Below are 72,089 nucleotides of genomic sequence, written 5' to 3'. Positions count from 1 at the left end.
ATGGAGTCTCCTGCTGCATGCAACTGCTGGGTGAAGCTTTGGTGTTGACTCTCTTGGTGCACAGGGGCTGTAGGTTGCGGGCCTTGTTGTCTGGCCCTGAATAGGCCAAAAAGCCCCGTCCAAATCTGTTCATAGTTGAAGATCAGAGCAGGGTCCTTTAGAGCCGTTAGGGACATCTGGACCGCACTCATGAAAATTGACTGCCTGTCCGGTGGCAATGATAGAGTTTGGCTTGCAATTTGCAGCGCAAAGAAATCATACTGGTCCTCTGAAGTGGATTTTTTAATCAACTCCAGAGTATCCATCGCTGCCTTGACAGTAGGATCTTCATTTTTTTTTTTGTTTTTTTTTTTGTCGGCTCTCCTGCCACCGGACAGGCAGATTGGTGTCGAACAACAGGTTCTGCCGAACCAGATGTTCCTGCAGCTGGTGTTGCAGATGTTTCATCAGATGCAGAGCATGTGGCAACGGCAGAAGGTGGTTCGACACTTGGTGAACAGTAGAGTTGAGCGACTTTTGGTTTTTTAGGGTCGCGTTTCGTTTCGTGAAACCCGACTTTTCCAAAAGTCAGGTCGAGCAAGATCGTCCGATTATAGGGAAAAGTCGGGGTCGTCCCGAAACACGAAACCCAATGTAAGTCAATGGGGAATAAAAGTCGGCAGTGAGAGGAGGACAGGAAACACACCTACAGTGCCCATTTGAATGCCAAAAGCATCAATTCTTCTTACTTAAGCTTGTCAACCTTAATTAACTTCATAATACAAGTTACGCACTGAAAAATGGGGGTTATTTGGCTAAAGTTGTGGGGGGGGGGCTGGCTCCAGGTTTTCATGTGCCCTGGGCGAAAGAGCGCCCCTTTAACACATACCACAACTCATCATGCTCCGATACGGCAGAGAAATAGCGGTATAGTACAATGAAAAATACTTCACTTTTTACATCTCATGACAAGGCCCATCTATTTCTCCATACGGAATCATTGGTCCCATATAATGTTTGAAACAGTATATGATGAGCTCCACATAATGCTACAGTATATGTTGGTCCCCATGGATGAAGCTCCACTGTCTTATGGGCCCAAATAATGCTCCAAACATAATGGGCCCCATTTCTAATGCTCTAGTGTATAATGGGCCCTGTAAATGCTGCTCCAGTGTCTGATGTCCACCTTTGGAATGTTCCAGTGTATGGTGGGCCCCATCTATCATTCTCCAGAGTATAGTGCTCCCCAAAAATTGCTGTCCCAACATTGAAAACAATCAAATAAGTCTCCTCGCTAGGGAATCCCTGTACTAGTCTGGACTCCTCGTCGTCCCCATCTTCCATCTCACTGCACAGTATTTCAACCTTGCAAGTGCTGTGATCCTGAGCAAGCAGGGGGGGCACACTCGTTGGCGACGGCACTGGCACAGGGCCTCTGATAGTACGGTGGTGTGTCTGATGGCGGGTGGGCCGAACCTGCACTTTCATCTGCAGCTTCCTCTTTGTCACCGTGTAAGATGGAACTGTATATGGGAAGGGTAACCTGAGTTTCATCAGGGTCAGATTCAGGCCATGTAGCATGCGAGGGGAAGTTAGTGGTCTGGGTCAATGTACCAGCAGATTCATCGAGCAGTGGCTGGGCATCAGTGCACTTGTGTCGCCCCCAGGAGTACGGTCGCCACAGTGGCATTACCTTCTTCCTAGGGAGTGTGATGTCATGCTTGGGAGCAACGAACGATCTCTCTAGCAGGTTAACTGATTGGGCGGCGTTATTCCCACGAGTCATGACCCTCCAAACAGCGTTCATGAAGGCAAAGTGTTTGTTTTACGTGGGCAGTATGGTTGCAAAGCTGAACCTTAAAGGAATGTCCAGAAGGGCACCACCAGGAGTGGAGCCTACGGTTAAATTCGACTCCACCTGGGAAACCTCAACCATGCCAGCTACAGAACAGATGCACACATTGCAAGCTTAATTCCGTTAACGCACGAGACTCCGTCATGCCCCGCGGTCCGAGTCCGGCTTACTAGAGGGACACGTGAGGCTCTGGAACATGAGATTGGCCAATAACTGGTGTGTCATGCCCTTACATGTCCGTGGCTGCATGTGCGCTACACTGAAAAGGCCAGCGTTTGTCGCTTACAGGTGCAGATAACCCGCTGAACAACGTTAGTGATGGGGATCACTGATTACAATTATTACCCGTGAACAATAATTTCCCAGTAAGTGCAGGTCAACTGCAGTTCCGGAATTAGGCCTAACCGTCATTCCTGAAAAAATGAAAAACTTACGTGTGCAAACCACAGGTGCTGTAGCTTGCTTAACAGCTCGCCAGCCGTTCTCACGCCCAGTATGGATTACACGTGATTGCACAAAGGTTAGAAAGGGTACCGTATCCCCAGATTACATGTATGGATAGCGTACACATTCAAAATATATGTCTCAGGAGGCAGGCTCAGACGGTGTTAGGCCCAGTATGGATTGCACGTGATTGCACAAAGGTTAGAAAGGGTACCGTTTCCCCGGATAACATGTATGGATAGCGTACACATTCAAAATATATGTCTCAGGAGGCAGGCTCAGACGGTGTTAGGCCCAGTATGGATTGCACGTGATTACACAAAGGTTAGAAAGGGTACCGTATCCCCGGATGACATGTATGGATAGCGTACACATTCAAAATATATGTCTCAGGAGGCAGGCTCAGACGGTGTTAGGCCCAGTATGGATTGCACGTGATTGCACAAAGGTTAGAAAGGGTACCGTATCCCCGGATAACATGTATGGATAGCGTACACATTCAAAATATATGTCTCAGGAGGCAGGCTCAGATGGTGTTAGGCCCAGTATGGATTGCACGTGATTGCACAAAGGTTAGAAAGGGTACTGTATCCCCGGATAACATGTATGGATAGCGTACACATTCAAAATATATGTCTCAGGAGGCAGGCTCAGACGGTGTTAGGCCCAGTATGGATTGCACGTGATTGCACAAAGGTTAGAAAGGGTACCGTTTCCCCGGATAACATGTATGGATAGCGTACACATTCAAAATATATGTCTCAGGAGGCAGGCTCAGACGGTGTTAGGCCCAGTATAGATTGCACGTGATTGCACAAAGGTTAGAAAGGGTACCGTATCCCCGGATAACATGTATGGATAGCGTACACATTCAAAATATATGTCTCAGGAGGCAGACTCAGACGGTGTTAGGCCCAGTATGGATTGCACGTGATTGCACAAAGGTTAGAAAGGGTACCGTATCCCCGGATAACATGTATGGATAGCGTACACATTCAAAATATATGTCTCAGGAGGCAGGCTCAGACGGTGTTAGGCCCAGTATGGATTGCACGTGATTGCACAAAGGTTAGAAAGGGTATCGTATCCCCGGATAACATGTATGGATAGCGTACACATTCAAAATATATGTCTCAGGAGGCAGGCTCAGATGGTGTTAGGCCAGTATGGATTGCACGTGATTGCACAAAGGTTAGAAAGGGTACCGTATCCCCGGATAACATGTATGGATAGCGTACACATTCAAAATATATGTCTCAGGAGGCAGGCTCAGACGGTGTTAGGCCCAGTATGGATTGCACGTGATTGCACAAAGGTCAGAAAGGGTACCGTAATCCCGGATAACATGTATGGATAGCGTACACATTCAAAATATATGTCTCAGGAGGCAGGCTCAGACGGTGTCAGGCACAGTATGGATTTGACGGCCCAGATTACACAGCGGAGGAGCAGGGAGAGGTAAAGATTGCAAATGCTGGGGCCCTGCCCAAGCAAGGGGGGCCCACTCGTGGGCGTCGGTACTGGCACTGGGCCCCTCATAGTACAGCGGTGTGTCTGACGGCGGGTGTGCACCACCACCGTCAGAGACACTTGATTGCACTATGAGGGACCCTGTGCCAGTGCCCGCGCCCAAGAGTCGGCCTACCTACCTGTCCAGGGCAACAGCACTCGCATGGTGTCGTGCGCTAGGTGGTGACCCCGGCCATGGGGGGGGAGGCAGCACAGTTAGGGAGTTTTAGAAAGTGGCATATGTTGATGATGGACATTCAGCTGATGCAAAAGGCGAAATAGGTCAAGTCCCAGGAAGAGGTGGACCAAAGCAAGCCATTTTTCTGTCACCCTATGTGTCATCAGGGGAAGGTGGGACAAAATTCTTGGAAACCCATGCATGGTTCATTTTAATGAAGGTTAGATCATCCACATTTTGGGTTGACAGACGGGTCCTTTTTTCTGTCAGGATTGATCCAGCTGCACTGAAGACTCTTTCCGATAGCACACTTGCAGCTGGGCAAGCGAGCTCCTGTAAGGCATATTGTGCCAATTCAGGCCAGGTGTCCAGTTTAGCGGCCCAATAGTCAAAGGGGAATGACCTGTGTGGGAGAACATCGATATGGGAGGAAAAGTAGTTTGTAACCATGGTTGACAACTGCTGTCTCCTGTCACTTTCCATCGATGCAGTATTACCAGTTGTGTGAGCGGTATTTGAAAAATCAGTCCACAACATTGTCATGAAACCCCTGTCTCCAACGCCACTTCTGCTGTGTGCACCACGAACACCTCTGCCAAGCTGCCCCCGGCCCGTACGGCTCGTGTGAGAACCATCACCGCTGCTGTGTGCTGGGAATGCCTCAAGCAACCGATTTACCAGAGTTGCTTGTTTATTAGCCAATATTAGGTCAAGGTTCTCCTGTGGCATGATGTTTTGTAATTTGCCTTTATAGCGTAGATCCAGGATGCTGGCCAACCAGTAGTCGTCATCGTTCATCATTTTGGCAATGCGGGGGTCCCTTTTTAGGATCCGCAAGGCATAATCTGACATGTGGGCCAATGTTCCCGGTGTCAATGATGCACTGCGAGTGCTGGTTGGAGGAGCACTTTCTGGCAAATCCACATCCCTCCAGTCACGCACAAACCCTGTACCAGACCTTGCCACGCCAACATTTTCACTTGCCCCACGAGATGCATCCTCCTCCCCTAAGTAATCATCCCCATCATCATCCTCCTCCTCCTCTTCTTCCTCCACCTCGTCCAGGAGAGGTCCCTGAGCAGACAATGGCTGAATGTCATCAAGGATTCCCTCCTCCTCTTCCTCCTCATCAACATTGGCTGCAGATGCCTGCTCCTTAAGGTGCGGCAAAGTTTGCATGAGCAGACGCATAAGTGGGATGCTCATGCTTAGGATGGCGTCGTCTGCGCTTACCAGACGTGTGCATTCCTCAAAACACTAAAGGACTTTACAGAGGTCTTTCAGCTTCGACCACTGCACACCTGTCAACTCCATGTCTGCTCTCAAAGTGCCTGGCCGTGTATCCTCCCACAAATGCATTATGGCCTGCCTCTGCTCGCACAGCCGCTCCACCATGTGCAGGGTGGAGTTCCACCTTGTTGCAATGTCGATAATGAGGCGGTGGTTGGGAAGGTGGAGCAATCGCTGCAGCTTCTGCATACGAACGGAGTGTACAGGCGACCGGCGGATGTGCGCGCACAGTCTTCGCACCTTCTGGAGCAGGGCTGTTAACTCCGGATAATTTTTGAGGAAGCACTGCACCACCAGGTTCAAGGTGTGAGCCAAGCAAGGTATGTGGCTGAGTTTTGAAAGGGCTATGGCTGCCACAAAATTACGGCCGTTATCACTAACTACCTTGCCTGCCTCAAGATGTACACTGCCCAGCCATGACTCAGTTTGTCGCTTCAAGTACTCGGCCAGCACCTCGGCGGTGTGTCTGTCGCCCAAACACATCATCTGCAACACAGCCTGCTGACGCTTTCCACTAGCTGCTCGATAGGGGGACACATCGTGTGCAACAGTGGCAGCTGCAGATGGAGTGCTCGTACGACTGCGCTCTGTGGACGAGCTTTCGCTTCTGGAGGAGGAGGAGGAGGAGGGTGGAACGCCTACAGCCAACTGTTTCCTATACCGTGGGCTAGGCAGCACTGTCCCACCACCGCTGTCCCCTGTGGACCCTGCATCCACCACATTAACCCAGTGCGCAGTGATGGACACGTAACGGCCCTGGCCATGCCGACTGGACCATGCATCAGTTGTGAGGTGCACCTTTCCGCTCACTGACTGCTTGAGTGCATGGACAATGCGGTCTTTCACATGATGGTGGAGGGCTGGGATGGCTTTGCGAGAGAAGAAGTGGCGACTGGGTAGGTCATAGCGTGGTACTGCATAGGCCATGAGTTCACGGAAAGCTGTGCTTTCCACCAACCGAAAGGGCATCATCTCAAACGAGATTAGTTTGGCAATGTGGGCGTTCAAACCCAGTGTACGCGGATGAGAGACTGAGTACTTTCTTGACCTACTCATAGTGTCTGGGAGGGTGAGCTGGACTTGAGAGCTGCATATGGTGGAAGTAGCGGTGGACAGGGCGGACTGAGAGAGAGTTGATGATGGTGATGGAGTTGGTGTTCTTTCTGATGGCCTAGAATCAGTCTTTCGTTGATATAACAGTGGGATTCCCTGACTGCTGTGGCCTTGCAACGACACCTCAACATTTGCTGCTGTGCTAACCGGTGGGCTTACAGTGGGGGAAACAATGTAGAGTTGATGACTACCTTCGTTGTGATCAGTTGCACATGTGGCACTTGAGGTTTGGTGTTGTGTCCACGCTTGCAAGTGCATGCTGGTTAAATGTCTAAGCATGCAACTTGTATTCAAATTTTTCAGATTTTTCCCTCGGCTAAAGGTCTTTGCGCACTTCTTACAGATAACCTTGGCCTGATCATGAGGATTTTGTTCAAAAAAGTGCCACACTGCACTCTTCCTACTTTGGCAGACATTTTGCGGCCTAGCACGCTGTGATCTTTTGACCCTCTGGACAAGCTGTCCAGCACCTCTTTTGATATTTGGAACCTGTCTTTGGAGTGCTCCGGGCCTGCCAGATAACAGCTGTTGCGATGTCGATGTCTGCTGTGGATGCTCCTCATCTGAGCTATTGGAAGCAGCACCCTCTTCCCCCAATGGATGCCAATCTGGGTCAACAACTGGGTCATCCATCACCTCCTCTTCTATGTCATGTGCACCTTCCTCTGTGTCACCGTGTATTGTGGTATAGTGTGCGGGAAGGGGCACCTGAGTCTCATCAGGGTCAGAATCTGGCTCTGTACACTGTGAGGACAATGTAGTACTCTGAGTGAATGTACCAGCAGAATCATCCATCAGCGGCTGTGCATCAGTGCACTCCATGTCAGATTCATCTTGGCCTGGGTAATTCACCATTTCACTTGATAATCCAGGCATGGTATGTGAAAACAGCTCCATGGAGTAATCAGTAGTATGGCCTGCGTCATCCTTCAATCTTGGTTGGGGTGAAGGACACAAGGAAAGGTGTGGTTCATGAACATGAGCCTCCAATGACGACTCAGTGCTTTTACTTTTTACAACTGAAGAAGAGGAGGCGATAGAGCTGGAGGCTGAGTCAGCAATGTAAGACAAAACTTTTTCCTGATGCTCTGGCTTTAAAAGCGGTTTGCCAACTCCTAGAAAACTAAGCGTTCGAGGCCTTATGTAGCCAGACGATGACGCAGGCTCAACACCTCCTGCATTCGGTCCTATTTTGCTCTTGCCACTACCATCAGATCCACCACCAACACCATCATTACCAGCTGCCAACCCCCGCCCAATTCCACGGCCTCTTCCACCAGCCTTCCTCATTTTTGGTAGAAATGTAGACAAAATCCAACAAACTATATAGTATGTAAAACAAGGTACAAGGTGTCTATAGGACAGGGGAGATTTTGAATTTCTGCACACACTTTTGGACACTGGACACTTTTGGATTGTGTGAGGCCCACTGATATCTGAGCGCTATGTGACAGGCTCGATGGCACAGCTGTGACCTAAGTGACTAGAGGATAAGTGAGATTTTGAATCTCTGCACACACTTTTGGACACTGGACACTTTTGGATTGTGTGAGGCCCACTGATATCTGAGCGCTATGTGACAGGCTTGATGGCACAGCTGTGACCTAAGTGACTAGAGGATAAGTGAGATTTTGAATCTCTGCACACACTTTTGGACACTGGACACTTTTGGATTGTGTGAGGCCCAATGAATATCTGAGCGCTATGTGACAGGCTCGATGGCACAGCTGTGACCTAAGTGACTAGAGGATAAGTGAGATTTTGAATCTCTGCACACACTTTTGGACACTGGACACTTTTGGATTGTGTGAGGCCAATGAATATCTGAGCGCTATGTGACAGGCTCGATGGCACAGCTGTGACCTAAGTGACTAGAGGATAAGTGAGATTTTGAATCTCTGCACACACTTTTGGACACTGGACACTTTTGGATTGTGTGAGGACGACTGATATCTGAGCGCTATGTGACAGGCTCGATGGCACAGCTGTGACCTAATTGACTAGAGGATAAGTGAGATTTTGAATCTCTGCACACACTTTTGGACACTGGACACTTTTGGATTGTGTGAGGACCACTGATATCTGAGCGCTATGTGACAGGCTCGATGGCACAGCTGTGACCTAAGTGACTAGAGGATAAGTGAGATTTTGAATCTCTGCACACACTTTTGGACACTGGACACTTTTGGATTGTGTGAGGCCCAATGAATATCTGAGCGCTATGTGACAGGCTCGATGGCACAGCTGTGACCTAAGTGACTAGAGGATAAGTGAGATTTTGAATCTCTGCACACACTTTTGGACACTGGACACTTTTGGATTGTGTGAGGCCAATGAATATCTGAGCGCTATGTGACAGGCTCGATGGCACAGCTGTGACCTAAGTGACTAGAGGATAAGTGAGATTTTGAATCTCTGCACACACTTTTGGACACTGGACACTTTTGGATTGTGTGAGGACCACTGATATCTGAGCGCTATGTGACAGGCTCGATGGCACAGCTGTGACCTAATTGACTAGAGGATAAGTGAGATTTTGAATCTCTGCACACACTTTTGGACACTGGACACTTTTGGATTGTGTGAGGACCACTGATATCTGAGCGCTATGTGACAGGCTCGATGGCACAGCTGTGACCTAAGTGACTAGAGGATAAGTGAGATTTTGAATCTCTGCACACACTTTTGGACACTGGACACTTTTGGATTGTGTGAGGCCCAATGAATATCTGAGCGCTATGTGACAGGCTCGATGGCACAGCTGTGACCTAAGTGACTAGAGGATAAGTGAGATTTTGAATCTCTGCACACACTTTTGGACACTGGACACTTTTGGATTGTGTGAGGCCCACTGATATCTGAGCGCTATGTGACAGGCTCGATGGCACAGCTGTGACCTAAGTAACTAGAGGATAAGTGAGATTTTGAATCTCTGCACACACTTTTGGACACTGGACACTTTTGGATTGTGTGAGGCCCAATGAATATCTGAGCGCTATGTGACAGGCTCGATGGTACAGCTGTGACCTAAGTGACTAGAGGATAAGTGAGATTTTGAATCTCTGCACACACTTTTGGACACTGGACACTTTTGGATTGTGTGAGGACCACTGATATCTGAGCGCTATGTGACAGGCTCGATGGCACAGCTGTGACCTAAGTGACTAGAGGATAAGTGAGATTTTGAATCTCTGCACACACTTTTGGTCACTGGACACTTTTGGATTGTGTGAGGCCCACTGATATCTGAGCGCTATGTGACAGGCTCGATGGCACAGCTGTGACCTAAGTGACTAGAGGATAAGTGAAATTTTGAATCTCTGCACACACTTTTGGACACTGGACACTTTTGGATTGTGTGAGGCCCAATGAATATCTGAGCGCTATGTGACAGGCTCGATGGTACAGCTGTGACCTAAGTGACTAGAGGATAAGTGAGATTTTGAATCTCTGCACACACTTTTGGACACTGGACACTTTTGGATTGTGTGAGGCCCACTGATATCTGAGCGCTATGTGACAGGCTCGATGGCACAGCTGTGACCTAAGTGACTAGAGGATAAGTGAGATTTTGAATCTCTGCACACACTTTTGGACACTGGACACTTTTGGATTGTGTGAGGCCCACTGATATCTGAGCGCTATGTGACAGGCTTGATGGCACAGCTGTGACCTAAGTGACTAGAGGATAAGGGAGATTGGATTGCTTTTAAAAAAGCAGTTTGCGGAGCAGTGGGTAAACAGCAATGCCAGCCTGTCAGGAAGCCTTAAAAGGCAGCCCAACAACCAACACCACTGATACACCACAATATAGCCTCCCCTTGCACTGCACACACAGTGACTGGTGTGTTGTGCAGGCCAAATTGCTATCAGCAGCAGAAGCAGTTTTTTTTTCTTCTCAGCAGGACAAAAAAAAAAAATTGGGATTGCTTTTAAAAAAGCAGTTTGAGGCCCAATGAATATCTGAGCGCTATTTGACAGGCTCGATGGCACAGCTGTGACCTAAGTGACTAGAGGATAAGGGAGATTGGATTGCTTTTAAAAAAGCAGTTTGCGGAGCAGTGGGTAAACAGCAATGCCAGCCTGTCAGGAAGCCTTAGAAGGCAGCCCAACAACCAACACCACTGATACACCACTATATAGCCTCCCCTTGCACTGCACTCACAGTGACTGGTGTGTTGTGCAGGCCAAATCGCTAGCAGCAGAAGCAGTTTTTTGGTCTTCTTCCCTGCCTAACGCTCTCCCTACAGAATCAGCAGCAACCTCTCCCTATACTGAGATCGGCAGAAGTAAGATGGCGGTCGGCGTGCACGCCCTTTTATACCCCCTGTGACGCCCACCAAAGCAAGCCAATCACTTGCATGCCCTTCTGAAAGATGGTGGTGACCCGTGCCTATGTCATCACGTTGCCCACAGTGTCCGTGGATCCTGATTGGCTGAAAAAGAGCGCAAAACAAACTTTTGAAACGCGACTTTGGCGCGTAAGTCGCCGACCTCGTGGCCGACCTCATCCTAGGGTCGGGTTTCGTTTCATGAAACCCAACTTTGCCAAAAGTCGGCGACTTTTGAATTTTTTCGACCCGTTTCGCTCAACTCTAGTGAACAGATCTCCCCAGCTCCAGAGGATCCTGCTCCATCTTCTGACTCTTGTCCGGTCTGTTTAGACGGTTCAATGTTCCCTTGAGTGCTGGAAAGAAAAAATAATTACATTAGCATGGTATGTAGCCTTGCGGCATAGAAGCTACACTTTGGACACAGCCAACATCCCACTCATCGAAAAGTGCTCCCCCCTTTTTCTTGCACCATGGTGATAAAGCCTGTTTTCAATAAAGACATGACAAATAACATGATGCTATAATTTGACGTTTAAACTTAGCTTGCGGAGCAAGAACTCCTATGCAAGCTAGCTAGACATGCTGCGGTGTACAATAAACGTGCAACATGTCGTGCTACGTAGGCCTCATCCCTACATCTTTGGACGCATAGTGTTGAAAGCATTTACGGAAATACACTTAATGTCCTGGAACATCTGTATCCTGGCAATTGAACGATGTAACATGACGCAGCGTTAATTACGCAACGCACCCAATTTTTACTGTACACATGGCTAAACACATTACAAGTTTTTTGGGGCTTTTTCAAAAAAATACCTCCGCACATTCCTGCTTGATATAACAAACTGGAGTTCTTCAAAAAAGGGAAAGTGCTTCTTGCTTGGCGATGATCCACTTTTGGAACAGTTAACCAGAAACTTGGTAAAATGGTCCCTTACCGACCGCCAACGCTGCTTGAGATCTTTCTCTACAGAACAAACAAAAAGAAAAACTTGAGTACATTTTCGAATATATATATAATATTAGACATCATAAAAAGTTTGCAAATTACCAATTTGAGACTGTACGGCATTCGTATATTGATCCCAGTCGGGAAACATCTGGCGGCAAATTTTTGTCCAGCACAGGTCCCTATAATATCGGTCCTTGTAGGTCTCCTCTGCCTGGTCCCAGACAGCTGGATAGTCATGGACCTAAAATGTATAGACAGTAATGTGTTAACATGCTGTAACCAACACAAAATAGTTAATATTTTAAATTTAGGGAATATGACACCGATTTTGAGTACAATCACCTGCCTGTACTGCCATCAGAGGATTATCTACAGCATTCTGCCATGCTCTAGATATGCCACCGATGTTTGCATATGGATCTTGATCCCCCCCCCCCGCATGTACATATGAGTCCGTCTCTGCCAAAGAAAGTCCGCATCTATAAGATGCGGAAATACTTGGGCCTAGCCACTCTCTTCCCACTACCATGTAGCGGCGGGATATGTGGTAAAATAGAGCTTAATGTCACCTTTTCTGATAGGTGACATTAGGCACGGTTAAGAATGGATAAGCGTCAATAAGACGCAGATCCATTTTAAATCATAAACTGTTCAAAAGCAAATAACCCCAACATCAATAAAAATAAATGTAAGGAAAAAAAAAAATAGGAAGGGCCAGAAAAAAAAAACAAGCTGGACGATATTTACAGCCTTGGAAAGGGTTAATATCCATGTCCCCTTTCCCAGCCTACGAATATGAGCCTGCAGCTGTCTGCGTAGCCTCTCTGGCTCCAAAAAAAAGTGAGACCCCCCCCAAAAAAAATGACGTGGGGGTCCCCCATATTTTGGGCCCAGAAAGGCTAAGCAGACAACTGCGGGCTGATATTTACAACCTGGGAAGGGGTTAATATCCATGTCCCCTTTCCCAGCCTACGAATATGAGCCCACAGCTGTCTGCGTAGCCTCTCTGGCTCCAAAAAAAAGGGAGACCCCCCCAAAAAATGACGTGGGGGTCCCCCCATATTTTGGGCCCAGAAAGGCTAAGCAGACAACTGCGGGCTGATATTTACAACCTGGGAAGGGGTTAATATCCATGTCCCCTTTCCCAGCCTACGAATATGAGCCCACAGCTGTCTGCGTAGCCTCTCTGGCTCCAAAAAAAAGGGAGACCCCCCCAAGAAAATGACGTGGGGTCCCCCCATATTTTGGGCCCAGAAAGGCTAAGCAGACAACTGCGGACTGATATTTACAACCTGGGAAGGGGTTAATATCCATGTCCCCTTTCCCAGCCTACGAATATGAGCCCGTAGCTGTCTGCGTAGCCTCTCTGGCTCCAAAAAAAAGGGAGATCCCCCCCAAAAAAATGACGTGGGGGTCCCCCATATTTTGGGCCCAGAAAGGCTAAGCAGACAACTGCGGGCTGATATTTACAACCTGGGAAGGGGTTAATATCCATGTCCCCTTTCCCAGCCTACGAATATGAGCCCGCAGCTGTCTGCGTAGCCTCTCTGGCTCCAAAAAAAAGGGAGACCCCCCAAAAAAAAATGACGTGGGGGTCCCCCATATTTTAGGGCCAGAAAGGCTATGCAGACAGCTGCGGGCTCATATTCATAGCCAAGGAAGGGGTCATGGATATTGCCCCCCCTTGGCTATAAATATGAGGCCGCAGCCGCCCCACAAATGGCGCATCTATAAGATGCGCCAATTCCGGCACTTAGCCCCTCTCTTCCCACTCCTGCACCGCGGCGGCGGGATGTGGGGTAATAAAGGGGTTAATGCCACCTTTGATTGACAGGTGTCATTAACCCCGGTTAATAATGGAGAAGCGTCAATAAGACGCCGATCCATTATTAAGCCCATAGAGAAAGTTTGAGAAAAAAAACAGACACAATTTAAAATTTTTTTTAATGAAATAAAACAGTTTTTTTGACCAAAAATTTATTTTGCGCGCAATCCTATGCGACGCCCTCGATCAACCTAGAGAAAAAATAAAATAACAAACCAATTCTATACCTACCGTTCCGTCGCAGTCCATAAAACGAGTGTCCCACGATGATCTGACATGGAGAACAGTCACATCAGGTGATGTGACCATTCTCCATGGCAACAGAAACACACTGCCAGGAGCTCAGCTCCTGTAGTGTGTTACTGCGCATGTGCCCAGAGTTTACCTGAGTTCAGTAACTCAGGTAACCTCCTTTACGGCACTGCTGCGTGGGAAACTTCACACGCAGCAAGAGGGCCGTAAAGCGAGGTCCCGGAGTCGCCGAACACCGGGAAACTCGGCGATACACTGCAGGAGCACCGCTCCTGCTAGTGTATCGCCCGAGGACAGAAGAGATCGCCATGGGACAATCGATCATGGATTTCTGCGGACAGGGAGTATAGATTTTGTTTATTTTTTTCATTTTATTGTAGGGGAACGATGGCTTCGGGGAACAACATGTGCTGTATGGTGAGTATGTAATGTATGTTTTATGTTGTATGTCATGTGTTACATGTGTGTAATGTTACATGTATTGTACTTTTTTTTTTTTTTTTAACATGCATAATTGTGCTCGGTCACTGCAGGGACTACTCCCCCATCCTATAGCCGGATGGGGGTAGCAGTCCCATACGGCGACTGAGCACAATTGTGGGGCTACTGTCGCATGGGGACTGATGCACACAGACTGACGCACACTACAGACAGACACACACACAGACAGACACACAAACATACATACATGCATACATACCAAATCGATCAGACGCCCCACATCGATCCCCATGCGACGGTAGCCTTCCATGACAGCGACTTCCTGCTTTTTCCCTACACTACACTCCACCCACACACTTCCTCCCGCCTGACATCACTTCCCTATGCAGCGGTTTTGACACCCAAATCCGCAGCAAAAACCGCACATATGCCGAATTTGCTGCGGATTGTAAAGACTCTATACAAGTCTATGGGTGCAGAACCGCTGCGGAATCGCAGAAATAATTGACATGCTGCGTTTTGTAATCCGCCGCGAAACCGCGCGGTTTTTACTGCACCATGTGCACAGCGGTTTCGTTTTACCATTAACTTTAATGGTACTGTACCTTGTGGCGGAAACCGCAGCGGTTCCGCAGGGTTAAAACCGCTGCGGACTCGCGGGTAAAACCGCAACGTGTGCACATAGCCTAATATGGCGATGCAGTCGCTCATGGCAACAGGTTTGGTACAGACTGTTATGGATGATCCAGCTTTTTTTGTAGTAAAAAATTCAGCAAAGCAGGCAAAATTAAATAATTTATCGACCATTCACAGTTTCACTGTACTATCCATGTGTGCACTGTAGTGGTGGGAGACTTTACTGTATGCTACTGGAGCTGTAATTACTGTACTGTGGATGCTGGCACCAGATTTTCCCTCCAATAAATGCTCATTAAATGATTTATCTACTCATTCCAATTACAGAGCCCCTAAATTGTCATGGATGGGTGTTTTGTCTTGCATCATCAACTGCTGACTCAGTTGAGAAGTGGTTAATTTGCTTGACTGCTGCCTTCCTTCGATGTTGTACCCATTTATCAGGCTGCCTCTCCAGATTCAAACCCTGATTCACTTTACTCCAAGGACACCAGGATGTGACAGAGCCCGTATGGCACAGGGGTCTGGTTGGAAGGGAGAGCGGCTCATTGTGCGGGCAGGTTCAGAAGCGGCAAGTGTAGAGAAAACACCCCTTACACAGCGAAGGTAAGATGAATGGCCTACAGAGGACAATTTGGCCAACCTGCCTTATTAACAAAAAAAGAAAAGAAGCCAGCGCTGCTTAAGGTTAGAACGCATAACATAAAGTGCATATGCACATAATATCTAACTGTATTCAAAATGAGATATTTGGCAAAAAAATGGATCAATTCAATTGAGCCACCCCGCCGCGCCAATCTCATGTGGGGGGGTCCTACTTTATATATTAAAAATATATAGAGTAGGACCCCCCATATGAGATTGCCTTGGCGCGGCGGGGTGGATCAATTGAATTGATCAATTTTTTTGCTAAATATCTCATTTTTGAATACAGCTAGACATTATGTGCATATGCACTCTAATTTATGCGTCCTAACCTTAAGCAGTGCTGGCTTCCCCCCCTATTTTCTTGTTGTTGGTTTGTGGCTGACCACCACTGTTGCCGTGCACGCTTGGTTATGTCTACCATAATTTTCTGTGTTCATTGTGATGGATTAGGCTGCTGTGCACACACACGGCAGCCCCACCCTGCCCCAAGCTTTATTTAATTGTGCACCTGTGTCTGGACCAACATCGCCCTTCATCTATGTTTGCTGGTCAGGCAATGTGTGGAGGCCATTCCTGATATGTCTGTGTTCAGACCTGGTTGGCCTTCATCTGCACTTGCTTCATCTGGCTTCATGGGAGCGATCCAGTAAATGTTCAGGTACAGATTGCACTTGATGTGGTCATGCTCTAAGTGTATTTAGGAGGCCGTAATGGCACAGCATTTATTAAAAATATATAGAGTAGGACCCCCCATATGAGATTGCCTTGGCGCGGCGGGGTGGCTCAATTGAATTGATCAATTTTTTTGCTAAATATCTCATTTTTGAATACAGCTAGACATTATGTGCATATGCACTCTAATTTATGCGTCCTAACCTTAAACAGTGCTGGCTTCCCCCCCTATTTTCCTGCCTTATTAACCCCTTCCTGACATCCGACGTACTATCCCGTCCACGGTACCCGGGCCCGTATGACCGTGGACGGGATAGTACGTCTACCACGATCAGCAGCGCCCACGTGGTGAGCGCCGCTGATCGCGGCCGGGTGTCAGCTGATTATCACAGCTGACACCCGGCACAATGTGTCAGGGGCGGTCACGGACCGCCCCCGACACGTTAACCCCTTGCACACCGCGATCAAACATGATCGCGGTGTACCGGGGGTTAAAGGGAAGCATCGGCAGGGAGGGGGCTCCCTCCGTGCTTCCCTGAGCCCCCCACGGCAGCGCAATGTGCAGCGCTGCTGCGGGGGGCTCCTTTCCTCCAGGCCCCCGAATCCAAGATGGCGACGGGGGCCTGAGGAAGCGGGCTTCCTCAGTGCCTGCAAAGCGCAGGCATGAGGAAGCCTTTTGCAGTGCCTGTGTCAGATCGCTGATCTGTCACAGTGATCTGTGATGTGACAGATCAGCGATCTGTCACAGGACAGTGATGTCCCACCTGGGACTATTTAATAAAGTAAAAAAAAAAATAAAAAAAAAGTGTTAAAATAATTAAAAAAAAATCGCCAAATAAATTAGAAAAAAAAAAAATATATATTCCCCCAATAAATCCATATTTTGGAAATAATAAAAAAAAAAAATAATAAAAGTACACATATTAGGTATCGCCGTGTCCGTAATGACCCGCCCTATAAAACTGTCCCATTAGTTAAGCCCTTTAGCGAACCCCTTAAAAAATAAAAATAAAAAACGAAGCAAAAAATAATGATTTATTATCATACCGCCAAACAAAAAGTGTAATAACGCGCGATCAAAAAGACGCATATAAATATCCATGGTACCGCTGAAAACGTCATCTTGTCCCGCAAAAAACGAGCTGCCACACAGCATCATCAGTGAAAAAATAAAAAAGTTATAGCTCGCAGAATAAAGCGATGCAAAAATAATTATTTTTTATATAAAATAGTTTTCATTGCATAAAACCGACAAAAACATAAAAAAACGACCTAAATGAGGTATCGCTGTAACCGTACTGACCCAAAGAATAAAACCGCTTTATCAATTTTACCGCACGCGGAACAGTGTAAACGCACCCCCCCAAAAGAAATTCATGAAATGCTGGTTTTTGTTCATTCTGCGCCCCAAAAATAGGAATAAAAAGCGATCAAAAAATGTCACGTGCCCGAAAATGGTACCAATATAAACGTCAACTCGTCCCGCAAAAAATAAGACCTCACGTGACTCAGTGGGTCAAAATACGGAAAAATTATAGCTCTCAAAATGTGGTGATGCAAAAACTATTTTACAATAAAAAGCGTCTTTTAGCGTATGACAGCTGCCAAATATAAAAACCGCCATAAATAGTAAATCAAACCCCCCGATATCACCCCTTTAGGTAGGGAAAAATAATAAAATTAAAAAAAAAGTATTTATCTCCATTTTCCCGTTAGGGTAAGGCTGTGTGCACACGCTGCGGATTAGGTGCGGATTCATCCGCGCGGATTTTGTAAAATCCGCAGGTGAAACTGCAGGTCAAAAGACCTGCGGTTTTACCTGCGGATTGCTCTGCGGTTTTGTCCTGCGGTTTTTCATCTCCTCAATAGAGGAGATGGCAAACCGCAGGAGAATCCGCAGAAAGAATTGACATGTCAATTCTTTCTGCGGATTGAAAACCGCAGATAATCTGCGCGGAAAATTCCGCACCGTCTGCACTGCGGTTTTTGATTCCCATAGGGAATCATGGTACTGTACACCGCAGCAGAAACTGCTGCGGGTCCGCAGCAGCCAAAACCGCTGCGGAACCGCAGCAAAATCCGCAGCGTGTGCACACAGCCTTAGGGTTAGGGCTAGGGTTAGGGCTAGGGTTAGGGCTCAGATTAGGGTTAGGGGTGTGTTGGGGTTAGGGTTGGAGTTATAATTGGGGGTTTCCACTGTTTGGGCACATCAGGGGCTCTCCAAATGCAACATGGCGTCTGATCTCAATTCCAGCCAATTCTGAGTTGAAAAAGTCAAATGGTGCTCCTTCCCTTCCAAGCTCTGCCATGCGCCCAAACAGTGTTTTACCCCCACATGTAGGGTATCAGCCTACTCAGGACAAATTGCAAAACAATTTTTGGGGTCCAATTTCTCCTGTTACCCTTAGGAAAATAAAAAATTGGGGGCAAAAATATCATTTTTGTGGAAAAAAATGATTTTTTTATTTTCACGTCCGAGTGTTATAAACTTCTGTGAAGCACTTGGGGGTTCAAAGTGCTCACCACACATCTAAATAAGTTCCGTGGGGGGTCTAGTGTCCAAAATGGGGTCACTTGTGGGGAGTTTCAATAGTTTAGGTACATCAGGGGCTCTCCAAACGCACATGACACCCGCAGACCATTCCATCAAAGTCTGCATTCCAAAACGTCACTGCTTCCCTTCCGAGCCCCGACGTGTGTCCATACAGTAGTTTTCTCCCACATATGGGGTGTCAGCGTACTCAGGCCAAATTGGACAACAACTTTTGGGGTCCAATTTCTCCTGTTACCCTTGGGAAAATGAAAAAATTGGGGACTAATTGATCATGTTTCTGGAAAAAATACGATTTTTTTATTTTCATGCCCTGGCATTATAAACTTCAGTGAAGCCCTTGGGGGTTCAAAGTGCTCACCTCACATCTAGATAAGTTCCTTAGTGGGTCTAGTTTTCAAAATGGGGTAATTTGTGGGGGGTTTCCACTGTTTAGGTACATTAGGGGCTCTCCAAAGGCAACATGACACCCGCAGACCATTCCATCAAAGTCTGCATTCCAAAATGTCACTACTTCCCTTCCGAGCCCCGACGTGTGCCCATACAGTAGTTTTCTCCCACATATGGGGTATCAGCATACTCAGGACAAATTGGACAACAACTTTTGGGGTCCAATTTCTCCTGTTACCCTTGGGAAAATAAAAAAATGGTGACTAAAAGATCATGTTTGTGGAAAAAATACGAATTATTTATTTTCACGCCCGGGCATTATAAACTTCTGTGAAGCACTGGGGGGGTCAAAGTGCTCACCACACATCTAGATAAGTTCCTTAGGGGGTCTAGTTTCCAAAATGGTGTCATTTGTGGGGGGTTTCCACTGTTTTGGTACATCAGGGGTGTTTCAAATGCGACATGGTGTCCGATCTCAATTCCAGCCAAAAACGTCAAATGGCGCTGCTTCCCTTCCGAGCTCTGCCATGCGCCCAAATAGTGGTTTACCCCCACATGTGGGGTATCAGCGTACTCAGAACAAATTGCACAATAACTTTTACAGTCCTGTTACCCTTGGAAAAATAAGAATTAAGGGTGAAAAGATCATTTTTGTGGAAAAAATATGATTTTTTAATTGTATGGCTTTATGTTATAAACTTCTGTGAAGCCCATGGGGGTTCAAAGTTCTCACCACACATCTAGATAAGTTCCTTAGGGGGTCTAGTTTCCAAAATGGTGTCATTTGTGGGGGGTTTCCACTGTTTTGGTACATCAGGGGTTTTCCAAATGCGACATGGTGTCCGATCTCAATTCCAGCCAAAAACGTCAAATGGCGCTGCTTCCCTTCCGAGCTCTGCCATGCGCCCAAATAGTGGTTTACCCCCACATGTGGGGTATCAGCGTACTCAGGACAAATTGCACAATAACTTTTAGGGTCCTGTTACCCTTGGAAAAATAAGAATTGAGGGTGAAAAGATCATTTTTTTGGAAAAAATATGATTTTTTAATTGTATGGCTTTATGTTCTAAACTTCTGTGAAGCCCATGGGGGTTCAAAGTTCTCACCACACATCTAGATAAGTTCCTTAAGGGGTCTAGTTTCCAAAATGGTGTCATTTGTGGGGGGTTTCCACTGTTTTGGTACATCAGGGCTTTTCCAAACGCGACATGGTGTCCGATCTCAATTCCAGCCAAAAATGTCAAATGGCGCTGCTTCCCTTCCGAGCTCTGCCATGCGCCCAAATAGTGGTTTACCCCCACATGTGGGGTATCAGCGTACTCAGGACAAATTGCACAATAACTTTTAGGGTCCTGTTACCCTTGGGAAAATAAAAATTGGGGTGAAAAGATCATTTTTGTGGAAAAAATATGATTTTTTAATTGTACCGCTGTACGTTATAAACTTCTGTAAAGCCCTTGTGGGTTCAAAGTTCTCACCACATATCTAGATAAGTTCCTTGGGGGGTCTAGTTTCCAAAATGGGGTCACTTGTAGGGGGTTTCCACTGTTTAGGTACATCAGGGACTCTCCAAACGTGACATGGCGTCCAATCTGAATTCCAGCCAATTTTGCATTGAAAAAGTCAAACGGCGCTCCTTCCATTCTGAGCTCTGCCATGCACTGAAACAGTGGTTCCCCCCCACATATCAGGTATCTGCGTACTCAGGACAAATTGCACAATAACTTTTGCAGTCCAATTTCTCCTGTTACCCTTGGTAAAATAAAAAAAATTGAACCTGAAGTATTTTTTTTATGAAAAAAAGTTAATGTTCATTTTTTTTTAAATATTCAAAAAAATTCCTGTGACGCACCTAAAGGGTTAATAAACTTCTTGAATGTGGTTTTGAGCACTTTAAGGGGTGCAGTTTTTAGAATGGTGTCCCTTTTGGGTATTTTCTATCATATAGACCCCTCAAAGTGGCTTCAAATGTGATGTGGTCCTAAAAATAAAATGGTGTTGTAAAAATGAGAAATCGCTGGTCAAATTTTAACCCTTATAACTTCCTAACAAAAAAAAATTTTGGTTCCCAAATTGTGCTGATGTAAAGTAAACATGTGGGAAATGTTAGATATCAAGTTTTTTGTGTGCCGTATCTCTGTGATTTAAGGGCATAAAAATTAAAATTTGGAAAATTGCGAAATTTTCAAAATTTTCGCCAAATTTCCGTTTTTCTCACAAATAAACGCAAGTTATTTGAATGAAATTTTACCACTAACATGAAGTACAATATGTCACGAGAAAACAATGTCAGAATCACCGGGATCCATGGAAGCGTTCCAGAGTTATGACCTCATAAAGGTACAGTGGTCAGAATTGTAAAAATTGGCCCGGTCATGAACGTGCAAACCACCCTTGGGGGTGAAGGGGTTAATCAATGCACCCAAGGCAATGTACAGGGTCGCTTGGGAGATAAGCAAGGGTGAGGGCTCCTACGCGGTGCCTCTGTCAGGCTTTCCATGTATTCCTTTACCGGTTCATAATTTTACAGCAATCTGTAGCCAGAAGTTCAAAAATATAATTCACATTGACTGATTTATTGACCATTTACAGTTTCACTGTATCATCCATGATATAGGATACAGGGCCTCATCTTCAAAATTTTTTTAATCCAATTCACTCCACAAACTTTTTAGGTTCCTTCCAAAATGTGTTCTTTTTTGTGAATTATGTTATTTAGGCCTCTTTCACACATCAGGTTTTCGCCGTCAGGCGCGATCCGGCGCTTTTGACAAAAACCGGATCCGGCGAAATGCAATGCCGGATCCGGTTTCCCCCCCATTGACTTGCATTAGAGCCGGATTGAGCCGGATGGCCATGCGTTTCATCCGGTTTTCGCCGGATCCGGCAATGTGTCGCAATCCGGCGTCTGGAAAAAACGGCTACTGTAACGTTTTTTGTCTCCGGCGAAAAAGCCGGACACGCCGGATCCGGCGTGTCCGGCTTTTTCACACAATGAAAGCCTGTGAGCGCCGCAATGCGCCTGATCCGGCGACAGCCGGATCCGTTTTTTTGGTCTGAGCATGCTTAGTAGCTCGGCCCACAAGACATATATAAAAGCAAGACAGTGGGACCCTCAGCCACACCCAACATGCCACCCAAGCCAAGAACCAGGAGCAGGAGAAGGCAGGAGACATCTGCAGCAGCACCATCAGCACCACCACCACCCCAAATGGAGCAGCATGCTGAACAACTGGAGGGGAGTCCAGCAGCAGATGAGAGACGGTAATTATCAAATCCCCCATTCCTCCAAACTAGGGCCATGGAATATAAAGATATTCATTGGCCCTTTGTTTCTCTTTATTCAACAGCCGCCCAAGAGATGCAGCAGCAGCAGCAGCAGCAATGGCAGCAGCAGTAACACCACCCACAGGCATGGAGTCTGGCCAGCAGGAAGACAGCACATCTTCTTCTGGGAGCCCTCCCTCGCATCGACAGCGATTGACGGTAAGTTTTTATTTCCAAAATCCATCATCTCTGTAATATATGTCTATTCATTGCCTTTTATTTCAAAACAGGAATCACAAGATGAAGAGGAGCTCCCAGAAGAAGAAGGAAGGGGTGGACAGACACCTGGAGTGGGCTCACAATTGGTAAGATTTTTGCATCAAACGCAGAAACACAATATCACACTACACACAACACATAGAAAACAATGTTCTGCAGACCACACACAGCAAACAAATGCCTCCATCCAAAGACATAACATTTTTTGTTTTCTTCTCTAGTCTTCCCAATCTGGTGCTCGGCCAAGAGGTCCTCGCAGTGCCTCCCAGGGTCGTCGGCGACAGCAACGCGGCGGTCACCAGCGTGTAAGTATAAATATTTTTGCTTTGTTTTTTTGCACTTTTTATTTCATTTCTTTTGTGGAGGCTAATTATGTTATTTTTGTCTTTTTCTTTAACAGCCTTCACAGCGTGCTCCCGACTCTGACGGTGAGGATGGAGGGATTGATGTGGACCACCTCATCGATCTCGTCAGAGAAAGGGAGCCGCTATGGAATATGGCTGACCGCCGCCATGCTGACCTTATCGTTACCCGACGACTCTGGGAGGAAATCTGTTCGCTCCTTGTGGACCGCTGGGAGGACCTCGATGCTCGGGCCCAGATTAAAGAGCGTAAGTATATACAGTACCGGTTGCTTGATTTAAACCAGTGTTTCCTGAACTCCAGTCCTCATGGTCCCCACGGATCATGTGTTCAGGATTTCTATTTACTTTGGAAATCCTGAAAACATGACCCCTGGGGACCATGAGGACTGGAGTTTGGGAAACACTGATGTTGTATACTAACCACTTTGTCCTTTCTCATTTCAGGGGAGAGAATTGTGAAGCGGTGGCGGTCTGTGAGGGATCGTTTCAAGAAGGAGTTCAATAAAGAGATGCGGGCCCTGAGTGGATCTGGAGGACGCAGGAGCAAGTACAAGTACGCACGAGCCCTGTCGTTCCTCCGGGATACAATGGTCACCAGAAGGTAAATATTACTCACCACATGTGACAAAAAAATGTTTAGATGTAACTTTTTTTTTTTCAGCCAGGGCCATACCATGTCACTATTTTAATTTGTTTTTTTTTCTCTTTATTCCACAGCACGGTGAGCAGCACTCGGGAGCCTGCACGATTGGACCCTTCTGAGGCGATCCCTGAGGAGACCGGCACCGAGGGACACTTCGACCGCCCCGGTACATCTGCACCTTCCCAGCCTTCCCACACATTCGACCCATCTGTCCCATCCACCAGCACAGGAGCATCGTGGCCGCCTACATTACATGAAGCTGCTGGTGAGGAGATCGCTTTCCCTTTACCCCACCCTTCTGCCCCTGCCACCTCTAGTACACCTGCAGGTACTGGGCGGCAGCGGCAGAGGGGTCAGGAAAAGACTTATGCGCCAGAGTTCTTGCATCTGAATGCATCTTTCCAGAACTGTCTAAAAGTCTTGTCAGAGCAAAGGCTTTCAGCAGATCAACTCCAGCATTCTGGAGGTGAAGACACTTCTGCAAACCATGCATTCAGAAGCAAGATCTTCGCCAAACCACACCTTTTTCAGGTCTGTTGTGGAGCGCATGGAAACGCTCTCTCCTACCCAGCAGATGCATGTAATGCATTCATGCCACAGTGCTCTCCAGCACGTTACCTTCCAACCTCCTCCTCCCACCACAGTAGTTCCTCCACCTGCACCCCCTCCAGCCACTTTCCATCCTCCCCCTCCTATTACATACCAGCCACCTCCCCAGTACCAGCAACCTCTCCAGTACCTGCAAACTCCCCAGTACCAGCAACCTCCCCAGTACCAGACATCTCCCCACTTCCAGCAACCTGCCCCGTACCAAACTCCTTCCCCATACAACTTGCCATCAACATCATCTGCTCCTACAGTCCCTGCCCAACACTCCACTCCACCGCCCACCACCTCTTCTGCCTCCCACATGTCCACCCATTCTGTAGCTTTTTCCACACCTTCACCTCTAACTGTTCCTTCCCCACCACGATCCCAGTCCTCTCTCCACACTCCCAGTGTCGAAGTGTCCCGCAGCCCCTCCAGCAGTATTTCCACCCCACACTACACCGAGTTGTAATGTTTTTTTTTAATAAAAATGGCCATTTGTTTGTTTTCAAACATTTATTCAAAAAGTTTTTTTAACTTTAAAAACATTTAAAAAAAAAAAAAATTTAATTAAAAGTTAAATTACTTTTACAATGGTTGTCTGTCATTTCTTTCTGCGGCGAAATATGTTTACAAAAAAAGGTAAAATAATTTCAAAGGTCAAATGGTATTCAAAACCTGGTATATAACTGTGGGTAAATTTGACCTTTTTGCCACAGTTGTGTTCCTGGTTGTGTTTGAAGCAAAGTATTTCACCTAAAAAGTTGTGTTTATTGTTGGTGATTTCCTAACATTGTACACAACTTTTGTTAAAAGGTGAAATACTTTGCATAAAACGCAACCAGGTACACACCTGTGGCCTAAAGGTAAAAATAGTAAGACCATGACAAGATAGCCAACTTTGGTTGGCAAAGGTATATACTGTTTGTACACAAGTTTGGTTAAGGGCACAAATCTTTCACACTCTGTCATCCTGCCAGTGTACTCTGCCTTGAGGTGACATAAAGTATAGTGCAAAATTGTCCCTCATTACTGAAACAGTCACAGAACTTCTAGTGGTAATGTCATGGTAATCTTGCAAGGTGGTTTCTTCAGAGGTGTCCTCAATGGAAATGGGTTCCTTGCAGATAACAAAATTGTGGAGTACCACGCAAGCTTTGATCACCTCGTCCACAGTTTCTGTCTTGAGGTTGATCGCAGTCAATAGGACCCGCCAATTGGCTGTCAGAATACCAAAGGTACATTCAACCATTCTTCTTGCTCTTGTGAGGCGGTAATTAAAAATGCGTTTTGTTCTTGACAATCCTCTGCTAGAGTACGGTTTCAAAAGGTGTTCTGACAGCTGGAAGGCTTCATCCCCTACACAGACAAATGGCATAGGTGGACCAGATGTTTGCGGCAGCGGTCTAGGGGGTGGGAACTGGAAGGTGTTTCCATACAGTTTACGCCCCATGGCAGACAGTTTGAAAACTTGAGAGTCATTGGAGCGGCTATAGGCCCCAATATCAACAGCAATAAATTTGTATTCCGCGTCAGCGATGGCCATGAGGACAATGGAAAAATATTTCTTGTAATTGAAATATTCCGATCCCGATCCGGCTGGCTTTACAATGCGGATATGTTTCCCGTCCACAGCGCCCAAGCAGTTGGGAAACTGACATATCTGTTGAAACTTTTCTGAAATTTCAATCCACCTCTCTGTTGTGAGCTCTGGTAAAAACTCTTCAGCTAAGGAGTCCCACAGTGCACAGCATGTGTACTTCACTATTCCAGATATGGTGGAAATCCTGAGTCTGTACTGGAAATGCAGTGACGAAAGGGATTCTCCAGTTGCAAGAAATCTGTGGGGAATTAAAAAACAATCAATTAGTTTAAAATCACAGCATTACATACCAAAACTCACCTATAACACTTGGAGATACAAACTACCACCAACAAGATTGCAGTGAAAGTGTGCTCTGATGCGAGCACATCCAATAAATGTGGCTTACCTTAAAGTCACCATCAGACGCTCTGCGGGTGAAACGGAGAAGCGGCAATAGGTGACCGCTTTTCTTATGAGGTGTGCAATGCGCTCCACCAAGTAATCAAAATTCTCCATTTTCATCCTAACATATCCAAAAAATTTATCCGGGTTTCGTCTAAGGTCCATGCAGAGTGTAGAATAGACCCCACGCGTCATTCTCTTGGCTGTGATGGGGTGGATCCACAAACGTCGTCTACGATGCCTGATGCGCTGCTGTCTCGCTCTCTCCTTCTCCAGAACAATCACCCTGAAACGATTCGCCTCCGCTGTAAAATCCGCCAAATTCTTCAAAATATTTCCAATCACAACATCCATCTTCGCCAGTAACTTGCTCTTCTCTCCAACCTGCACTTTCTCCTCTCCAACCTGTCAAAGAAGGGCTGTAGGAACATGCTATATATAGATTTTCAGTAGCCAATCCCGTTCGGAAGGCCACAAGGGGCGATTTTAAAAACCGGATCCGGCGTAATCCATCGAAAAACGGAACAAAAACCGGATGAACCGGATGAGATGGATCCGGTTTTGTCTGTGAAGAACAAGACGGATCCGGCAGAAAAACGGATGCGTCACATCCGGTTTTACGAAATATTTGCCGGATCCGGCGCTCCGGCACGACGCCGGATCGCGCCTGACGCCGAAAACCTGATATGTGAAAGTAGCCTAAGTCAGTTACCTTCCCAAATTTGTTTGCTCTTACCCCCATTTAGCTTCCTCTTGCAGCCCCAAAGCCCTAACTATGACAATTTTTCAGCCATTTTAAAGCACCAAAGTTTGGGTCACCATTGACTTCTATTGTGTTCAGAGTCAAGTTCGTATACAGAGCCGAAATATTGAGTTTTGAGTAAAAGGCTCTAAAATCTGGAACGGAGACTGGAACTTTACTGATTTGAAGAGAAACCTGTCAGATGGCTCATACCTACACTGCATAATACCTGAATTGGAGTTATACTCATTTGTGTGCTGCATATAAATTACCCGCTACAAGTCTTCTGGGTGATATCATTATGAAAAATAATTCTGCAGTCTGAGCTGAAGACAAGGGTCTCAAACATGCTTTGTGAATTGTACTTGACTTGGCTTTATCTGTGAATTGCTCATGCACAGGGCATCACAAAGCTGAGAGTAGATGTGGCTCATGCATATGGCATGCCCACCAGGGTCGTGGGCTACTCGGATCTGGGTCGGACAGTTCTTTGGCGAAGTTACGGGGCCGTGACCCGACTCTTTCACCCTGGCTGTGCCATAAAATGGGGAATATGTATATGGGATTTAACGTGACGCCACCTGTGGTGTTCGGCAACAGATAACCGACGTTGCTAAAGGAGACTGCTGGGGCTGTTGGTGACACAGCTGGGATGTTTCTGCTCCCCACAGGTGGAGCGGGGTCCCAGGGCTACCGGTCCTGTTTATGTCAGGTTTCGTGTACCTTGTGGTACAGGACTCAGGGCTCAAGAGATCACTGGAGGACACAAGAAGTTTAGTTTTCATTTCTTTTACCTGCGCTCAGCTCTGGGGCAAGTTTAATCACAGCTCCACTCCCCAGGTTCTGCTCGACTCCTCTCCTACTGACACCTGTTAAGGGGACCCCTCATTGCTTCCAGGCATGACATTACTCCCTGTGAGGGAGGCAATGCCACTGTGGCAACCAGACTTCTGGGGTGCCACTCATAGAATGCAGAAGAAGCCAAGGCAGGTGCATTTGATTTTACTGTGAATGTCCAGAAGATTGGCTTTAACCTGTACTAAGATTTAGGTAGTGTAAAGAACTGTCAGTGTGCCTTTCAAATACAACAATCTTATCTCAGATAGACCAAGCAGCAATGCCATCCTTGCATTTATTGTCCATTTTCCCAGATAGCCCCATTGTGGCGGTGGTTAACCAGGAGTCAAGAAAAGCTGAGTACATAAATAAGAGATAGATGGCAGGTATAGAGATAAATGTAGAATGGATTATCCATGATGTTGGAGAACACTGTACCAGGCATTTTTGTTTTTTTACTTACAAACATATAGCAATATAAGCAGTATATGAGTGCACATAAAAATCAGTGTATTCATAGTCTACTTATGAATGGATATATAAACTGTGTGAGGTCAAGTCTTACTTTGTGCATCCGATAAGAAGCAAAGGGAATAATTTAATGAATCTTAAAGTGAATTGGTCACAGTGGCAATTGCTATCATGGCTGGTATTATTTTATTTCAAAATGCCTATACATAGCCTGTTGAGGGTAGAGTAAAGTACTGCAGTGCGCAGGCGCTGGGTAAGGTCAGAGAGGTTCAGCGCCTGCACACTGCAGTACTTTACTCTGCCCTCAACAGGGCAGAGAAAGTACACCTGTGCAGGAGCCGCGGCAGAAGTAAGAAGGAGGACGTCATCTCTAGAAGATGGGAGGTGCCGGACTGGACCGTGACACCCATTGGACCGGACCGGATGCCAGGGTGAGTATAATCTAACTCGTTTTCTTATCTTTCAGGTTACATCAGGGGCTTATCTACAGCATTATAGAATGCTGTAGATAAGCCCCTGATGGAGGTGACCACAGCTAATAGGCCAAAAATGAGGTGACAGATTCCCTTTAAAGGGGTTCTTTAAGAATGAGATAAATTAGAATCCCTGTTAAAATTCAAACTACAGCCTGTCCTACTCATGAGTCCGTACAAGCTGCAGACTGAAAACACACAGCTACCAAGATCTGTGTCTCAACTGACAAGAGCTATATCACACATACCTCAGTCAGTATCCGGGAGCATGACAGCGATATGTGAAGTGTTTTAACCTACATTGTGCTCGGTGAGGAGATCTCTAGCTTCATCCTCATCTGTCAGACTGGCAGCTTTGTAGCAGTGCACAGAGACTGACTGTGCCCAACTAGAAAACAAGAAAATATTGCGGAGGTTGTAGCAGGAGATAAACACCTTCGCGCTCAGTGAGGAACAGATATATTTCTTCACATATGACATCCATCTTTCTGGCCACCTAAATAATTATGTGTCTTAGAGCTCTTGTCAGTTGAGACGCAGGTCTCAGGAGCTATATGCCTTCAGTCTTCAGCTCTTTCTAACACATGACTAGTATGTGCTGCAGTTTGAATTTATATCAGGATATCTATTTCATTTCATTCTCTGAGAACACCTTTAGATGTGATCAGTGGGTTCTTGCAACCCAATACTGCTATCCCAACACCAAAATTTTCCAAATGTTTACAATAATGCGCTTAGCTGAAAGGCTCTACTCAGTCACACATGCATGGAAACAACTGTGTTAGGAAAATGAAAGAAAAATAATATAGTCCAATTAATTTGTAATTTTCTACCATATAAAAGTACATCTATTAATCTTGCTGCTTTGAAAATCAAGAGAGTAATAATTTTGTATCTTATTGCTAGGCTCTGCATTAAGCAGCACTTTAAAATCACCTTATTCTGAGCTATTGTCTTTAAAAGATTTATTACAGTTTTGTTCTGTTTCGCTGTTACTTTTCTAGTTCTTCCCAGTTCATTTTGGATACAGTTCTTTCATTTTTGTAATCTTTATTTAATGTGCAATTACATTTATGTCTTCTCTATTGACTTTTGTGCCATAGTTTTGATCTACAGTAGCCTCTTGTAGTTGGAATATAGCCATAATCATCCCATTTTAAGCTGAAAAATGTCCAAAAGTGCCAAAAGGTTTCTTATGCTGCAAGTTTTTGGGTAAAAAAAGTTAATAAAAACTACTTATTCTATATACTTCCTATATTTACAAAGTACATGGATACAGTATATGGAAAAGTATCTACAGTATATGTACATATATCTATCAGTATACAAATGTTAATATATTTATTTATGAAAATGTACCATTTATTAACTCTTCAGACGCCAAGCTACTCTATTTCTCTGTTCTGTAGTTCTGTTAACATTGCATACCATTCTTACAGTAAATTTATTACAATGGCTCACTGCAAGAGATGTGCAAACTTTTCAAGGTTCGGTTTGGATTAGCAAACATTCCGATGTTCGCCGAACATGCAGATGATAGCTGTAACACAGCCATTTTCTGCTGGGAATCATAGAGTTTCAGCCTGAAACCAGGATGAGGACTCCACATTTGAAGTAATACTGCATTAAATCTTGAGAATGAGTTAAGTTTATAGGTGGTAAGAATTCCCCTATAAATTAATGGGAATTTCACTCATCCCTCTGCTTACAGTAACAGGTGTTATAGGTCCATTCTTGAGAAATGCTGGTCGCATTGTTGGGATCCCATATTTTCTATTCATTTATGTCATATATGCCATAACTTTACAAGATGTGAAAATGTCTTTAATGATTACTACATCTTTATACCAGGGTTGGCTGGCAAGTTTTAGTCTGGGGGGAAAGCACACATCACTGGCCCATGCATAGCGACCCATCATTAACCACTTTACCACGTCCTTCCTTATAAAAGTATCAGAGGTAACTGTTTTAACAGACTAAATTGGACCTTAGGCAGACACAGACAGAAAAGGACCCCTGTGCAAGAACAATATATGGGCCGTTTAAAGCACAAGAGCTCCTAAAAATGCAAAATTGCACCTGGTTTGGAAGTAGAAATGGGCCCCCTTACCTCTTTGGCCCCTGTGCGACCTCACAGTTGGCACCAATGATATGTCCACCCCTGGATTGGATATATTGTTTTCATGTTGGGATGCATGTATCTTGTGACTGCAGATCCAATATATGGGTATGTGCACACAAATTCTTTTTTTCTGTCGGATTGCGGCATGCACCACCCACCTAAAAAGGTGCCCCATACCCGCCACTAAAAATGTACATAGTGCACAGCAATGTAAAACGACATGGCTATACACGTTCCATCTTTTGTTACTTCTTTTAACTGGTTCAGTATTCTTAAACTAAGGCAATTAAAAGAAGTAACATACTCTATCACTCGCAACTGTGATAGAAAGTATAGGGAAAAAGTGCTGGTGGCAGAGTCGTTGCAAAAAACATGGCTGCTTCAGGAAAAAGACTGCAGATGCTTTCCTGAAGCAGCTCTGCCACCTGAAAAAAAACATGTGCACATACCCTAAGTGCGTACACTAAGCTACAGCACACTGCAAACACAAGAATCACTCTAGCGACAAGTGCAGATGGCCATGTATTCTCTCATCCAAAAGAATTGGGACGATTATGCAAATTACAATCTGATCAAACTCCGATCCAAGTTTCATCATAGTGTGATTCGATCCCCTCAGATGAGAGAACCACAACACACAGTGAGGAGAAGATGACAACAAAATGTCTCCATCTTCTACATTGTTGGACATTATTACAGGACAAGCTCATATTATGACAGGACTGGGAACAAATCTGCAACACAGAGCAATAAAACGCAAGTTGCAGAAATAAAGGGTGGGCATCCTGAGGGTTTTATTCTGCAGCATTAAAGTACATACACACACATACAGTATGCAGTGCATATATATATCTAGATATTCACACATACAGTACATATACACACACATAAGGTCAGCCAAACCTTTTGTACCTTTATAAAGTACTAGCTGAAGAGCCCGGCGTTGCCTGGGCATAGTAACCAACTGTGGTTAGTTATAACAAATTATAATGATTATATTGCACATAAAAGCCGTGCATCTAATCCTATCCTATCTAATCTAATCCTACACTGCTGAGCCATGTATCTAATCCTATTCTGTGTGATACTGTCTGCTGAGCCATGTATCTAATACTGTTCTGTGATGAACGGGTAGCCGAGGAGGAAATAAAAAACAACAAAGCTAAGTCTCAGAAAACCAAAGAGGTTGGTAACTATGCAGACTGCAGACCCCTGATCCTAACACACAACTAGCAGCAGTTGTGGAGCGTTCCTATGGTGGTCCTAGACGCCTCATCACAACCGGAGAACTAAATAAGCCTAAAGCAGGAAAAGAGGAAAACTAACTGCCCCAGAGCAGACCCCAAAGGAGAGACAGCCCCCCACATGTATTGACGGTGAAAAAAGGTGAAAACACAAACAAAGGCAGGAAAATATGCTGAGCAAATGATGGGGCCTAACTAACTAGAAAGGACAGGAAAGGAAAGACACTGTCTGCAGTCTGCCAAAAAACCCTACAAAATGTCCAACACAACTGATAGCAAAACTAACCCTGAAGTCACTAGACTTCTCCCACTATACCAGCACTCTGAAATATTCTGAGACAGAGCAAAAAGAGGCCAATCTAATAAGGAACAAAAAAAAGGCAATTTGGCAAATAAGAGTGGAAATTCAGCACAGCCCAGCCGGGCTGGCTGATCACACAAAAAACTGAAAAGACCAACAAGAGCAAGTGTGAACATTAGCAAAAAACAAACTTATCTGAGAAGACTGGAACAGAGCTGAGTCCTAGACCTGAGAAGCAGACTGAATCACCAGCAACAGGATAGGGCGTCGGCTGTCTTATATCCAGTCTGATACTCCAGAGATCCAATCACTATCTTCCTCACCAGGTGGCAGATCACTACCACTCAAACCAACCTCACCACCTCCCGTCACCACCAGAGGGAGAACGGAAGGAGAACTCTCAACTGGTAGAGCAGAAAATGAGCTCATAACACTATTCTGTGTGATACTGTGTGCTGAGCTGCGTATCTAATCCTATCCTGTGTGATACTGCCTGCTAAGCCGTGTATCTATTCCAATCCTGTGTGATACTGACTGCTGAGCCACGTATCTAATCCTATGCTGTGTGATACTGGGCTCCACCTGCAGTCTGTGTCAGAGTGTGGTCTGTTTTGGCCCGGTAATAAATTGTGTTATTTCCAGCTTTACAGAAGGACGATAACCATAGAAATGATAAGAATAATAGGCCTCAGTTACCACAACTGTCTACAAAGAAAACTGTTGCTGATAGCAACCAATCACAGCTCATTTTTCATCTTTTAAACAGCTCTGGGACAGCGTTTTGAGTGGCGACTTATGTTTCGACTTTTATGTGGCGAGGTTGGTGTATGTGTGGTGAAATGTGTGCTGAGGGTGGTATATGTGTTGAAGCACATGGTAGTGTGTGGCGCATTTTGTGTGTGTGTTCATATCCCCGTGTGTGGTGAGTATCCCATGTCAGGGCCACATCTTAGCAACTATACAGTATATACTCTTTGGCGCCATTGTTCTCATTCTTTAAGTCCCCCTTGTTCACGTCTGGCAGCTGTCAATTTGCCTCCAACACTTTTCCTTTCACTTTTTCCCCATTATGTAGATAGGGGCAAAATTGTTTGGTGAATTGGAACACGCGGGGTTAAAATTTCACCTCACAACATAGCCTATGAATACTCTCGGGGTCCAGACGTGTGACTGTGCCAAATTTTCTGGCTGTAGCTGTGACGGTGCGGATGCCAATCCCAGACATACACACACACCCACACATACATACACACCCACATTGAGCTTTATATATTAGATGTCTTCAAAATAATAGCAGTGTGTTCAAAAACACGAGTTAGGCTGGTTTCACATTCGCGCTTTTTAAGCGCACGCAAGGCCGGGGGTAGCTCCGCCCCCGATCCGGCTCTCTGCCCGGCGTGCCCGCCCCTTCCTTGTAGCGCCGCCTCCTAGCGCACAGCGGCGCCTGCGATCGGCGCACCCTATCTTTAGCATAGGGTACGCAGATCGTGCGCAGGCCGTGCGCTAGTTGCGCTTTGACCTGCGCTGCGCACTTTTGACGGTGCGCCGTGCGCGCCAAAATCCGAAAAGTTTGATTTTGGCACGCACGGCGCACCGTCAAAAGTGCGCAGCGCAGGTCAAAGCGCAACTAGCGCACGGCCTGCGCACGATCTGCGCACCCTATGCTAAAGATAGGGTGCGCCGATCGCAGGCGCCGCTGTCCGCTAGGAGGCGGCGCTACAAGGAAGGGGCGGGCACGCCGGGCAGAGAGCCGGCTCGGGGGCGGAGCTACCCCCGGCCGTGCGTGCGCTTAAAAAGCGCGAATGTGAAACCGGCCTTAATCACAAAATCTTTACACTAGTTTTTATTTCCAAGCACTGGGAACATGGCACACTGTTTTCTAATTCAAAATATGAAGAGAAATGTATATAATTTTTAACAACTTTAAAGAAAATAACAAAAAATGAACATTGGGCTGTTCTGAAAAATAGCAGTGTCTGCATCTGTCTTTAACCCCTTTCTGCCATCAGACGTACTATCCCGTCCATGTGCCCTGGGACTTAATTCCCAGCTACGGGATAGTACGTCATAGCGATCAGCGGCGCTCACTTGGTGAGCGCCGCTGATCGCGGCCGGGTGTCAGCTGATTATCACAGCTGACAACCGGCACAATTTGTCAGGGGCGGTCACCGACATGTTAACCCCTTGTACACCGCGATCAAACACGATCGCGGTGTACCGGGGGTTAAAGGGAAGCATCGGCAGGGAGGGGGCTCCCTCTGTGCTTCCCTGAGCCCCCCACAGCAGCGCAATGTGCAGCGCTGCTGCGGGGGGCTCTTTCCCTACAGGCTCCCGGATCCAAGATGGCGACGGGGACCTTCGGGGGCCTGTAGGGAGCTGACTTCCTCACTGCCTGCAAAGCGCAGGCATGAGGAAATCTGCAGCAGTGCCTGTGACAGATCGCTGATCTGTCACAGTGATCTGTGATGTGACAGATCAGCGATCTGTCACAGGACAGTGATGTCCCACCTGGGACAATGTAATAAAGTTAAAAAAAAGGGTAAAAATAATTTTTAAAAAAATCGCTAAATAAATTAGTAAAAAAAAAAAATATTCCCCAATAAATTAATTTTTTGAAAATGAAAAAAAACCAAAACAATAAAAGTACACATATTTGGTATCGCCGCATCCGTAACGACCCGCCCTATAAAACTGTCCCATTAGTTAACCCCTTTAACGAATCCCTTAAAAAATAAAAATAAAAAACAAAGCAAAAAATAATGATTTATTATCATACCGCCGAACAAAAAGTGCAATAACGCGCGATCAAAAAGACGCATATAAATATCCATGGTACCGCTGAAAACGTCAGCTTGTCCCGCAAAAAACGAGCCACTATACAGCATCATCTGCAAAAAAATTAAAAAGTTATAGCTCGCAGAATAAAGCGATGCAAAAATAATTATTTTTTATATAAAATAGTTTTCATTGCATAAAACCGACAAAACATAAAAAAAACTACCTAAGAATCGTGTAATCAGGTATCGCTGTAACCGTACTGACCCGAAGAATAAAACCGCTTTATCAATTTTACCGTGCGCGGAATGGTGTAAACGCACCCCCCAAAAGAAACTCATGAAACGCTGGTTTTTGTTCATTCTGCGTCCCAAAAATCGGAATAAAAAGCGAGCAAAAAAGTCACGTGCCCGAAAATGGTACCAATAAAAACGTCAACTCGTCCCGCAAGAAAGAAGACCTCGGTGGATCAAAATACGGAAAAATTATAGCTCTCAATATGTGGTGAAGCCAAAACTATTTTTACAAAAAAAAGCGTCTTTTAGTGTGTGACAGCTGCCAAACATAAAAACCGCCGTAAATAGTAAATCAACCCCCCCGTTATCACCCCCTTAGTTAGGGAAAAATAATAAAATTAAAAAAATGTATCTATTTCCTTTTTCCGATTAGGGCTAGGGCTGAGATTAGGGTTAGGGGTGTGTTGGGGTTAGGGTTGGAGTTAGAATTGGGGGGGTTTCCACTGTTTGGGCACATCAGGTGCTCTCCAAATGCAACATGGCGTCTGATCTCAATTACAGCCAATTCTGCATTGAAAAAGTCAAATGATGCTCCTTCCCTTCCAAGCTCTGCAATGCGCCCAAACAGTGTTTTACCCCCACATATAGGGTATCAGCATACTCAGGACAAATTGCAAAACAACTTTTGGGGTCCAATTTCTCCTGATACCCTTAGGAAAATAAAAAATTGGGGGCAAAAATATCATTTTTATGGAAGAAAATTATTTTTTTATTTTCACGCCCAGGCGTTATAAACTTCTGTGAAGCACTTGGGGGTTCAAAGTGCTCACCACACATCTAGATAAGTTCCGTGGGGGGTCTAGTTTCCAAAATGGGGTCACTTGTGGGGAGTTTCAATAGTTTAGGTACATCAGGGGCTCTCCAAACGCACATGACACCCGCAGACCAATCCATCAAAGTCTGCATTCCAAAATGTCACTACTTCCCTTCCGAGCCCCGACGTGTGCCCATACAGTAGTTTTCTCCCACATATGGGGTGTCAGCGTACTCAGGACAAATTGGACAACAACTTTTGGGGTCCAATTTCTCCTGTTACCCTTGGGAAAATAAAAAAAAGATCATGTTTGTGGAAAAAATACGATTTTTTTATTTTCACGCCCGGGCGTTATAATCTTCTGTGAAGCACGGGGGGGTTCAAAGTGCTCACCACACATCTAGATAAGTTCCTTGGGGAGTCTAGTTTCCAAAATGGTGTCATTTGTGGGGAGTTTCTACTGTTTTGGTACATCAGGGGCTTTCCAAACGCGACATGGTGTCCGATCTCAATTCCAGCCAAAAACGTCAAATGGCGCTGCTTCCCTTCCAAGCTCTGCCATGCACCCAAATAGTCATTTACACCCACATATGGGGTATCAGCGTGCTCAGGACAAATTGCACAATAACTTTTAGTGTCCTGTTACCCTTGGAAAAATAAAAATTGGGGGTGAAAAGATCATTTTTGTGGAAAAAATATGATTTTTTAATTGTACCGCTGTACGTTATAAACTTCTGTGAAGCCCTTGGGGGTTCAAAGTTCTCACCACATATTTAGATAAGTTCCTTGGGGGGTCTAGTTTCCAAAATGGGGTCACTTGTGGGGGGTTTCCACTGTTTAGGTACATCAGGGGCTCTCCAAACGCGACATGGCGTCCGATCAGAATTCCAGCCAATTTTGCATTGAAAAAGTCAAACGGCGCTCCTTCCCTTCTGAGGTCTGCCATGCACCGAAACAGTGGTTCCCCCCCAAATATCAGGTATCAGCGTACTCAGGACAAATTGCACAATAACTTTTGCTGTCCAATTTCTCCTGTTACTCTTGGTAAAATAAAAAAAATTGAACCTGAAATATTTTTTTTGTGAAAAAAGTTAAATGTTCATTTTTTTTTTAAATATTCAAAAAATTCCTGTGACGCACCTAAAGGGTTAATAAACTTCTTGAATGTGGTTTTGAGCACCTTAAGGGGTGCAGTTTTTAGAATGGTGTCACTTTTGGGTATTTTCTATCATATAGACCCCTCAAAGTGGCTTCAAATGTGATGTGGTCCGTTAAAATAAAATGGCGTTGCAAAAATGAGAAATCGCTGGTCAATTTTTAACCCTTATAACTTCCTAACAAAAAAAAATTTTGGTTCCAAAATTGTGCTGATGTAAAGTAAACATGTGGGAAATGTTATTTATTAAGTTTTTTGTGTGCCGCATCTCTGTGATTTAAGGGCATAAAAATTCAAATTTTCTAAATTTTCGCCAAATTTCTGTTTTTTTCACAAATAAACTCAAGTTATATGAATGAAATTTTACCACTAACATGAAGTACAATATGTCATGAGAAAACATTGTCAGAATCACCGGGATCCATGGAAGCGTTTCAGAGTTATAACCTCATAAAGGGACAGTGGTCAGAATTGTAAAAATTGGCCTGGTCATGAACGTGCAAACCACCCTTGGGGCTTAAGGGGTAAAAACTCACAACATGTACTTATTGTGGATTTAGCATTCCTGTGAATCACTAAGCTAATATTTAGTTGTATACCCACAGATATTTAGAACTGCTTCACATCTATGTTGCATAGAGTCAACCAACTTCTGCAATCTGTCAGGTGTTATTCCAGCCCAGGAGGCTTTGACTATTTCCCACAATTTTTTGGCATTTGTTGACTTTGCCTCAGAAACGGCATTTTTTATGTCATCCCACAAGTGTTCTATCAGATTAAGGTCTGGGGATTGGGCTAACCACTCCATAACCTTAATTTTTTTGGCCTGGAACCAAGATTTTGCTTATTTACTGCTGAGTTTCGAGTCATTGTCTTGTTGAAACACCTATTTCAAGGGCATATCCTCTTCAGAGTAGGACAACATGACCTCTTCAAGTATTTTAATACATGCAAACTGGTCCATAATCCCTGGTATGCGGTAAATAGGTCCGGCACCATAGTAAGAGAAACATGCCCATATCAGGATGATTGCGCCACCATGCTTCACTGTCTTTGGAGTGTACTGTGGCTTGAATGCAGAGTTTGGGGGTTGTCTGGCAAACTATCTGCAGCCCTTGAATCTAAAAAGAACAATTTTTCCTTTCATCAGTCCACAAAATGTTTCTCCATTTCTCTTTAGGCCTGGTGATGTGTTATTTTTAGCAGATTGTATCTGCTTCAGTACATGTATTTTTTCTATCAGTGGGACCTTGCGGGGGAGGGGGACTTCTTGCTAAGAGATTACCTTCACACAGGTGTCTTCTAAGGCCAGGTTCACATTGCGTTTAACCAGCCATTTCAACGCATAGCATTGACGGGCTGGTTAAACGGTATAGCATAACGCAATGGCGTTATGCTATACCCGCTAGCGCTGATGATTCATCAGCGGTAGCGGTGACGGAGCTTCAGACGCTGCAGACCGCGTCCGAGGCTCCGTCACTGAATGACAGCACATCGTTAACGCGTACCGCTTTACGGCGTGTGTCACGATGCGCCCATCAATGGAGGGCAATGGCAGCGTTAATGGACGGCGTTACACCGCATTTTGCCGGGATGTAATGCAGTCCATCTAACGGACTGCTAAAACGCAGTGTGACCCCAGCCTAACAGTCACAGTGCTCACAGGTAAGTTGAAACTGTATTTGATCATCCTGGAGCTGATCATTGGCTGAGAATTTGCCATTCAGGCTATTCTTCTATCCATTCGAATGGTAGTCTTCATTTTCTTTAACGTCTCTCTGGTTTGGCTTTTCATTTTAAGGCATTGGAGATCATTTTAGCTAAACACCCTATCATTGTCTGCACTTCTTCATAAGTTTTAGCCTCTCCAATCAACTTTTTAATCAAAGTACACTTCTGTTCTTTTGAACAATGTCTCGAATGACCCATATTTCTCAGGCTTTCAAGAAGAAATGCATGGACAACATGTCCTGGCTTCCCCCTTAAATGAGGGCCACCTGATTTTGAACTCCCCCTTCAATTAGTTTTTCTAATACACAAGCTCAAAAACATGCAGATCATGATTCTGTTGGTTTTCTTAGCATCTACTGCACCAACTGGTAAATTGTTTGACATTTGGTAATGCAATTTATACCTAAAACAGTTATTAATCTGGCTAGTCATATTGGACTGCTATTATTTTGAACACGATTGTATATTATAATTAGAAACTTGTTTACAAAGAAATTATGTATATATCATGTGTTTCTGGTAGTTATGATTGAGGATTGTTTGAAGATGTCTTCGGTAGAGTTGAGCGAAACGGGTCGAAAAAATTCAAAAGTCGCCGACTTTTGGCAAAGTCGGGTTTCATGAAACGAAACCCGACCCTGGGATGAGGTCGGCCACGAGGTCGGCGACTTACGCGCCAAAGTCGCGTTTCAAAAGTTTGTTTTGCGCTCTTTTTCAGCCAATCAGGATCCACGGACACTGTGGGCAACGTGATGACATAGGCACGGGTCACCACCATCTTTCAGAAGGGCATGCAAGTGATTGGCTTGCTTTGGTGGGCGTCACAGGAGGTATAAAAGGGCGTGCACGCCGACCGCCATCTTACTTCTGCCGATCTCAGTATAGGGAGAGGTTGCTGCTGATTCTGTAGGGAGAGAGTTAGGCAGGGAAGAAGACCAAAAAACTGCTTCTGCTGCTAGCGATTTGGCCTGCACAACACACCAGTCACTGTGTGTGCAGTGCAAGGGGAGGCTATATAGTGGTGTATCAGTGGTGTTGGTTGTTGGGCTGCCTTCTAAGGCTTCCTGACAGGCTGGCATTGCTGTTTACCCACTGCTCCGCAAACTGCTTTTTTAAAAGCAATCCAATCTCCCTTATCCTCTAGTCACTTAGGTCACAGCTGTGCCATCGAGATTGTCACATAGCGCTCAGATATTCATTGGGCCTCACACAATCCAAAAGCGTCATCGCCTGGCTACATAAGGCCTCGAAGGCTTAGTTTTCTAGGAGTTGGCAAACCGCTTTTAAAGCCAGAGCATCAGGAAAAAGTTTTGTCTTACATTGCTGACTCAGCCTCCAGTTCTATCGCCTCCTCTTCTTCAGTTGTAAAAAGTAAAAGCACTGAGTCGTCATTGGAGGCTCATGTTCATGAACCACACCTTTCCTTGTGTCCTTCACCCCAACCAAGATTGAAGGATGACGCAGGCCATACTACTGATTACTCCATGGAGCTGTTTTCACATACCATGCCTGGATTATCAAGTGAAATGGTGAATTACCCAGGCCAAGATGAATCTGACATGGAGTGCACTGATGCACAGCCGCTGATGGATGATTCTGCTGGTACATTCACTCAGAGCACTACATTGTCCTCGCAGTGTACAGAGCCAGATTCTGACCCTGATGAGACTCAGGTGCCCCTTCCCGCACACTATACCACCATACACGGTGACACAGAGGAAGGTGCACATGACATAGAAGAGGAGGTGATGGATGACCCAGTTGTTGACCCAGATTGGCATCCATTGGGGGAAGAGGGTGCTGCTTCCAATAGCTCAGATGAGGAGCATCCACAGCAGACATCGACATCGCAACAGCTGTTATCTGGCAGGCCCGGAGCACTCCAAAGACAGGTTCCAAACATCAAAAGAGTTGCTGGACAGCTTGTCCAGAGGGTCAAAAGATCACAGCGTGCTAGGCCGCAAAATGTCTGCCAAAGTAGGAAGAGTGCAGTGTGGCACTTTTTTGAACAAAATCCTCATGATCAGGCCAAGGTTATCTGTAAGAAGTGCGCAAAGACCTTTAGCCGAGGGAAAAATCTGAAAAATTTGAATACCAGTCGCATGCTTAGACATTTAACCAGCATGCACTTGCAAGCATGGACACAACACCAAACCTCAAGTGCCACATGTGCAACTGATCACAACGAAGGTAGTCAGCAACGCTACATTGTTTCCCCCACTGTAAGCCCACCGGTTAGCACAGCAGCAAATGTTGAGGTGTCGTTGCAAGGCCACAGCAGTCAGGGAATCCCACTGTTATATCAACGAAAGACTGATTCTATGCCATCAGAAAGAACACCAACTCCATCACCATCATCAACCCTCTCTCAGTTCGCCCTGTCCACCGCTACTTCCACCATATGCAGCTCTCAAGTCCAGCTCACCCTCCCAGACACTATGAGTAGGTCAAGAAAGTACTCAGTCTCTCATCCGCGTACACTGGGTTTGAACGCCCACATTGCCAAACTAATCTCATTTGAGATGATGCCCTTTCGGTTGGTGGAAAGCACAGCTTTCCGCGAACTCATGGCCTATGCAGTACAACGCTATGACCTACCCAGTCGCCACTTCTTCTCTCGCAAAGCCATCCCAGCCCTCCACCATCATGTGAAAGACCGCATTGTCCATGCACTCAAGCAGTCGGTGAGCGGAAAGGTGCACCTCACAACTGATGCATGGTCCAGTCGGCATGGCCAGGGCCGTTACGTGTCCATCACTGCGCACTGGGTTAATGTGGTGGATGCAGGGTCCACAGGGGACAGCGGTGGTGGGACAGTGCTGCCTAGCCCATGGTATAGGAAACAGTTGGCTGTAGGCGTTCCACCCTCCTCCTCCTCCACCTCCTCCAGAAGCGAAAGCTCGTCCACAGAGCGCAGTCGTACGAGCACTCCATCTGCAGCTGCCACTGTTGCACACGAGGTGTCCCCCTATCGAGCAGCTAGTGGAAAGCGTCAGCAGGCTATGTTGCAGATGATGTGTTTGGGCGACAGACACACCGCCGAGGTGCTGGCCGAGTACTTGAAGCGACAAACTGAGTCATGGCTGGGCAGTGTACATCTTGAGGCAGGCAAGGTAGTTAGTGATAACGGCCGTAATTTTGTGGCAGCCATAGCCCTTTCAAAACTCAGCCACATACCTTGCTTGGCTCACACCTTGAACCTGGTGGTGCAGTGCTTCCTCTAAAATTATCCGGAGTTAATAGCCCTGCTCCAGAAGGTGCGAAGTCTGTGCGCGCACATCCGCCGGTCGCCTGTACACTCCGTTCGTATGCAGAAGCTGCAGCGATTGCTCCACCTTCCCAACCACCGCCTCATTATCGACATTGCAACAAGGTGAAACTCCACCCTGCACATGGTGGAGCGGCTGTGCGAGCAGAGGCAGGCCATAATGCATTTGTGGGAGGATACACGGCCAGGCACTTTGAGAGCAGACATGGAGTTGACAGGTGTGCAGTGGTCGAAGCTGAAAGACCTTTGTAAAGTCCTTCAGTGTTTTGAGGAATGCACACGGCTGGTAAGCGCAGACGACGCCATCCTAAGCATGAGCATCCCACTTATGCGTCTGCTCATGCAAACTTTGACGCACCTTAAGGAGCAGGCGTCTGCAGCCAATGTTGATGAGGAGGAAGAGGAGGAGGGAATCCTTGATGACATTCAGCCATTGTCTGCTCAGGGACCTCTCCTGGACGAGGTGGAGGAAGAAGAGGAGGAGGAGGAGGATGATGGGGATGATTACTTAGGGGAGGAGGATGCATCTCGTGGGGCAACTGAAAATGTTGGCGTGGCAAGGTCTGGTACAGGGTTTGTGCGTGACTGGAGGGATGTGGATTTGCCAGAAAGTGCTCCTCCACCCAGCACTCGCAGTGCATCATTGACACCGGGAACATTGGCCCACATGTCAGATTATGCCTTGCAGATCCTAAAAAGGGACCCCCGCATTGCCAAAATGATGAACGATGACGACTACTGGTTGGCCAGCATCCTGGATCCACGCTATAAAGGCAAATTACAAAACATCATGCCACAGGAGAACCTTGACCTAATATTGGCTAATAAACAAGCAACTCTGGTAAATCGGTTGCTTGAGGCATTCCCAGCACACAGCAGCGGTGATGGTTCTCACACGAGCCGTACGGGCCGGGGGCAGCTTGGCAGAGGTGTTCGTGGTGCACACAGCAGAAGTGGCGTTGGAGACAGGGGTTTCATGACAATGTTGTGGACTGATTTTTCAAATACCGCTCACACAACTGGTAATACTGCATTGATGGAAAGTGACAGGAGACAGCAGTTGTCAACTATGGTAACAAACTACTTTTCCTCCCATATCGATGTTCTCCCACACAGGTCATTCCCCTTTGACTATTGGGCCGCTAAACTGGACACCTGGCCTGAATTGGCACAATATGCCTTACAGGAACTCGCTTGCCCAGCTGCAAGTGTGCTATCGGAAAGAGTCTTCAGTGCAGCTGGATCAATCCTGACAGAAAAAAGGACCCGTCTGTCAACCCAAAATGTGGATGATCTAACCTTCATTAAAATGAACCACGCATGGGTTTCCAAGGATTTTGTCCCACCTTCCCCTGATGACACATAGGGTGACAGAAAAATGGCTTGCTTTGGTCCACCTCTTCCTGGTACTTCACCTATTTCGCCTTTTGCATCAGCTGAATGTCCAACATCAACATATGCCACTTTCTAAAACTCCCTAACTGTGCTGCCTCCCCCCCCATGGCCGGGGTCACCACCTACCGCACGACACCGTGCGAGTGCCGTTGCCCTGGACAGGTGGGTAGGTCGACTCTTGGGCGCGGGCACTGGCACAGGGTCCCTCATTGTGCAATCAAGTGTCTCTGACGGTGGTGGTGCACACCCGCCGTCAGACACACCGCTGTAGTATGAGGGGCCCAGTGCCAGTACCGACGCCCACGAGTGGGCCCCCTTGCTTGGGCAGGGCCCCAGCATTTGCAATCTTTACCTCTCCCTGCTCCTCCGCTGTGTAATCTGGGCCGTCAAATCCATACTGTGCCTGACACCGTCTGAGCCTGCCTCCTGAGACATATATTTTGAATGTGTACGCTATCCATACATGTTATCCAGGGATACGGTACCCTTTCTAACCTTTGTGCAATCACGTGCAATCCATACTGGGCCTAACACCGTCTGAGCCTGCCTCATGCTGTATAGACATATATTTTGAATGTGTACGCTATCCATACATGTTATCCAGGGATACGGTACCCTTTCTAACCTTTGTGCAATCACGTGCAATCCATACTGGGCCTAACACCGTCTGAGCCTGCCTCATGCTTTATAGACATATATTTTGAATGTGTACGCTATCCATACATGTTATCCAGGGATACGGTACCCTTTCTAACCTTTGTGCAATCACGTGCAATCCATACTGGGCCTAACACCGTCTGAGCCTGCCTCATGCTGTATAGACATATATTTTGAATGTGTACGCTATCTATACATGTTATCCGGGGATACGGTACCCTTTCTAACCTTTGTGCAATCACGTGCAATCCATACTGGGCCTAACACCGTCTGAGCCTGCCTCCTGAGACATATATTTTGAATGTGTACGCTATCCATACATGTTATCTGGGGATACGGTACCCTTTCTAACCTTTGTGCAATCACGTGCAATCCATACTGGGCCTAACACCGTCTGAGCCTGCCTCATGCTGTATAGACATATATTTTGAATGTGTACGCTATCCATACATGTTATCCGGGGATAAGGTACCCTTTCTAACCTTTGTGCAATCACGTGCAATCCATACTGGGCCTAACACCGTCTGAGCCTGCCTCCTGAGACATATATTTTGAATGTGTACGCTATCCATACATGTTATCCAGGGATACGGTACCCTTTCTAACCTTTGTGCAATCACGTGCAATCCATACTGGGCCTAACACCGTCTGAGCCTGCCTCATGCTGTATAGACATATATTTTGAATGTGTACGCTATCCATACATGTTATCCGGGGATACGGTACCCTTTCTAACCTTTGTGCAATCACGTGCAATCCATACTGGGCCTAACACCGTCTGAGCCTGCCTCCTGAGACATATATTTCGAATGTGTACGCTATCCATACATGTTATCCAGGGATACGGTACCCTTTCTAACCTTTGTGCAATCACGTGCAATCCATACTGGGCCTAACACCGTCTGAGCCTGCCTCATGCTGTATAGACATATATTTTGAATGTGTACGCTATCCATACATGTTATCCAGGGATACGGTACCCATTCTAACCTTTGTGCAATCACGTGCAATCCATACTGGGCCTAACACCGTCTGAGCCTGCCTCATGCTGTATAGACATATATTTTGAATGTGTACGCTATCCATACATGTTATCCGGGGATACGGTACCCTTTCTAACCTTTGTGCAATCACGTGCAATCCATACTGGGCCTAACACCATCTGAGCCTGCCTCATGCTGTATAGACATATATTTTGAATGTGTACGCTATCCATACATGTTATCCGGGGATACGGTACCCTTTCTAACCTTTGTGCAATCACGTGCAATCCATACTGGGCCTAACACCGTCTGAGCCTGCCTCCTGAGACATATATTTTGAATGTGTACGCTATCCATACATGTTATCTGGGGATACGGTACCCTTTCTCACCTTTGTGCAATCACGTGTAATCCATACTGGGCGTGAGAACGGCTGGCGAGCTGTTAAGCAAGCTACAGCACCTGTCCAGACAAGTACAGGGATTCCCTAGCGAGGAGACTTATTTGATTGTTTTCAATGTTGGGACAGCAATTTTTGGGGAGCACTATACTCTGGAGAATGATAGATGGGGCCCACCATACACTGGAACATTCCAAAGGTGGACATCAGACACTGGAGCAGCATTTACAGGGCCCATTATACACTAGAGCATTAGAAATGGGGCCCATTATGTTTGGAGCATTATTTGGGCCCGTAAGACAGTGGAGCTTCATCCATGGGGACCAACATATACTGTAGCATTATGTGGAGCTCATCATATACTGTTTCAAACATTATATGGGACCAATGATTCTGTATGGAGAAATAGATGGGCCTCGTCATGAGATGTAAAAAGTGAGGTATTTTTCATTGTACTATACCGCTATTTCTCTGCCATATCGGAGCATGATGAGTTGTGGTATGTGTTAAAGGGGCGCTCTTTCGCCCAGGGCACATGAAAACCTGGAGCCAGCCCTCCCCCCCCACAGTTTGTAGCCAAATAACCCCCATTTTTCAGTGCGTAACTTGTATTATGAAGTTAATTAAGGTTGACAAGCTTAAGAAAGAAGAATTGATGCTTTTGGCATTCAAATGGGCACTGTAGGTGTGTTTCCTGTCCTCCTCTCACTGCCGACTTTTATTCCCCATTGACTTACATTGGGTTTCGTGTTTCGGGACGACCCCGACTTTTCCCTATAATCGGACGATCTTGCTCGACCCGACTTTTGGAAAAGTCGGGTTTCACGAAACGAAACGCGACCCTAAAAAACCAAAAGTCGCTCAACTCTAGTCTTCGGTCTTAGGCGGTAAAGGAATTGTTCTTATTAGCATTCAATAGTTCTAAAGCATTGTTTTATTATTCTTTCTATTACGTCTGAAAAGAGAGGAATATTATTTTGCTTCCAGTTGGTGGTTATTGGGAACTTAGTGACTACGCAGGTAAGTACAATTATGGCTATTGATTTAAGAGGAAAATCATCTGCAAACAAAAACAAATGTGCTAGTAGGGTGGAATGTCGTGGTTGCCAACTCTTCTAAGAGAATCATATAACTCTTTTCAGAGAATTTTAATTAATGAAAGCATTCACACAGGTTATGATAAATGCTTCCTTGTAATCCACAATTTCTCCAGCATTGATCAGTTTGGTTCTGGAACCCTTGATGTTGAATCACTGGAGTAAAGTACCACCTGGTTAACGTTTTGTAATAGGCATCATATAGATTTGCGCTTGATGAAGTAGTATATGATTTAATGGCTTTTTACAATCTGTCTGGGGAATAGTGAATATTATGGTCTTTCTCCCACCAAGCATGTAGTTTTGCTTAGATAATGCTATACAGTACATGCTTTACAAAGAGCGTATATATGGTTAGTGTTCCAGGTAGTATTGTTACAGAGGGCTTTAATAAGTAATGGTATATCTTTATATATTGTTAAAGGAAGAATTACTTTATTCCTAAGATATTTTCTTATCTCAAGAAAAGTAAAAATTTTCAATTGCTTTATGTGTCCACAATTTATGTGCAAAATTAGAGATACCTGGCTTAAGTGTTGCAATAGGTATAGTTTGTAGTGGTATTCTAGTGTTGGAATAATTTGTTCTTTTGAGTAGACATGTCCAAGCATAAACTGTGGATTTAGCTATGGGGTCACTAGGTAGCTCCACAGAATGGTGTATTAAGTGTGACATGATGATAGTATCTAGATGCAAATCTTTATTTAAAGATTTTTCTGGTTCTGTCCAACCTAGATTAATTGGAGATTTAAGGAACCAGTTTTTACTCTGTAAAACTAAATTGGTGGACTTCTAGGTTGGGAACGCTCCTACCTCTTCTTGATTTGTGCTTAAGTAGGATTTGTTTGAAAATTCTGGGTGGTTTCTGACTCCAAATGAGATTTATAAGTTGTTTTTGGAATTTATTTAGTCAGTGATCTTGTATATAAAGGGGAATTGAACCAGCTATTTATTGCAGTTTGAAAGTAGTGACATTTCATAAAGACCTCGTTTTCCTAACGAGGAATTTTCTGCTTTTTCTATTTTTGAAATGTTGTCTGGTAGTTATTTATACATGTAGGCTAAGTTTATGTCAAGAATTTTATTTTGGGGTTTTGTTCTTTTTATACCTAAATAGGATATGTTGGATTTTTCCCATAAATACAGAAATTATTTTTTGATTAGTTCTTTAAGTTCCTTATGTAAGAAAAAACTTAAGATTTTTGATTTAAGGGTATTCATTTTATACTATGATATATAGGAAAATTTACTAATCAATTTAGTTAATTCTCTAATAGATTTGAGTGTGTTGGTTGGCGTTAGGATTACGTTGTCCACAAAAAGGCCGATCCTATAATGCCTTGGAATGCATTTAATGTAGTTTTTCAATCTTAATATGTTCCACTAAAGGTTTTATGGTACGTATTAAAGGTTTGTAGAGAGCTGACATCTTGCCTTGTGCCATTGAAGATGGGGAAAATTTCAGAAGGAAGATTATTGACTGTGACATTGGCTGATGGGTTGGTATAAAGAGTGGTAATGGCATTAAAGATCGGTGCATGAAAGTTTTTTAAGTGTTGTAAACATGTAAAGCTAATTGATCCGTTCAAATGCTTTTTGGAGCCTAGGGATAAGAATGATAGTTTGGGTTCTTTTGTTTCCTGTATATTTGTGTGATTCACCGCGCTATGCTGAGCAGATGTATACAAAAAAAAGGGGGGGGGAATAAATACTTAACAGCAGTTATACGTACTTACTTAAAAATGAACTAGCATAGCTTATCGCTCCATCAGCAGCCGCTGCCTCAGCCAGAGCCGCTGCCTCAGCCAGATTGCGCCAGAGCAATCACCAGAAGTAAGTGCATAGAAGTCCTATTAGGACTAACTGATTACTGGAATGCTAGCATAATTAGGGTGTCTAGTGGATCTCTCCTTACACTGCATCGCTTATCACTCTATCAGCAGCTGCTGCCTCAGCCAGACTGCGACAGAGCAATTACCAGAAGTAAGTGCATAGAAGTCCTACCAGGACTAACTGGCTACTGGAACGTTAGCACTATTTGTGGGTTTAGTGGATCCCTCCTTACCCAGCACTTTGTCATTTTTTTCAACAGTGGATATCGTCCCTGCACCGGCTCTAAATAAAGCCAACAAAGACCATTATAGAGAGTCTATCAGGATTTACACCTGGGTAGCATAACAAATCTAGCACAAGTAAGTGCATATGTACCCCAGGAACTGGGACTGAATATCAAGGTTGTGGTCACTGTTAGTAATTGAAATTCTCTTCATATTTAGTATTTTATCAATTGATCCACCATAAAGGGAACACTCCGAAGAGAATATAAACATTAAGATACAACCAGTGAGTATGGTGGACATGCAAGGAGTGGTGTGACCTTTTGTATGTTTTATTGGTACCTTAATATATCATTGTTCCAATAGCATCAGTAGCTATCAAAAACGAGATCTCTACCATCAGATAACCTGCAAACTACTTACCACGTAGACATCTCAACTTACACAGAATATTCTACAACAACTTCATTTTTAAGTAAGTACGTTTAACTGCTGTTAAGTATTTATTCCCCCCCCCCCTTTTTTTTTTTTTTTTTTTTGTATACATCTGCTCAGCATAGCGCGGTGAATCACACAAATATACGGTTCGCTCAGACTTTATAACAGGAGCCTACACAGTCCTGTCTCTTCACCAGCTGCATCTGAGTTTTTTGGATAAGTAGCGCCCGTGTTACTTTACCGTAATTATTTTTCTTTTTATTTCCTATTATCTAGAACCATCCAAAGTATATTTATACTTGACAAAACCTACCTTAGTTGGTATAAATTAAGTGTGGTAAGATTTCTGAGAGTCTGTTAGCTACAATTTTTGCAAAAGTTTTTACGTCAGTATTTAGGAGGGATATTGATCTATAGTTTAGGATTTCTGAGGTGTCTAATTGAAATGTGTGCATTACTGTAATCGATACCTGTAAATTTTCAGATGGAAAAACATTTTTTTCTGTTGCCTGATTAAACATGTTGGCCAGAGGGGTCAGCTGAGAGTTGTTGAAAGAGATGGTAGTATTGATGTGGATATCCATCTAGTCCTGGAGCTTTATTTTCTTTTAGTTTATATAGTGCTAATACTACTTCAGAGGCTGAAAATGGAGAGCCGATAATTGCTCCTCTGATAAGGTGGGAAGGTGAATATCAAAAGAAAGGGTAAAATATCTTCTTCTTTAGGTTGTGATGTTGTCAAATCATCTTTATGGTTATATAGGGAGTGGTGGTAAGATGCGAAAGCTTCAGATATTTCCTTAGGATGAAAAAGAGTACTTTTGTTACTTTTTATGTTGAGAATTTTTGTTTTCATTTTTTGATGTTTCATCTTATTTGTATTTGGAAATTTTTTTGTATTCATAATAATGTTTTGGCTTTGGTGGATTGGACCATTTTGTTGTAATCCTAAATTATCATTTAAGTTAAACTCTTAATTTAAGTAGTTAACATAGCTTTGTTGTGTAGAGTTCAATTTTTGGGATTTTTCTGTTTAACTGATTTCATTCATAATATCCTGGATCATCTTCTTTTTTGTTTGTCTTTTGTATTGGAAATTTAATTGAATTAGTATTCCTTTTATAACCGCCTTATGAGAATTCCTAATAACAAAACATAATATTTTTGGTTGGGTATTTTCTTTAAATTATTTTTTTATAGGATTTTCTATTTTATTTTTATAGGCAGAATGCATCAATATAAAAAACTGCATTGCCATGGTCTCTTGTTATAGTATCTGAATGTTTGATAAATATAATAGATTGGATGTGATCAGACCAGTTTATGTTGCTTATAGAGGCTTCTTTGAATTTAAACCCTTAGGCTACTTTCACACATCAGTTTTTTGCCGTCAGGCAGGATCCGGCTTTTTTTAGAAAAAACGGATCCGGCATAAATTTTGGAGAACTGTAGAAACGGATCCGTTTTTTTGCTGGATCCGTCTCTGTTCCTGGAGGCTGGCCAATTGGATCTGAGCATGCGCAGACTTAAAAAACCCGGATCCGGTGGCTGGATCCGTCTTTTTCTGGATCTGGCGCATTCCGGAACCATAGACTTTCATTGTTGCAAAAAGCTGGAAGCGCCGGATCCGGCGCTTCCGGCTTTTTCGCCGGAGACAAAAAACGTTACAGTAGACGTTTTTTCAAGACGCCGGAATGAGACAAGTTGCCGGATCCGGCAAAAAACGGATGAAACGCAATGCCATCCGGCACGATCCGGCGCTAATGCAAGTCAATGGGGAAAAACCGGATCCGTTTTTTCCAAAAAAAGCCGGATCGCGCCTGAAGGCAAAAAACTGATGTGTGAAAGAGGCCTTAGCGTCCACTGACGGACACAGTCTGGTCTGGCCAGGTGTCATTCCCGTGTAACAAAGTGGCACGGGGTGTTAGTCATAACCGAGTCCACTAGGTCACAGTCAGTGAGCACCCTGGCCCCTGGCACATGAAAGGGCAGTTCTAGTCTCAGCCCCAGGTCACAGTGGGTTACCTCAGAATCACGGCTGCTCTCCATGTTGGAAGAGCATCCTCTGGATGCACAACACATCACACTCTTTAGGGTCCAACAGTGGCAACTTGTTTAATAAAGATGAAGAATAGAAGAAGATAACAATTCCTGAACTGTCCCTATCACACAGCAGCGGCTGCAGCAACAGAGGCAATGCCTCCCATTCGGCTTCCAGGAGCCAAAAGTCTCTTGTGTGGCACACACAGTCCCTGTGCCTGTTGCCTGACATTCCACTGGCAGCTCTGTTCCTTCCAGGTGGTATAGCCAGCTTCCAGCAGGGGAAGACACCCTGCCACGGGCCAGCCTGCCCGGGCACTGAACTGCAGACAGGGACTTCCTGTCTGCCTGGAGGCTGCGGGCTCAGCCCCCTCATTTAACCCTTTGGTATCCCTAAACTAACTAATACACAAACATTACAACATTATTAATACACACTAGTACATACATAGCAGCAATATGCAGGGCATAACCCACTGTCAGAGCACCGCATGGAGACCACATCAGGGAAGGGGAGAGGGAGCAACCAAGAGTCCCTGCCACCTCCTTACACCCGCACCAGGACAGACTGTGTACATCATGCATTTAAACTGTCATTGCATGTAAACACGTGATGACAGTTCAGTACCGGGAGCTGTCTGTGACAGCTGAGAGGTACGGAAAGAGGTGCGGGACTCATGTTGTCAATCTGACTTACCGATCACAGCAAGATGACGCAGGAGTTGCTGAAATATCAGCACTTTCTGCCTGATCAGTGGAGCAGCTCAGCTCTGCCAGTGGCCGAGCGTCTGCACTAACAGCCAGGAGCGGTGTCAGCATCAACACTGGCTGTTAACACCCTAAATGCTGCGATTGAGCATGATTGTAGCATTCAGGAGGGAGGCAGAGGGATGGAAGCTCCCTCCGCCTTTAGATCGGCGTCCCCGCAATGTCATCGTGGGGCCCGATCGTTGCCATGGTGATCCGGGGTCATCCTGCTAACCCCCAGTTCACCAAGATACAGAAACTTTCTGAGACCATGCTCACAGCATGTTGTCAGAAGCTTTCATTATAGGTATAATGCACTGCAATGCTAGTGCATTGCAATGCATTATACCTGCAATCAAAGTAAAAAGTGAAAGTCCCATAAAGGAAGTAGGTAAAAAAGGAAAAAAAAAATATGCAAAAATAATTACAAAATAATAATAATCCAAAAATCCATTAATAAACACACATTTTTATGTAAAATAAATAAACAAAAAATTACAAATGTTTGGTATTGCCGTGTCCGGAACAATACAATCTATAAAAGTGTAATGCTAGTTAAGCCCTTCAGTGAACTCTTTAACCCCTTTACCTCCAAGGGTGGTTTGCACGTTCATTACCAGGCCAATTTTTACAATTCTGACCACTGTCCCTTTATGAGGTAATAACTCTGAAACACTACCATGGATCCCTCTGATTCTGACAATGTTTTCTCTTGACATATTGTACTCCATGTTATTTGTAAAATTTCATCCAAATAACTTGCGTTTATCTGTGAAAAAAATGGAAATTTGGCGAAAATTTTGAAAATTTTGCAATTTTCCAAATTTGAAATTTTATGCCCTTAAATCACAGAGATATGGCACACAAAACACTTAATAAGTAACATTTCACATATGTTTACTTTACATCAGAACAATTTTGGAACCAAAATTTTTTTTGGTTATGAAGATATAAGGGTTAAAAGTTGACCAGCGATTTCTCATTTTTACAACACCATTTTATTTTTAAGGACAACATCACATTTAAACTCACTTTGAGGGGTCTATATGATAGAAAATACCCAAAAGTGACACCATTCTAAAAACTGCAACCCTCAAGGTGCTCAAAACCATATTCAAGAAGTTTATTAACCCTTGTGGTGCTTCACAGGAATTTTTTGAATGTTTAAAAAAAATGAACATTTAACTTTTTTTCACAAAAAAATTACTTCAGGTCCAATTTTTTTTATTTTACCAAGGGTAACAGGAAAAATTGGACTGCAAAAGTTATTGAGCAATTTCTCCTGAGTACGCTGATACCTGATATGTGGGGGGAACCACTGTTTTGGCGCATGACAGAGCTCAGAAGGGAAGGAGCGCCGTATGACTTTTTCAATGTAAAATTGGCTGGAATTCAGATCGGATGCCATGTCACATTTGGACAGCCCCTGATGTGCCTAAACAGTGGAAACCCCCCACAAGTGACCCCATTTTGGAAACTAGACCCCCAAGGAACTTATCTAGATATGTGGTGATAAAAAATGATCTTTTCACCCCCAATTTTTATTTTCCAAAGGCTAACAGGACCCTAAAAGTTATTGTGCAATTTGTCCTGAGTATGCTGATACCCCATATGTGGGGGTAAGCGACTATTTGGGCGCATGACAGAGCTCAGAAGGGAAGCAGCGCCATTTGACTTTTTTGGCTGGAATTGAGATCTGACACCATGTCGCATTTGGAAAGCCCCTGATGTGCCAAAACAGTGGAAACCCCCCACAAATGACACCAATTTGGAAACTAAACCCCCAAGGAACTTATCTAGATGTGTGGTGAGAACTTTGAACCTCCCAGGGCTTCACAGAAGTTTATAAGGTACAGTCGTAAAATTAAAAAATCATATTTTTCCACAAAAATGATCTTTTCACCCCCAATTTTTATTTTCCCAAGGGTAACAGGACCCTAAAAGTTATTGTGCAATTTGTCCTGAGTACGCTGATACCCCACATGTGGGGGTAAACCACTATTTGGGCACATGGCAGAGCTCGGAAGGGAAGCAGCGCCATTTGACTTTTTTGGCTGGAATTGGGATTGGACGCCAAGCTGTGTTTGGAAAGCCCCTGATGTGCCTAAACAGTGGAAACCCCCCCCCCCACAAATGACACCATTTTGGAAACTAGACCCCTCAAGGAACTTATCTAAATGTGTGGTGAGCACTTTGAACCCCCAAGGGCTTCACAGAAGTTTATAACGCCCAGGCGTGAAAATAAATAAATCATATTTTTTTTCCACAAAAATGATATTTTTGTCCCCAATTTTTTATTTTCCTAAGGGTAACAGGAGTAATTGGACCACAAAAGTTGTTTTGCAATTTGTCCTGAGTAGGCTAATACCCCATATGTGGGGGTAAAACACTACTTGGGTACATGGCAAAGCTTGGAAGGGAAGGAGCACCGTTTGACTTTTTCAATGCAGAATTGACTGGAATTGAGATCAGACGCCATGTTGCGTTTGGAGAGCACCTGATGTGCCCAAACAGTGGAAACCCCCCAATTCTAACTCCAACCCTAACCCCAACACACCCCTAACCCTAATCTCAGCCCTAACCCTAGCCCTAACCCTAACCCTAGACCTAGCCCTAGCCCTATCCCTAACCCTAATGAGAAAATGAAAATAAATACATCATTTTAATTTTATTATTTTTCCCTAACTAATGGGGTGGTAAAGGGGGGTTTGATTTACTATTTATGGTGGGTTTTTATGTTTGGAAGCTGTCGCACGCTAAAAGACGCTTTTTATTGTAAAAATAGTTTTTGCATCATCACATTTTGAGAGCTATAATTTTTCCATACTTTGACCCACCGAGTTATGTGAGGTCTTATTTTTTGCGGGATGAGTTGACATTTTCATTGGTACCATTTTCGGGCAGGAGACATTTTTTGATCGCTTTTTATTCCGATTTTTGGGACGCAGAATGAACAAAAAACAGCATTTCAAGAATTTCTTTTGGGGGGTGCGTTTACACCGTTCCGCGTGTGGTAAAATTGATAATGCAGTTTTATTCTTCGGATCAGTACGATTACAGCAATATCTCATTTATGTCTTTTTTCATGTTTTAGCGCTTTTATGCAATGAAAACAATTTTATATATTATGTATCGGTGATCTGTCACATCACAGATCGCTGTGACAGATCATCGATCTGTCACAGGCAGTGCTGGAGGTTTCCTCATGCCGGCGCTTTGCAGGCATGAGGAAGCCGGCTCCCTGCAGGCCCGTGAAGGTCCCCGCCACCATTTTGGATCCGGGGACCTGCAGGGAAGGAGACCCCTGCAGCAGCGCTGCACATCACTGCGGGGGTCTCAGGGAAGCACGGAGGGAGCCCTCTCCCTGCCAATGCTTCCCTAAACCCCAGGTACACTGCAGTTGTGTTTGATCATAGTGTGCCAGGGATTAACGTGTTGGGGGCAGTCCGTGACTGCCCCTGACACATAGTGCCGGGTGTCAGCTGTGATAATCAGCTGACACCCGGCTGATCGCTATTACGTACTATCCCGTCCATGGGCATAGGGGCCCGGGTCCCATGGATGGGATAGTATGTCAGATGTCAGAAAGGGGTTAAAAAAACACACAAAAAAAGTAGCAAACTATGCTTTATCATCATACCACTTGGAAAAAGTGATGAATGTAAATAAAAATATCACTGAAAATGCCATCTTGTCCCGCAAAAAACAAGCCACCATAGAGCTCCATCAGCGGAAAAATAAAAGTTATAGCTCTCAGAATAAAGTAATGCAAAAATAATTATTTTTTTATAAAAGTTTTTATTGTGTAAAAGCACTAAAACATAAAAAAATATAAATGTGGCATCGCTATAATTGTACCAACCCAAAGAATAAAGTTGCCTAATCACTTATACTGCACGAGGAATGGCGTGAAAAATAAAACCAATTCTTCACCTTCTGTGGATTTGTTCATTCTGCCTCCCAAATATCGCAATAAGGCTAGGTGCACATTTATCCTGCGCTCTACACTGAATGCTTACATATAATGAGGCAGATGGAGGCACTGAATACTATGGGACTTGTGATCCGGCGGTGTCTGTCTTTTTAGGCGTGCATAAAAACACGGTCCACCATAGATTGTGCACCTCTGAAAGGAAGTACAACTCTGAATGGAGGCCAGACGGAGGCCAGAGTAACTTTGCTGCCTCATTATAGTGATTGGATCCCTCGGGGGTTTTGTTTGTCATGTCGCTCTGAGATTTAGATGGAAACCCCAAAGTATGTGCTTAGCATATAGCGCCAAATAAATGTGATCCCAAACGTTATGAAAAATGTTCCCAATAAAAGCTTCAACTCAATCCACAAAAAAAGTAAATCCCCACTCAGGTCCACCATCTGTTAACATAAATATAGGGGGCTTCCACATTACCGGTAGCACAAAGGCTCTGGAAAAGCAAAATGGCTCATTTCCCCCCAAAAGGAAATTCAGTGAATTCTGCACTCCCAAATCCAAATGCCCCCTCCCTTCTGAGCCCCAGTGTGTATAAGCCACTTTTAGCGTTCACATTTGACAGGGGTATAATTTCTAAAATGGGGCCACTTGGGAGGGGGAGTCTACTCTCTAGCACTTAGGGGGCTCTGTATATGGAGTTCACAAACTATTCTAGGAAAATCTGTGCTCCAGGAAGCAAATAGCGCTCCATCCCTACCTATATTCTGCAGAAATTGTGGGACAAATTCTGGTGCCAATTTTACCCACTTCTTGTGTGAAAATGTTAAATCTGGGGCTAAAAAATTTTTTTGTGTTAGAAATGTAATTATTTTTTCTTCACTGCCCAATGGTACAAATTTCTTTAACTCAACGATGGTGTCATAATGATCACTGCACCCCTAGATTAATTCATCAAGAGGTGTATTTTGTAAAATTGGGTCACTTATGAGTAGTCCTGCTGTTCTGGCACCTTAGGGACTCTCCCAGTGGGTCATGGCACCCTCAAACCATAAAAGTAAAATCTGCACTATAATATGGCACTCCTTCCCTTTTGACATTTGCACTGGGCCTCACAAGTAGTTTTCAAACACATGGGGTATTGACACACTCAGGAGAAATTGCATAACACATTTTGATGTCCATTGTTTCCGGTTACCCTTGAGAAAATAAAACATTTGGGTCTAAAAGAAAAATTTTGCAGGAAAAATGTTTTTTTTTTAAATTTTCTTAGCTCTGTTATAAAGTTCTGTGAAGCACCTGGTGGTTCAAGATGCTTACCTCACATTTAGATAAGTTCCTTGAGGAGTTGAATTTCCAAAATGTTATCACTTGTGGGGGAATTCCTCTGTTTAGGCACATCAGGGGCCCTCCAAAAGTGACATGGCGTCGGTTCTCGATTCCAGCCAGTTTTGTCTTCAAAAAGTCAAACCTTGCTCCTTCCCTTCCGGGTCCTACCGTGCGCCCAAACAGTGATCTTCCTCCACACATGGGGTAATGGTGTACTCACGAGAAATTGCACAACAATTTTTGGGGTCCATTTTCTCCTTTTTGTCTAATACCTTGTGAAAATACATGAGTTACGCTGATTGTTCCACCTTTTTTTTTCCTTTTTGCACTGCATTGCTCCATTGCAGAGATATTCACATTTGTTGCCTTTGTAGTTAGTAAGTTAATTCTTTGCTTGTAGTGAAACTGGGCATTTCTTCAGAGTCTCTTCTAAAGTTATACACATTCACCTCTAACTCCCATACACTGAGATTTACAGGGGGGGTAAAAACACACACCCCCATAGAAGTCTGTGAAGAAATGCTTAGTTGAACTACAAGCAGAGATTTTACATAGTGCAGTCCTAAAGCAACAAGTATGAATATCTGTGCAATGGAGTTGCATAGTGCAAAATGGAAAAGAGCAGCAGAATCAGGAAAGATCAAGGATTTATTTTTGCAAGGTATGTAAATAAATGTTTTTGAATAAGTGAGTTTTTAAGCTTAAGATAGAAGGAGAAGGCATGCCCGCATAAATTAAGACATTTTGCACATTTTATTCTAACATAGTATTGATCAAATAAGACTTTTCACCAGATTTTTCATGCTGAGCTGGGCACATGATATAATAGTGGAAGCAGAGTGGAGCAAAATTATTTTTTTTTCTATTTCGCCTTTCCATTGCAGAGATATTATCAATCAGTATTTGTCAACTAATGAGTTAACTTTAGTGATGTCCAGGTGGGTGTTATCAGATACTTCTTTATTGGGAGTGTACTTCTCCCTGTAGGGCTGTTAGGCGTCTGGTTTCTGCGCCTGCTCTGCAGGAATCCAGAGCCTCACATTCTGCGGTCTCCTGCTGTCTATCTACTGCAGAGAAGATTACTTTGCAGCAGACCGCTCCAGAGCCTAAAGGGTCTGTCACACTAAGCGATATCGCTAGCAATATCGCTCTATCATCACTGGTTTTTGTGACGTAGCAGCGATATTGCTAGCGATATCGCTATGTGTGATACTTACCTCCGACCGGCTCCCCCGCTGATTATCGCTGATCTCGCGAGAACGACGTGGACCGTTTCTCGACATCAGCTTCCTGCTGGGCTTTCTGTGGCGCCGACGAGCGATGCGTGGACGCGGGCGGGAGGACGTCAGGATCGCCTCGTCTGACAGGTAAGTAACGACCCCCGACCGCTGCTATGTCACTGGTGAGATCTGCCTGTGTGGCAGCTCACTAGCGACCACTTAGCGATGCACCAGCGATCCTGACCATGTCATATCGCTGGTCAGGATCGCTGGTGCATCACTAAGTGTGACAGTACCTTAAGTTCCTCTGTGTTCCTCCTGGGCATGCTCACGAGGCGATCTCCCATTGGAGATCGGGAGTCATGTGCCCAGGTCCTGCTCCAGATCTCATTGGTCCATCTCGGAGATCTGGAAGGTCCCGCATGGCTATAAAAAGCGCGCATGACTGTTCGGCCATGCGCTAGTATAGACTTTTCAAGCTAATGTGTGAATGGTGACGGATGTATGACTCTGGTGACTGACTCATTTGAAACCCTTTCCCTCTGATATTACGCATGTGGATAGGGAATTAGTGCAGCAGTCAGCGCCAGTCAGTGGCAAGCCTTAGGCCACTGTGCTCTCCGCACCTCTACTCTAGCGTCCGACATTGCGCCTGCCTCCTAGCTTTGTCGACTAGCGGCCGTATCCTACGCCATGCTGCAGTTGCAGTCCTCCTTGGCGTCCGCAGTAGCGACGCCGCACACACGGTAGGTCTAGACGGACGCAGCTCCTCTGCCTTGGGTCCTGCTCCTGTGACCAGATACCCTGCGTGCATTTCCCTGTGGTCTGTGACACTAACAGGCTCAGCGTTTTCGTATGTTTATGTTGCGGCGCCTCTGTGTGTGAACAGAGCCCGCTTTGCGCACCTCGGATGAAGTCTAACCCGTGCGCATTATACCGCCATATTGCTTGTCTGTCATTACCTAGCAGCAGTGTAACACCTACTGCACGGTGGACCCCGAGCGGCGAGTGCACTTTATTATTTATTTTTAGTTAGTGCATTCCGCCGTTCCTAACAAGGACTTGCTATCTGATAAGATAACATTTGTTAAGTCAAATAGGTGTTATCAGATGTCAACACTCTAATAATATCTCCACAATGAAGACATTAAATAAAAATAAGAAAAAACACGTTATTCAGTTCTGCAGCCACTATTACATTGTGTGTCCAGTTTAAAATGGAATATTTGGTTAAAGGTCCTCTTTAACCCCTTCACCCCCAAGGGTGGTTTGCACGTTCATGACCGGGCCAATTTTTACAATTCTGACCACTGTACCTTTATGAGGTCATAACTCTGGAACGCTTCCATTGATCCCAGTGATCCCAGTGATTCTGACATTGTTTTCTCGTGACATATTGTACTTCATGTTAGTGGTAAAATTTCATTCAAATAACTTGCGTTTATTTGTGAAAAAAATGGAAATTTGGCAAAAATTTTGAAAATTTCGCAATTTTCCAACTTTGAATTTTTATGCCCTTAAATCACAGAGATACGGCACACAAAAAACTTGATAAGTAACATTTCCCACATGTTTACTTTACACCAGCACAATTTTGGAACCAAAATTTTTTTTTGTTAGGAAGTTATAAGGTTAAAAGTTGACCAGCGATTTCTCATTTTTACAACACTATTTTATTTTTAGGACCACATCACATTTGAAGCCACTTTGAGGGGTCTATATGATAGAAAATACCCAAAATTGACACCATTCTAAAAACTGAACCCCTTAAGGTGCTCAAAACCACATTCAAGAAGTTTATTAACCCATTAGGTGCGTCACAGGAATTTTTTTGAATATTTAAAAAGAAATGAACATCTAACTTTTTTTCACAAAAAAAATACTTTAGGTTCAATTTTTTTATTTTACCAAGGGTAACAGGAGAAATTGGACTGCAAAAGTTATTGTGCAATTTGTCCTGAGTACGCTGATACCTGATTTGTGGGGGGGAACGACTGTTTCGGCGCATGGCAGAGCTCAGAATGGAAGGAGCGCCGTTTGACTTTTTCAATGCAAAATTGGCTGGAATTCAGATTGGATGCCATGTCACGTTTGGAGAGTCCCTGATGTACCTAAACAGTGGAAACCCCCTACAAGTGACCCCATTTTGGAAACTAGACCCCCCAGGGAACTTATCTAGATATGTGGTGAGAACTTTGAACCCACAAGGGCTTTACAGAAGTTTATAACGTACAGCGGTACAATTAAAAAATCATATTTTTTCCACAAAAATGATCTTTTCACCCCAATTTTTATTTTTCCAAGGGTAACAGGTCCCTAAAAGTTATTGTGCAATTTATCCTGAGTACGCTGATACCCCACATGTGGGGGTAAACCACTATTTGGGCGCATGGCAGAGCTCGGAAGGGAAGCAGTGCCATTTGACGTTTTGGCTGGAATTGAGATCGGACACCATGTCGCGTTTGAAAAACCCCTGATGTACCAAAACAGTGGAAACCCCCCACAAATGACACCATTTTGGAAACTAGACCCCCTAAGGAACTTATCTAGATGTGTGGTGAGAACTTTGAACCCCCATGGGCTTCACAGAAGTTTATAACATAAAGCCATACAATTAAAAAATCATATTTTTTCCACAAAAATGATCTTTTCACCCTCAATTCTTATTTTTCCAAGGGTAACAGGACCCTAAAATTTATTGTGCAATTTGTCCTGAGTACGCTGATACCCCACATGTGGGGGTAAACCACTATTTGGGCGCATGGCAGAGCTCGGAAGGGAAGCAGCGCCATTTGACGTTTTTGGCTGGAATTGAGATTGGACACCATGTCGCGTTTGGAAAACCCCTGATGTACCAAAACAGTGGAAATCCCCCACAAATGACACCATTTTGGAAACTAGACCCCCTAAGGAACTTATCTAGATGTGTGGTGAGAACTTTGAACCCCCATGGGCTTCACAGAAGTTTATAATGCCCGGGCGTGAAAATAAATAATTCGTATTTTTTCCACAAACATGATCTTTTAGTCACCATTTTTTTTTTCCCAAGAGTACCAGGAGAAATTGGACCCCAAAAGTTGTTGTCCAATTTGTCCTGAGTATGCTGATACCCCATATGTGGGAGAAAACTACTATATGGGCACACGTCGGGGCTCGGAAGGGAAGTAGTGACGTTTTGGAATGCAGACTTTGATGGAATGGTCTGCGGGTGTCATGTTGCCTTTGGAGAGCCCCTAATGTACCTAAACAGTGGAAACCCCCCACAAATGACACCATTTTGTAAACTAGACCCCCCAAGGAACTTATCTAGATGTGTGGTGAGCACTTTGAACCCCCCAGTGCTTCACAGAAGTTTATAACGCCCGGGCGTGAAAATAAATTCGTATTTTTTCCACAAACATGATCAATTAGTCACTATTTTTTTATTTTCCCAAGGGTACCAGGAGAAATTGGACCCCAAAAGTTGTTGTCCAATTTGTCCTGAGTATGCTGATACCCCATATGTGGGAGAAAACTACTGTATGGGCACACGTCGGGGCTCGGAAGGGAAGTAGTGACGTTTTGGAATGCAGACTTTGATGGAATGGTCTGCGGGTGTCATGTTGCCTTTGGAGAGCCCCTAATGTACCTAAACAGTGGAAACCCCCCACAAATGACCCCATTTTGAAATCTAGACCCACTAAGGAACTTATCTAGATGTGAGGTGAGCACTTTGAACCCCCAAGGGCTTCACTGAAGTTTATAATGCCAGGGCATGAAAATAAAAAAATCGTATTTTTTCCAGAAACATGATCAATTAGTCCCCAATTTTTTCATTTTCCCAAGGGTAACAGGAGAAATTGGACCCCCAAAAGTTGTTGTCCAATTTGGCCTGAGTACGCTGACACCCCATATGTGGGAGAAAACTACTGTATGGACACACGTCGGGGCTCGGAAGGGAAGCAGTGACGTTTTGGAATGCAGACTTTGATGGAATGGTCTGCGGGTGTCATGTGCGTTTGGAGAGCCCCTGATGTACCTAAACTATTGAAACTCCCCACAAGTGACCCCATTTTGGACACTAGACCCCCCACGGAACTTATCTAGATGTGTGGTGAGCACTTTGAACCCCCAAGTGCTTCACAGAAGTTTATAACACTCGGACGTGAAAATAAAAAAATCATTTTTTTCCACAAAAATGATATTTTTGCCCCCAATTTTTTATTTTCCTAAGGGTAACAGGAGAAATTGGACCCCAAAAATTGTTTTGCAATTTGTCCTGAGTAGGCTGATACCCTACATGTGGGGGTAAAACACTGTTTGGGCGCATGGCAGAGCTTGGAAGGAAAGGAGCACCATTTGACTTTTTCAACTCAGAATTGGCTGGAATTGAGATCAGACGCCATGTTGCATTTGGAGAGCCCCTGATGTGCCCAAACAGTGGAAACCCCCAATTATAACTCCAACCCTAACCCCAACACACCCCTAACCCTAACCCTAGCCCTAACCCTAACCCTAACCCTAACCCTAGCCCTAGCCCTAGCCCTAGCCCTAACCCTAAGGCTGTGTGCACACGCTGCGGATTTTGCTGCGGTTCCGCAGCGGTTTTGGCTGCTGCGGACCCGCAGCAGTTTCTGCTGCGGTGTACAGTACCATGATTCCCTATGGGAATCAAAAAACGCAGTGCAGACGGTGCAGAATTTTCCGCGCGGATTATCTGCGGTTTTCAATCCGCAGAAAGAATTGACATGTCAATTCTTTCTGCGGATTCTCCTGCGGTTTGCCATCTCCTCTATTGAGGAGATGAAAAACCGCAGGACAAAACCGCAGAGCAATCCACAGGTAAAACCGCAGGTCTTTTGACCTGCGGTTTCACCTGCGGATTTTACAAAATCCGGCGGATGAATCCGCACCTAATCCGCAGCGTGTGCACACAGCCTTACCCTAACGGGAAAATGGAGATAAATACTTTTTTTTTAGTTTTATTATTTTTCCCTAACTAAGGGGGTGATAACGGGGGGTTTGACTTACTATTTATGGCGGTTTTTATGTTTGGCGGCTGTCACGCTAAAAGACGCTTTTTATTGTAAAATAGTTTTTGCATCACCACATTTTGAGAGCTATAATTTTTCCGTATTTTGACCCACTGAGCCATGTGAGGTCTTATTTTTTGCGGGACGAGTTGACGTTTTTATTGGTACCATTTTCGGGCACGTGACATTTTTTGATCGCTTTTTATTCCTATTTTTGGGACGCAGAATGAACAAAAACCAGCGTTTCATGAATTTCTTTTGGGGGGGTGCGTTTACACCGTTCCGCGTGCGGTAAAATTGATAAAGCGGTTTTATTCTTCGGGTCAGTACGGTTACAGCGATACCTCATTTAGGTCGTTTTTTTATGTTTTTGTCGGTTTTATGCAATGAAAACTATTTTATATAAAAAATTATTTTTGCATCGCTTTATTCTGCGAGCTATAACTTTTTTATTTTTTCGCTGATGATGCTGTTTGGCAGCTCGTTTTTTGCGGGACAAGATGACGTTTTCAGCGGTACCATGGATATTTATATGCGTCTTTTTGATCGTGCGTTATTACACTTTTTGTTTGGCGGTATGATAATAAATCATTATTTTTTGCTTCGTTTTTTATTTTTATTTTTTAAGGGGTTCGCTAAAAGGGTTAACTAATGGGACAGTTTTATAGGGCGGGTCATTACGGACGCGGCGATACCTAATATGTGTACTTTTATCGTTTGTTTTTTTTATTATTTCCAAAAAATGGATTTATTGAGGGAATATTTTTTTTTTTTTTCTAATTTATTTGGCGATTTTTTTTTAATTTATTTTTACATTTTTTTTTTTAATTTTTTTTTTTTACTTTATTACATAGTCCCAGGTGGGACATCACTGTCCTGTGACAGATCGCTGATCTGTCACATCATAGATCACTGTGACAGATCAGCAATCTGTCACAGGCATTGAAGAAGACTTCCTCTTGCCTGCGCTTTGCAGGCACTGAGGAAGCCAGCTTCCTCAGGTCCCCGAAAGCCCCCGTCGCCATCTTGGATTCGGGGGCCTGGAGGATAGGAGCCCCCCGCAGCAGCGCTGCACATTGCGCTGCCGTTGGGGGCTCAGGGAAGCACGGAGGGAGCCCCCTCCCTGCCGATGCTTCCCTTTAACTCCCGGTACACCGCGATCATGTTTGATCGCGGTGTGCAAGGGGTTAACGTGTCGGGGGCGGTCCGTGACCGCCCCTGACACATAGTGCCGGGTGTCAGCTGTGATAATCAGCTGACACCCGGCCGCGATCAGCAGCGCTCACCACGTGGGCGCCGCTGATCGCGGTAGACGTACTATCCCGTCCACGGTCATACGGGCCCGGGTACCGTGGACGGGATAGTACGTCGGATGTCAGGAAGGGGTTAAAAAAGATATTGTGGACTTTTTTAAAAAGAAATGTGCCTAAGCCCTAATAGTCAGGTAGTTTTTAACTACTTGCCTGTTGTGCTTGGCGCTGTTCTTTGCCTGTACAGAATGGTCACAGATTGCTCCTGCCAGTGATTCAGCTTCTTCTGCTTATGTCATATCAACAGAGCAGCAGCTTTATTTACGCTCTACTCTATTGACTGGGCAGGACTGCCGAAGTCATGCTGATTGACAGCTGCCTCCCTGCTGCCCAACTGGTGGAGCCAGCTGTCAATCATCCAGACGTCAGCAGTCACACCCCTTGACAAAGCTGCCCAGAAGAATAAGAGCTGCTCTGTTGACATGGAGCAAAAGAGGTCAATGACTACTCTGTGCCGGCACTAGGTACAACTGCCAAGTAGTTACCTTTATTATCATCTATAGGCTTGTTAGTTTTTTGACACTTAGTGAAAAAAAAGCCTCCCTTTGACACATGTGATCTATAACGCTATCGCTCGTTGACCGATTAACCTGTTTTGTGCCACTTTTGGTTAGATACTATCAACAACATACCGGGAACTCCTCACAAGACCTACCAATTGGAAAATGTGCTGACCCAGTTGTCTAGACATCATGATTTGGTCTTTGTGACTGTCTCAGATCCTTATAGTTGTTTATTATTCCTGCTTCGAACACATCATTAACAAGAACTGACAGTTCCCGTTTTGTCTAAAATATCCCTACTCGTGCTATTGTCAGAAAATAACCTGTTTCATTCAGTTCCATTTACACAAGCGCTATGTCCTACTGAACCCGTTCATTAAAGAGACATGGAGCATATGGCCATACATTAGGGACTACATAGCGTCAAATATACAAGAAGAATGAAATTCGGCCTATGAGCTGAGGTTATAGAGCTATGATGTTAAGAAATGTACACCCCTACAACAGATAATAAAGAACTCACTATAACACAAAGCAATTATTATATGATTTATTTTAGCTTATGTTTCTTTTAAAAGTTATCTGCTTTTGCTTTTCTTGTCAATAGATAACATTGTGCCGTTGGCTCTGCTAGACTGGATAACATCATGAAATGCACTAGATCATCTTATGAATTGGTGTCTGAGAAGCTCTGGGAAATGAGGTCAATTTGTCTGCTTTAAATGCGCTGACATCATGTTAAAGGAAGTATATTGGCAGCGATATTTCAATTATTTTCTTTTTATATAAAGATTTTTTGCAGTCAAACACATTTTTTCAATCCAGTTTTTGAGTAACCGTGAAAAATAGTATTTATTTTGCTTGTTTCTTTTTTTTACTGAAATGAAACATATTTTATTATAGGGTGAATTTTACCAAGGGGCTTTAATAACACATTGTAGGTACTGCTGCTGATTTTAGGGTTGGATTCACATTCTGCAGAAAACTATTTCAATCTTATAGCCATGGGAAAAATTGCTAGGGGAGGCAGGTATTTCTGGGCATTATGGATAAGATTTAGATATAAAGAAACCCGTGAAGCTGGAAATGCAATCCAACGTGCAGGCAGCATGTTAAACTACAGGAGGCTCTGAATAAATCTAGGTTTAGCAGCCAAGTGGGAGGTCCAGCTGAGTGATTGACAGTTGTCTCTGTATACACAGTCATACAGAGCAGACGGTCCATCACTCACTGAAACCACTCGACTACTAATTGCAAAGTGAAAAGAGTTTAAAATTAGAAAATGGAACATTTATAGAACTGGAACTTTTCTACCAAAACTATATATAATTTCTGCCCAGCTCTCCCTGTATCTCATGCTCCCTACAGATTTAACTCCAATTCTAATGTCACAGATTTGCTAAATTATAAGGATTTGCTTTTGTGGATATTTGCACTTCATTGCTGAATGTGAAAAAAAAATGTTTTCACCTATGGTTTTACCAGGCTGCAGTTTTACACATAGAAAGAAATCAATTTTATCATGCACTGTTTTAAAAAACATTATATCATTTGCAATCTTTGGATACTGGGTAACAAATTTCGTAAGCTAAGGATACACTGCAACATGGTGCATGATACTGAAATCACAATGTCACATTGCCACATCACAACCAATGATTCCTTATTGCATTGTATCATGACTTGGGGACCTCTCTGACCTTTCCCGGCACCTGCGTACTGCAGTACTTTACTCTGCCCTCAACAGGGCAGAAAAAGTATGCCTGCGCAGGAGCCGAGGGAGAAGCAAGGAGGAGGACATCATCATATAAAGATGGGAGGCCCCGGACCGGACCGTGACACCCACTGCACCCCGGTGAGTATAATCTAACTTGTTTTTCTTATCTTTCAGGTTTCATCAGGGGTCATATCTACAGCATTGCAGAATGCTGTAGATAAGCCCCTGATGGCGGTGGCCGCAGCTTATAGGGCTAAAATGGGGTGACAGATTCCCTATAAGTAACTCTGCCATGGTGTGCGGTTTGTCCCCTAGACATATTAGCTTCAGGAGACCATGTTGCTGCTTTATTGAGGCAGTGTTGCACAGCTTCCAGCTTCCGACTGATATGGACAAATTGTTCTGAGATAGCAAATCGGAGATAGGACTAGCAGTAGGGAGTGCAGGAAAAGGTGTCAAGGTGGAGTAAACCCTGATATAAGCAGGGCCAGCAATCCTCGACATCAGGAGCACAAGTGCCGTTCCAGGGTGTGATTTGGCCCCATACACCACAGTGTTCACCCAGTGTGCCATCAGGAAAACGTAGCATCCCTGGCCACAAGCCCTTGTCCACGTGTGACTCATTAAGTGGACAATGCCAATAAGTGAATTGGTAAGGGCATGGCTGATGTTCCCGGACTTGTGCTGATACAAGGCATGGACGCCACACTGGATGAAAAAGTGGAGGACTGAGTATCGAGGGACGGCTACCGCCATGAGGTGACAGATATCCACCATGTCTACCAGCCTAAATGGCAACATTTCCTTGGCAAGCAACCTGGAAATGTGATGGTTTAGAATTTGGGCCTGTGGGTGGGTGGCTAGGAACTTATTTTTTCATTCCAAGGCCTAGGGTAGGGACAGCTGAACGCTGTGCTGGGACAAGGATTTGGAGGTGTTTGACGATGGTAAGTCAAAATGTGCAAGGGTAGGTGCAGGGCAGGAGGCATCTGAGTCAGAGTCTTAGACAAGATTGGGAAGCATCTAGTACAGAGGATGAGTGGTGTCACCTTATGGCATCAATCGTGGACCCAGGCATTTGGCCCACAGTGTCAGGTGCTTAGATGACATGTGCCTGATCATGCTGGGATAGTTAGGTTATTAGTAGTCAGGCCCCTGCTGATCTTTGCATGACACAAGTTGCAAATGGAACTCTCTTTAAAAAGTCCCAAACTACGGAACACCTAACTCTTTGACAGAGAAATGCACTAGTGTTGGTGCTCTGAGGAATAGTTTCCTGCCTTGTCCCTCTGGTCACTCCACTGTCTCTTCCAGTCTGCTTCAGTGCTACCGATCTCTATCGCTCAGTGCAGCTGGCCTTGCTCTGCATGTCAGCATCCCAGGTTGGGTCTGTGACTTTGTCATCCACCACGTAGTCTTCCACTACCGCTCCCTGGTCTTCCTAACTTCGTGACTTAACAACAATAAGACTTAGCGGCAACTGTGTCTCATCATCAATCCTCCTCTTGATCCCAAATTTGCCATTCCCCACCATCATTTTCTTGGGCTGGTGCTGCTCTATGGTTTCTGCATCACTAAACAGCATGTCTTCCTGTCCCTGTTCACACTGCTCTGTCTTCAGAAGTGTTGTAGTGTGCCTCCCTGCAAAGTGGGACAGGAGCCTATGTGTAGTGAATGACAATGGCGTAGCATTTCCTAAATCTATAGATGTGTGAATTTTCACTGTAGCTACAGAAGTGCTAGTGATAGTAATTATAATAATACTATTACTGCTACTACTATTACTTGCACTTGTGCTGCCTTCGCCTGTTATCATGTGAGCTTGCTGCATCCTGCAGTGCATTATAATTGTGACCAAGTATTGATAAGTATGGGTGGTTTTTTCTGTGATGTTTTTTGGATTTGATGTGATTTTCAGTGAATTGCTTTAATTTTGCTACTAATAGTACTGATATTATTATTACTACTCCTATACAGATTATATGTTAATACTAGGGATGAGCGGACAAGTGGAAGCTAGGGTTCTTGTACCCGACCCGAATTTTAGTCCAACGTTCTGTTCAGGTACCGGAACTGTACCCAAAATTGAACCAGAACCCGAACCCCATTGAAAACAATGGAGACCCGAACTTTGGATCTAGAAAAAATATTCTCTCTCTCGGACTTCCCCCGGAACTCTGAACATTGCTATAAACTTCCCGGAGAAGTCCGTTTTTGGCGTTTAACACCGGACACTAACTGTCCTGTGCGAACCCTGAACTTTTAAGTTCGAGTTCGCTCATCTCTAGTTAATACTAATAGTTGGATGGGAATTGATTACTACAGTGGTTGGAACAAAAACATCAGTTCAGGAGTAATTTCAATTTATTTGTGCTTTATGGACTAATAGGACATTATTCTAGGCAAATGATCAGTTTCCATTTTGAAAGTCTCCCACTAAGGTTTTGCATAGATTTTGGTTCTTTACTTAAAACAGGAAAAATAAATATATAAAAAGGCTTTTACTGTAATTTTAGTTCTGACATGTCTTATTCCATCCTTTTTCATTGTAGTTTGTATCTTAAATATCTCATGAGACACCAAGACTAATTTCATATCTACTGTTACTTTTTCACATGTTTAGCAATGGTTATACTGTTTTCATGTTTATGTGAATTTGGCTTAAAGCATCTTTTTTTGTGCCAATGAAATCTGCTTGAAAATAATGTCTAGTATACAAACTTAAGAATTTAAAAGGATAAGTAAATGTCATGTTGATTTATGTTTCATAAAATACTTTACACCTACTTTATAACCTACCTATATAGTCTTGGGAATATCTCAGAATGCAAGCACTAAACCACATTCTTGTTCTTTGGAAAAGCCCACTGTGCTCTCACATTTTGACCATGCACCATACTGGTTTGTAATCACAGAAAAACAAGAAGTGTTAAAAAATATTACACTCGTACTGCATATTTTACAAAATGTCAAACATGTCAATTATCCTTTCAATGGCCTGATACTGGAAGACAAGCCTATGAAGCCCGGCCAGAAAAAGACAAAAAGCTTCAGATAGAACATTATTGTCACTTGTCTCGTTTTTTGCTTTGAAATAGTGTTATATAATTAAATATAAAAATAAGAACTATTATTTAAGTGTCTACATAAGACAGAGATGAATATCATGTGAGGTAAGTAACTATTCCTTGTATGCATCTAAACCTTAAAATTAGAAATTAATCAACACAACTATATGTAATAAATGTTAAAACAAAGTCTTAAAGGGAATCTGTCACCCCATCAGGGGCTTATCTACAGCATTCTGCCCCCGATGTAATCTGAAAGATAAGAAAAATGAGTTATATTATACTCACTCAGGGGCGGTCCGGGTCCGGTTTTGGTCCGATGGGTGTAGCGGTCCAGTCCGGCGCCTCCCATCTTCTAACGGTGATGTCCTCTTCTTTGCTTCACGTCATGGCTCCTGAGCAGGCGCACTCTGCTCTGCCCTGTTGAGGGCAGAGCAGAGTACTGCAGTGAGCAGGCGCTGGACCAGGTCAGAGAGGTCCGGCGCCTGCGCACTGCAGTACTTTACTCTGCCCTCAACTGGGCAGGTAAAGTACGCCTGTACAAGAGCCGCGATGGAAAGCAAAGAAGAGAACACCACCGCTACAAGATGGGAGGCACCGAACCGTGACACCCATTGGACCAAGACCGGACCGCCCCCCGGTGAGTATAATATAACTCGTTTTTCTTATCTTTCAGGTTACATTGGGGGCTTATCTACAGCTTTACAGAATGATGTAGATAATCCCCTGATGGAGGTGGCTGCAGCTGATAGTCCAAAAATGCGGTGACAGATTCCCTTTAAGATTTTTAGTAAACTGCAGAAAGAGGTATTTTTGCTGAGATCTTGCAGAAACATTGGGAGCATAAAAAATAACACAAGTAGGTTCAAACAACAAATAAACAGGAATTCACTTTCCCCACTAAAATGTAGCATTTTATTAGATATGCATTAAAGAGCAATTCCATAAAAACTGGTGGCAAAAAAACAAAGTCACTGAAGCCATTAACTAGTAAAAATGTAGTGAGTCACATTAATCATGGTGGTCAGGTGGCACAGGAGAACAAAACACATAGAAGCTACAGCTGACAAAAATTTAGAGTACTTTATATTTATAGAGATTGGCTGTTAAAGGGAATCAGTTAACAGGTTTCTAACACCTAATCTGAGAGTAGCATAATGTAGGGACAGAGACCCTGATGCCAATGATGTATCACTTACTGGGCTTCTTTCTATAGCTTTTCTAAAATCAGTTTATCAGTAGACTGATATCACTATAGAAGTAGTAAACCTGCTGCTATGTAGTCCAACAACTGGTTGGGCACCCTGCATGGTTAGTACCTAAATAACACTGAATGCCACAAAATAAAATTAATGGCACAAGGAATGTATAGCAAAAAATATTACAATTTTATTCACAATGAAAAACATTAAATAAAGAATCAACATACGTAATGAATGCCTCAAAAAACTAGAGATCGCGTGCAGCTGGAGAAAACACACTGGTATATACAATAGCCAAACTACTCCTTCTATTGAAATAGGAACTACTGCCTGAGATCCATATTAAATCCAGTACCAATGCGGCATCTACTTATATCTAGAAACAGTGCCCGGACCCTAGGTTACATTGCCACTAGTGTACTTCCTATAGAGCAGTGTATAGACTATCAAAATGTTACAAACAGTGCATAAGTCAGTAATACCTGAGTGTGTGTCCAAGCTGCCACTGCGACCCACCCCGACACGCGTTTCACCTGTTCTTCTTCCGGGGGCGTGTTGATAAAGGAGGCTGGAAGTCCTTATATATTGCCAGTGACCAATCAAAATATCCCGTGA

General features: G+C 44.4%; 1 long non-coding RNA gene across 1 annotated transcript; it reads left to right on the top strand.

The window, feature by feature from the left end:
* Positions 1–15,202: 15,202 nt before the first annotated feature.
* On the top strand, positions 15,203–66,294 carry LOC141052814 (uncharacterized). Its single transcript, XR_012220901.1, has 2 exons — positions 15,203–15,417; positions 66,095–66,294. It is a non-coding gene; the product is annotated as an uncharacterized lncRNA (long non-coding RNA).
* Positions 66,295–72,089: the final 5,795 nt, after the last annotated feature.

The sequence above is a fragment of the Dendrobates tinctorius genome, unplaced genomic scaffold, assembly GCF_039654945.1.
Source record: "Dendrobates tinctorius isolate UK_male_01 unplaced genomic scaffold, ASM3965494v1 ptg000163l, whole genome shotgun sequence".
Classification (NCBI taxonomy): Eukaryota; Metazoa; Chordata; class Amphibia; order Anura; family Dendrobatidae; genus Dendrobates; species Dendrobates tinctorius.
This window is presented reverse-complemented; position numbering and strand designations above follow the sequence as displayed.